Source organism: Rana temporaria, chromosome 7 (assembly GCF_905171775.1).
Source record: "Rana temporaria chromosome 7, aRanTem1.1, whole genome shotgun sequence".
NCBI classification, from domain to species: Eukaryota; Metazoa; Chordata; class Amphibia; order Anura; family Ranidae; genus Rana; species Rana temporaria.
Genome location: NC_053495.1, coordinates 83006705 through 83078793, shown reverse-complemented (window position 1 = coordinate 83078793; position 72089 = coordinate 83006705). Strand labels below are relative to the sequence as shown.

Here is a 72089-nt window from a genome sequence, read left to right as displayed (position 1 = left end):
TGTCGTAGCTGACCCAGCGCGTAGCTACGGCCTGCTCACGCTCGATGGCCAAACTGGGGAGACTACAAGGATCTATATTATCCAGCCTGTAACCCAGTCGGCAGTTGATAGAAGATCTCAGGATCAAAAAGAAAAGTAAGAAAAAATAAAAGTTCTCCAGGACCATGGGCCCAAAGGGAGCCAGGTCCTTCTCTACGAGGAAAAAAAACTGAGCTGGGCGGGGCTGTTTCAGCTTTGCTAAAGATTACATGTTTTAACCATTAACATGTCTGTCTAATCCTCTCCTGATAGACGGAACATAACCCTACAGTCAAGAATATAAGGAAGCTGTGTCTGTCCATGGACGAAAGAGAAATATTGTTTTTGGTTCGTGACTCCATGCTGATAAGTCTGGTACTACTTCTTGGTGAAGTGGAATAGCGCAGTCTGGTACTGCCATCTGTGGAGTGAAAGTGGTGATGCTGGATGCCGTTTACACATAGTGCTTATTGCTGTTTAAAGGGGTTGTAAAGGTAAACAAAAAAATAAATCCTAAATAGCTTCCTTTACCTTAGTGCAGTTCTCCTTCACTTACCTCATCCTTCCATTTTGCTTTTAAATGTCCTTATTTCTTCTGAGAAATGCTCACTTCCTGTTCTTCTGTCTGTAACTCCACACAGTAATTCAAGGCTTTCTCCCTGGAGGGGGGAGGGGGCGAGCAGGAGAGTCAGGAAGCTCTCTATGTTGCAGATAGAGAAAGGAGCTGTGTGTTAGTGGGCGTCCTAAATCTCCTGCTCGCCCCCTCCAGGGAGGGGGCGAGCATGACACTCCACACCGGGGAGAAAGCCTCCCATTACTGTGTGGAGTTACAGACAGAAGAACAGGAAGTGAGTATTTTTCAGAAGAAATAAGGACATTTAAAAGCAAAATCAAAGGATGAGGTAAGTGAAGGAGGACTGCACTAAGGTAAAGGAAGCTATTTAGGAAAACATTTTTTTACCTTTACAACCCCTTTAAGTAATAGACAGCATATGCCTCTGGCGAGTGTGTATTTTTCCAATGGTGAAGGATTGGCACTATGGGTGTTTCCAAGCATTGGGTGAAAGCTGAAGTAGCGCACTTTTACATGTTTTACACCCATAAAAATATGAACTATACATTTTTGTCATTTTGACAAACTTCACTTCATTTTTGTTCTAATTGTTTTCCAGGGTTGCCTGCCTATGACTAATTCAGGTAACCATCGGGACTCCACCATACCTCCTCTGCGGTCAGATCACCAGGCATACTTCCCTTCAAGAACTGCAGTGGAGCCTGCACCTACACCTGTCATGAAGATCCTGCCAGAAACAGGTGACTCAGACTTTGCGGTTCCCGATGGCGGCTGCAACCGCGGATGCATGTGCGTGCACGTGTTGGAGCCGGGGGGGGGGGGCATTTAAGCCAGCCTCTCACACACCATCCCTGCTGTCTGCTCTACAGCGTTGTGTATCTGAAACCTGATCTGAGACTTAACCTGTGAAAGACCCCGGCTTACCTGTGACTATTCCAGCCATCCGCCTGCACCTGATCCTTGGCCTGTTCCGATTACCCTTTTGTCTATACCTCTGTACCTCGCTGTCCGCCCGACAACCGACCCGGCCTGTCTGATCATCCAGTCTGCTCCAGTCTGCTGAACGATTCCAGTCTGTTCCTAGTTCCAGTCCAGCTGAACAATTCCAGTCTGTTCCTAGTTCCAGTCCAGCTGAATGATTCCAGTCTGTTCCAAGTTCAAGTCCAGTTTGCTGAGCTGATCCAGTCTGCTAAGCTTATCCAGTCTGCTGAGCTGATCCAGTTCTAGCAAGGAAGCTTCTGCTGGACTGATTCACTTCCCCTTCTTGTTGATCCTGCCAGGCACCCGTGCCAGTCCTTACTCCTGTGCCTACTGTTACCCTATCAGGGGGCCATGAGTGGGAGCCGTAAGGTCACAACCATCAGGTACGTGACAACACCCTTCAAAGTTGCGCCAGACAAATATACTCCAAAGTCTGTCAGTCGCAAAGACCCTCTATTGCAACCTGCTCATTCTGTAACTCTGCTTTTAACTCCTAGTTGGCCGGCTCCCTCCTCCCTGGGTTACTCAGACCTCACACAGCAAACACCACATGGCTCTCTTCTGAGGGATCATAAACTCCAGTCCTTGCTCCACTCCATGCCTACTATAAAAAATCTGGGCACCTGGGCTTCAGAAATCAAGGATGCTTTACGATCGGAGGTAGAGGCCCTGAAACACACATCCATACCACTGACTCTAAGGTAGCGTAACTTTCTGTCTCCACAACACAATTGCTCGCCTGCATGGATGCCCTAGAGCAGGGGGCTCCAAACCATGGTCCTCCAGTTGTTCAGGAACTACAATTACCATCATGCCTGCCTAGTTGTGTCTGTGAATGTCAGAGTTTTACAATGCCTCTTGGGACGTGTTGTTCTAAAACAGATGGAGGGCCATAGTTTGGAGATCCCTGCCCCAGATCAAACCCACCACTCTACCTGAGGCATCCAGATCTCTTTGCAACTACAAGTAGCAGCCAGAACTTGCTGGTTCTTGCTGCAGGAATCCAGTGGCAGCAGCTACCCAGCCATACAACATTGGCCTAGCAATGCTACCATTTGGTCCTCTAAATATACAATAAAAATGTTTGGTTGTATCAGCAAAAAATTCCAATTGGAGATGATAAATTTCTGTGCTGCCTGCCTGACATAAGGAAGGTTTATGGAGATGAGGAGTGGGGCAAGAGATTAGGGGATGTCTGTGTTTTTCATAATCCATCACAAAGTAAGCAGAGATCGAGCATCCCCCACGAGCAGGCTAGATCCTTCCTAATGGAGGAGGAACGTACCTCATGGCCTTGTAATGAATAAATTCTGCAGCTTTTATCTTATTCTTTCCCGTAATTACTTTATTTTTGAAGACCAACATTTTTTACAATGCCAGGGGGTGGCAATGGGCACCTCGTGTGTGCCCTCAGATGCCAATTTATTTCTTGGCGCTTGGGAGAGAAATGTCTTCGCTAATGATGCCTATGCCCTGTACCTTCAATTTGTCTTACGTTGGTACCGTTTCATAGATGATCTATTCATTGTATGGACGGGTTCCAACACCCTGCTTAATGAATTAATTCAGGCCCTGAATCACAATACTGACAACCTTTACTTTTACATTTAATGATAGACAAATCTCCTATTTGGATTTGATGATCATTAAAAGCCCTGACGAGACTCTAAGTACGGACCTTTATTGCAAGTCCACAGCGGGCAACACACTACTGCACGCATCTAGCGCTCACCTGAAATCCCTTGTGCGCAGCATCCTGCTTGCGCAGAAACTGCACACAGGATGAAGACTTCCACCTACAGGCAGCTGCCCTACGTGAGCGGCTACTCCTCAGGGGAAATTCACGCTCGACCCTAAGGAGGGCGTTTAATAGGGCCAAAGAACGCAATAGGACCTCTCTTTTGTTCACTCCCCCGCACATCTCTGAAGTGTAACACTGCCAAAGTCATCACCAAATTCTCTGCACACCATGGCCAACTACGCAATATCTTAGAAAGGATCAATTCATGTAGGGCGGCATGTGGTTGCCATCATCCCTTAATTGCTGAATAATTGAAAAAAACTCAAAAAGGATTGGGATTATAGAGGCAACAATAGAAACTTCAAAAATTTACAAAAATTATACAAATTTATTACAAAATACATAAATACAAAAATTATATATATATATATATATAATGAATTGAACAATATGTGATGTAGATACTGTCCGTCATAGAATACCATCACCAGATGTTTGATGGCAAGTTGGAGCGGAAAACCAACACGTTTCGAATGAAAACATTCTTCATCAAGGTATATAACAGTATCACATCTAGAACAGATCAAAATGTGAATAAATATTAAACATATATACAACAGGATAATTCACCACCACATTAATTAAACAATGTGTGTAGTGAAACTTACTCATTGCTTTAAAAGTCTGTGCCAAGAGATAAGGGCATGTATCTCCCAATATCACAGGATGCAGGTGCTTCCCCTTATATAGAGCGCTCAAGGAACTCCTCATCCCTACAACCCATAGGGTGGATGGAATCAATAAATTCAATGAATGGCGTTGAAAATCCTCACCATATCACTATATCAAGAGAGATAAAGAGGAAATGATAAAGTAACCAAAGGATAGTCTGCATATGAGGATTGGAAAGGTCCCAAGCAAAATCCAAACTCACCACAAAGGCGACAAGAGAAAAGCCTCCCACGTATCCAAGATTTAAAAAGTGGTTGTTTGAAAACCCCCTCATTTGGTCACAGGTACACTCCCTGTGGCATCAAGAGATACCTCTTCAGTCTCCAAGGAATGGAGAGGAAATGACGCCAAACATCCCCCTTGGTGTTCCCTATATACTCACCTGTCCTCATTCCAGATGATGGGCCCCTCCCATGCCTCGCTGTAATGGAGTGCAGCGAGGTACAGGTGTGTGCGCGAAGCATTGCGCAACACACTGCAGACGGAAATACGTTGCAGTGGCCATCTTGCTGAAGGGCTTCAGCAAAGACTTGCCGCCAACGTCATCCCCGAAACCGGAAGTTCCGCTGCGGCCATCTTGCTGAAGGGCTTAAACAACACTGAAAACCTGGTGAAACTCCCCCGATAGTAGGCCCAGGGAGGCCGCCAGGATAACAATGGGTTAAGCCAAGATTACGTCTGAGGGGGGGTCATGAAGCACAATGATGGGAAAGATGGAAAAGACCCCACTGGGCTAGGGAATGAAGGAACCATCCGGAGAAGGGCAAAAATTAAAAGACCCATCTCTCCAGAACTGCAAAAATTCTCTCACATCTCCCCTGATGGAAAAAAAGGGACAATTGAAAATACAAAAAAGGGAAACAAAAAACGCTGCCAGGGTGTTACCCTGATGATGTATATTACATCCCAATGGGTTAGAGACAGCTGGGCATAAAGCTTCAGGAGTCTCCCCTGGCAGCGGATGAGAGGAGGGATAAAGGAGATAGCGCATAATGGTGAAGCAACTAGCAAAACTGATTCAATTGTATAAGTGGCACAAAACACAGAAGCTCATCAGCACAGACCACAAAACAACACAAAGAGCAAATCCTATTTAGGAATTGCTCGATAATAATAATAATATACATTCTCCTAGTAGTCACTTACGAGAGTGCATATTTAAACAGAAAAATTATGTTGCATTACAACAATTATACAGTATATAAACATAATATACAGAAAAACAAAAAACCTTATCTATGTGTCTCCCGTGCTAAACTTCAATTCCAAAAATGATTCCCCATGTTTGATTCTCTTCATGGGGTACAGAACAGGGAAGGGGATGTTTTATTAAAAGGTGCAACATCAAAGTGGCAAACACCACCAAGGGTCAGCCAAAAAGATGTCCATCTAATAGAAAGAGAGGATAAATGGACAAACCAGAGGTTACATTAAGGGGAACAACAATCCCTGAGTCCACCTGAGAGGGATCAAAGGAAAGGGATATTACCAGTTAGTCTGTTTTTCCAGAGCTAAAACCCTCCAAAAGGGTCTATAGCTCTCACTCTCGTTTAAGCCAGGAGGTGTCGTGGCCCTCAGGTACCTGAGCCAGCGCATTTCGCACTGAAGCAGGACTTTGTTCCAGTCACCCCCTCTCAGTGGGATGTGGACACGATCCAATACAGTGAAATTAACCACCGGCATGTGGTAACCATGGCATCTGGCTATATGTCTACCAAGAGGGAGATATAGATTGCAAATACGCATAGAATTCATATGTTTGTCAACCCGCTTATGAAATTCCTGCTTGGTTTTCCCTACATAAAATGAACCACACTGACACTGCATGAGATATACCACTCCCCGAGTCTTGCAGTTAGCAAAATGTTTCAGGGAGAAAGTATCCCCATTAGGCAGTGTCAGTGTGGTTCTCCTACCTATCACAGAACATTGAGCACATGACCCACGTGGATAAGTGCCATGTATTTTACAGGGGTCCTTTCTACAATTGCCCTTGTATTCACTTTAAACTAACACGGTACCGATGGAACTCGCTCTTTTAAAGGTGATCTGGTTTTTTTTTTGCAATCAGATTTTTAAGGATGGGGTCATCCATTAGAATGGACCAAAATTTTTAAATTACCTTTCTTATTTTGACATGTTCATTTGAGTAGCCTATAATGATCCTAGTATTTTGTTCCTTCACTTTTCTTCTTATTTGTTTTTGGCTTGATGATCAAAGTTCGCCTATTCGTGATCTTTACCCTGTTAAAGGCTTTTTTAAGGTCTTTGTATATCCTCTTGCAAGGAGGCGGATTGTTAAGGAGTCACTTTCTTTTTGGAAATCCACATCAGTCGAACAATTTCTTCTTAAACAAAGAAATTGGCTATATGGGAGAGAAGTACTAATTTTACCATTAAGATCTTTAATGATGCGGATATCCAAAAAGCTGACCTCTCTATCATTAAATGACATAGTGAAAAATAAATTAAAAGCTATTGATGTTCATTAGCCTCAACATCTCAATTAGATCATTTTCTAGGCCATCCCATACGATGAAAATGTCATCTATATAACGCTGCCATACAAGAATGTTGGCAGCACACATAGACGCATTCTCCCCTAACAAAAAATCCCACTCCCCCAGGTACAGGTTAGCGTATGAGGGTGCACAGCACGTCCCCATAGCCACACACTGTACCTGGAGGAAGTGGGAGCCCTGGAAGAGAAAAGTATTATGCTGGAGGATGAAATCCAGCATAGTCAAAATAAATCCATTAAACTTCCAGTCGGTGGTAGGTCTCTGTTTAAAAACATGATCAATAGCCTCCAATCCCAGAATATGTGGAATATGCACCTTAGGCAATGCATACATCGTCGGTTGCCGTGGATGTTAGGTTCGAATGAAATCCCAAACATCTTTGATGATAATGCTGTTACCATAAAATTCATCCACAAGCTGGTAGAATTCACTATTAAATCTGTCCACAATTGCCGGAGTAATCTTTCGATAACATTGTTTGTTATTCAAAATTTTAAGGCACATTCTCGCGTAGTCACTGTTGTTCATCAGAACAACATTGCCACCTTTGTCAGATGCCTTTATTGTTACTTCGGAATTGTTTTTTAGGGTTTTCAAAGCGTATTGCTATTCCGCATTCAAATTGCAATAATTATTAGTAGAAAGTGCGAGTATTGCCTCTTTTAGATTTAGATAACAATATCAGTAAAATGTGCCAGCATCCCTATTGATTATGATTGGTATGACCTGATCAATAACTCAAACAAAGGCTGCTTGCGGCCTAGTTGATTGACTGTAGATCAAGGGAGGAGGGGGAGGGGGAGTTGTTTGGGATTTTCGAGGCACTGATATGCAACAATGTAAAAAATAGTATAAATATTTATTTAACAAATTATGATGATACAAAAAATACAGGACATTTGGGACAAACCCCACAAATCAGATCGATCACAAGACCGTTGGTCTAATCGGTGGAGTCGTGGTCTCGACCGGTTTCGCAGTATAAAACTGCTTCTTCAGGAGAATGTCTACAAAGTATACAAATAAAATATAATAAAGCAACAAGCAATTATATACAATAATTTGATAAGAAAGAAAAATATACATAGAGTCGACATTGTGCTTTGTAGGAGAGTCACAAGACTACTCACCTTGGTTTACCTGAGTGATCATAGACACGCTCAGGCAAGGAAACCCCCTAGGGCGCACGTGGGGGATAATAAGGACGGGCTCTGGTGGAAGAGGTTAATAGGTTAATCCTGGTGGTATAATATATTTAAGGACGGTTGTGCAAGGATGAGCCGGGATGAGGTGAGGAACCATGGAGGGGAAGGTGAGTTGGGGTGGGGAAGGGGAAGAAAAGGGGGTTTATTGTGGGGGGAAAATGGAGAAAAGGAAGGGGAGAAGAGGGAAAAAAGAAAGAAAAGATTATTAAAAAGGAAAGGGAAAAAGAAAAAGGGGGAAGAATGGGAAAAAGAGGAAGAAATAGAAGTGAAACCAAATAAGGGGAAGAAAGGAGACAGGAATTGACAAAAAATATTTAAACAGGGGAAGGTGGAAGAAAAGAAGGGAATAGAAAGGGAAAAGGAAAGAAAAATAAATAAAAGAGGGAGAAGAAAAAGTATGAAAGGGGGAGGGGGAGAAGAAAAAAAGGTGAAGAAAAAGGGGAAAAGAAGGGGGGGAGAGAAGGAAGGGAAAGAAGAGGAAGAAAAAGAGAGAATATATATTTTTTGTCAGACGTGAAGAGGGAAGGGGGTGAAAGTGATGAAGGATGAGGGATAAGGGCAAGTGACAGAAGGGGATAGTGAAGGGATGGGGAAGGGAAGAGTGGGTGATGAAAGTTCCAAAGTAGCCAAACAGAGATTAATTGGGACAACCAGAAGTGCTGCTGAGTGAATGAATGGGACACCAGGAAGTGACAATTTGTGCTGGAGTGGGATGGGTTAATTTAGATTAGCTTACCGTCCAGGATAAAATAATCAATATAGATGATGCTGGGGCGGGTGACACAATGTTATAAGCAAAGAACCAGCAAGCTGACAGGGGAGCCAGTGTGTTTAAACACAGGCAATAACCAATCTGGAGAGAAACATGATATCAAACAATTAGTTTGGAATAAATGTCAATAGTAGTAGAGAGGCATAGGAGTATACGGTGCAAGTTCAGTATGGACAGTGTGTACTTACAGGGTTCTATGAAGTGTCAGCGCGTCCCCAGGGAGAGCTCCGTGCGTCTCATTCAGCTAGCTCATGGAGCAGCTTAAATGGGATATCCCAAGCCACGTCATAGGTCACGTGGGTGCGACGTAGACGTGACTCACCAATCAGACGGCCGCGCATTCGTCGATGCGCGGCCTTGCAGTCCTGAGGCCCAATGACCATAAGTCGGGTCCAGGGCTGCAAACAACGGGCTCCGATTGGAGCCCGTGGTCTGAAAGGTCCAACGTGCGCCAGTCAAAGAGAAGGGGGAAGTGCCAGAGCGGGATTACAGATATAATCACAGGTATATGGATATTACAAACATTTTAATTATAAATGTAGACAGGAGGATATGCCTGAAATACATTACATTGTGGAGTCATTTAGACAAGAATAATTCAAGACTTAGAAAAATGACAATCAGAGCGAGATGATTTAAAGGAAATGTAGCAACATCTAAGACATGTATTTATAACATTATACCAGGACTTTTAAATAGTCATTTGACAGTGGTGATGTTAATGGATAGGGGTGAATGGAAGAAAAGCAGGAGATGTTTTTTATTTAGTGTATTCTGGTTGTAAAAATATAAAAGGTATATATATAAGGAATATTGTATCTCAATTCCTTATTAAAACTGCAACGATCATAGTTGAATGACTAGTCAATCCACCTACATCCTAACTAGATGAAGGATCTATATGAATTGACTTCATTCAAACCTGGATACGTCATAGCATTCAAATGTTCTATCCATAAACATTCCTTTTGGAGAATGGATTTATCCCAGTCACCACCACGGGGATGTGGTGGGATGACCTCCAATATAAGGAATCGTACCACTGTCAAATCATACCTGTGATAAAGTCCTATATGACGACCAATAGTAGTCAATTTTCCCGCACCTGTATCGTACAGGTGATCGCCAATACGTTGGCGAAATTCTCTAATTGTTTTTCCAACATAGAAGGCATTACAATTACATACCATTAAATAGACTACACCCTTAGTGCCGCAATCAGCATGAAAAGAAGGGAGGAAAATTTCTCTATTTGGTAAGATAAACCGTTTACCCTCCAGTACCCATGGGCAACGGGGGCAATTGCCACACCGGTAAGTTCCCCTAAGTACTGGGGGAGGTGGACGTTCTTGTGTGTAGTGGCTCTGAGTGAGTTGGTCTCGCAGTGAAGATGCACGGCGGTAGACCATTTCTGGATGTACTTTCACATGTTTAGACAGAGTGCTATCATCAGTAAGAATATGCCAATGTCTATTGAGGATGTCACGCAAGACATTGTGATGAGCGGAATAAGTAGTAATGAAACGTACGGGATTGTTGGTTGAGGTGATTGTATTCCTCTGTTTGGGTGTATCATATAACAGGGAATTCCTAGAACGTAGGCAAGCCCTGTTGTAAGCTTTTTTTAGGTTTGTTCTGGCATAGCCACGATCAAGTAAGCGTAACCTTAAGGCATCTGCCTGTTTTTGGAAATCGCTGGATAATGTGCAATTTCTACGTAACCTTAAATATTGGGCGAAAGGAATACTTCTAATTAGGGGTTTGGGATGGGCACTAGTAGCAAATAGTAAAGTGTTTCCAGCTGTAGGTTTACGGTAAAGGTCCGTATGTAAAATACCGTTGCTTTGTTTGATGACAGTCAGGTCCAGGAAGGGGACCTGAGTGTCATCAAATTGGACGGTAAATTTAAGGTTAAATTCATTTATATTGAGCAAACGCACAAATTCCAACAAGGATTCAGAGGTACCGGTCCAAATAATAAATAAATCATCTATAAATCTATACCAAAGTAAAACCTGATCCAAAAATCTACGAAAGATGTCATTAGCGTGTAATGAACGTTCCCAGTCGCCAAGATATAAATTGGCATAGGCTGGGGCGCAGGATGTGCCCATCGCTACGCCCTGATTTTGCAAAAATAATTCATCATTGAACGTAAAATAATTTTTACTAAGAATGAATGATAGTAACTGTAAAATAAAATTAACCAGTGACCAGGAAGTGTTTTCCTGTTCATATAAGAAGGACCCAGCCATTCTGACGCCCTGCACGTGCGGGATGCTCGAGTACAAGGCCTCGACATCCAAGGCTACGAGCAGGGCGTCAGGAGGGACTTGGGTCCCCTCAACGTGTTTGAGGAGATCAGAGGTGTCTCGGATATAAGATGGAAGGCTCGTAACATGAGGCATAAGGAAAGCATCTACGAATTTACTCGCATTGTCTGTGAGGGATCCCATGCCGGACACAATAGGTCGACCGGGGGGGGGTTTTTTACATTTTTGTGCGTTTTGGGCAACGAATAAAAGGTTGGTAACCGGGGAAATTTAGGAATCAAGTAATCTAGAGTATCTTTGTCAATAAGTCTGTAACGGATTATGGACTATTCTGCCTGGACATTGATAATAATTGCAGGATCTTGAGAGACTACAAGATGTTGGTTAATTGTGACCCCAACCAGTCAATATTCTATGACTCAGTCTAGTGACATGCTAATTGCGTCAGGGCCTGGGAGACAGTCCATTGTCCTTGTATAAAGGTGTTGTAATGGACAGGTGTTAATCCCAGGTCTGCTCTCAGAACTATAATTATGCATGCTAAAAACTGTTTATGTGTGATAACACTGTCTCTGTATGCGGAGACGAAACGTCTGCCTAGGAGACGGAGTGGGTGAAGGTTTTGTTGTTATTAATTAAAGAATGTTTAGTAATTAGCCTTAGTGTGTGATGAGGGGGGGGAGTGTCATTTGTTTCTGTACAGTTGTAACCAGATATAAGGAGGAAAAATGTGGAAAATAAAGTCTGTCTGCTTGACCCTTCAAACGTAGCCCGTCTCGTTTCTTGGAAGGGCGTTCAATGGGATATACCGGCGGTACCTGCATATCGCAGCTTGCCAGGGAAAAGGACGTCTCCAACGGCTGAGACCCTCACACCAGTGGGTAGCCGTTACAAAGTCCTAAAAAATAAGCATCTGTACAAAGGGACTTGAGTTCTAAGGTGAAACTTGATACAAAGGTGGACGAAATCCGACTGTACCAATCGGTATTATTTAGTATTGAATAGCACATGTTTTGGTACATTTCATGTGTCATAAGTACAATATTTCCGCCCTTGTCCGACTGTTTGATAACAATATTGGTGCATTTTTGCAGGGATTTAAGGGCTATTAAGGGCTATTGTTGTAAATTAGGAGATATAGCGTGCCAATCCTGTTTTTTGAGGTCTCTGATTGTGGCTTGTATAAAGGCCCAGATGGCTGGGCAGGTCATTAGGCATGCTTAGGCATTTAAACATGCTTAGACATGCTTAGGCATTTAAAGCTAAAAATACATTGATTTACTAAAATTGGTGCACACAAAATATGGCGCAGCTGTGCATAGTAACCAATCAGCTTCTAACTTCAGCTTGTTCAATTACGCCTTGACAATAAAGCCTAGAAGCTGACTGGTTACTAAGCACAGCTGCAACAGATTCTGTGTGCAACAGTTTTAGTAAATCTCCCCAGTGTATTGCTATATCAATGAGGAAGGTAAAAGCACAATTGTGTTCTGACATAATCGACAGTTATTTTTCTGCACATGCAGCGATAAAACAGGGGAAGAGATGCATGTATTGCAGAGATGCACTAAATAAGTTTTTTTTTTATTTGACACATTTTAATATGGAATGTTTACATACATGTTATTACATTACACTGTTCCAACACTTCCACTTTTCATTTCCTCCTGGGAACAGCGGAAAGCATTGTGCAAGCCTAATGAAATTAAACAACCATCAAAAAAAAAAGTTTTGAAGAAGATACTTTTCAAATGTTTACAAGGAAAGATAGTACATGAAAAGCCTGCTCAAGCGGTACACTATTTTCATCAAGTGAAAAATGACTTTTTAGTGCAAGCAAATATGATTCACTATAATCTGCCAAAAGTGAATGGCAAGTATCTGCAACTATGGCTCCATGTGTTACATTTGATGATCCAGAAACAAGTTTGTGTAATAAATTTGGGGAAATATTTAAGAAGATTTTCTCAAGAACATCTGATGGTACATGGACAAAAATCTCATCTCCCTCATTCCTGACAGTCATTAAGACTGGCCTGTAGAAAAGTCTAATCTGGGTAAAAGGTAAACAAAAGAAACACTGCTCATACACATGATTACAGTCTATTCTTAGTTCTTTTCTGCAATTTCCACAGCCTGAGTATATAATCGAAGGCAGGGAACTCAGAATCTTGGTTATGGAAGTTTGCTTGTTCACACAAATGTTTTGATTGCCTGGAATGTGAAACTTGAATTCAGAAATACTGACTTTAATCTGAAAGTTACTTGAATATCTACCTTCAATAACCATCCTTAGACTCAATAGCTTTGTAAAATATACATTTTCATATCTGTTTTGAAAATCTATAGCTCTTTTGTCATCATCAAATAAGCATTCACAGGATGACCATGGTGTTGTATGTAACTCTACATCTCCTGAAATTAAACTCTTTTTGCAAAATAAATATTTAAATACCCAGATGCAATCTCTTTTCATGCGGATCTGCTCACACCAGGAGACATTTTTTCCCCACAAAATGAATGTACCGATTTGCCCTTTGGCTTGTTCTACAGTCAAAATTACTTTATTTTGCTGCAACCCCTTGAAATTATATGTGCACTCCTTTAGAATGGATATGCCAACAACTTTTAATATTGAATGTACTAATACTTCTGGCTGCAGCTTAGAAAGTCTTGCGAGCTGTGTGCAATCAAGTTGCTGAGGAGGATGAGAAGGGAGATCTTGTAAGTAGCAATGTTCGGTTGATATATAGTACAGTAACTCCTGCAGAGCCAAATATTCCACAACGTTTTTATTTTCATCTGTGGTAAAAACCGAGCAGTTTCCTAAATAAAAGAAACAACTATTAAATGTAGATTGAAGGAAGGTTTCCTTGCTCCACTTATCTTTGCAAACTGTCAAATTTGTTAGGATTATGATATCACCAGGCAATAAGGCCAAACTCCAAAAAGCAGCAGTCCTCCACATAAGAATTTTACATTTGACTCCTGATTGGTCCAGAACAACAATTGTTGCCAAGGGAAATGAACCAGAGTTCGGTCTTTTTTTTGCCTGTACTTCTTTAACATGACAGGGCTGAAGTACAACAGCCAATATATTGTATTCCTTGTTTTTGTCAGAGCAATGCTTTAGAAGAGTAGGAGCAGTTTGTGGTCTCTGGTCATCACTTTCTTTACTCACACGTTGTACCAAAGAACCAATGCGTTTTGTTTTTTTAGATATTTGATCAGCTGAAGTTGACAAATACAAAGTGTCCATGGATGTTGTTTTCCTTTTACAGCTGGCATTCTCACTAGGATTAATATTTAGTCCAGTAAAGCTGAGAAAGAGGATTTTTTCTAGCGCTCTCATTTGACATGTTTTGGAGTTCTGGAAAATAAAAGAATGCTTATTAAGTTCAGAAGCAGAGGTTTGACTAAAAAGTTTAAGACAGTTTAACCAGTTCCCAACCAGCTCACGTACTTATACTGTGGCACAATGGCTATCCTTGCCGCAACCCCTGTATGGGTACATCCTTCCCTTTAAGAGCCACCAGAGGGATCGCGGGGGACCCGATGCGCGTGGCTGGCAGGCACGATCGTGGGCACAAGAGCCAGCACCGTGATTTGTGTGTGTAAACACACAAATCCCTGTTCTATCAGGGGAGAGGAAACATACAGTATCATTTGTACTCCTGCCTCCTGCCCCAGTCAGTCCCATCCCCATACAGTTAGAACACATCTAGGAAACACACATTTAACCCCTTGATCGCCCCCTAGTGTTAACCCCTTCCCTACCAGTGACATTTACATTATAGCACTGATCGCTGTATACATGTTAATGGTCCCAAAAATGTGTCCAAAATTTCAAAAATAATTTAAATAAAAATCACAGATCACCGCCATTACTAGTAAAAAAAAATAATAAAAAAAATCCATAAATATTTCCCATAGTTTGTAGACGCCATAACTTTTGTGCAAACCAATCAATATTCTTATTGAGATTTTTTCTAACCAAAAATATGTAGAATATATATTGGCCTAAACTGATGAAGATTTTTTTTTTTAATTTGGTGGGTATTTATTTTAGCAAAAAGTAAAAAATATTGTTTATTTTTCAAAATTTACACTTTTTGTTTATAGCACAAAAAATAAAAACCGCAGAGGATGCAAATTTAGTTTGGGTACAGCATTGCATGATCGCACAATTGTAAGTTAAAGTGACGCAGTGCCAAATTGTAAAAAGTGATCTGATCAGAAAGGGTGTAAAATCTTCCGGGGCTGAAGAGATCAAAATAATGCAGGTAGAAAGATAGGCATTTTAAATGTATAGGCTCCTCTCACACAACCGTTCTGATCAAGTCTACCTTCAGTTTTTTATGCTAACCTGATCGGATAGTCCATTCACCCCTATGGACCGGAAGGTGTAAACAGACTCGTGTCCGTTTATACCCGCCTACCTCCGATACGGTCCACTCCATCAAAAATATAAAGGGATCAATCCCTTATCTAGGCAAATTGGATCAGAGGTAGCGGAGTGTAAAAGGAGAGTAGAGTTTGTTTACACCCAGTCGCCTATACAGCAGAGTGTGCTCTGTCCAGGCCCGCTCTTAAAAACGGAATGGACCCAGAGCTGTCATTTGCCTGCAAGAGATCCCCACAGATACCATGCTGATCAGTCCATGTCATATGAAAAGGGTCTTACTTGCAGTGTTTTTCAGCATAGCCCTTTCCTCCTCTAGAAGTATCTAATCACTTTCTATGCTGGCGCAGCATTTTTGCCCCTTCACTCCCTATACTTTCTTTTTTTTTTGTTTAATCAGATAAAAAAAAATTTATTGAGATTCCGACATACAAAAACATATACTCTACATACTATACATTACAAGAGAAAAATAGAAGACACATACTTTTAAATACATTATAAAAATATTACAAACTACATTTCGCATCAGGAGGTTTCACATATCTTCAGGAACACATATATGTCCATACAGCACCCCTATATTCTTCTGCATTATATTGGATGCATTATATCAAAAGATCTTGAGTATACTCTTCATATATGTTTTCTTTCCTTTTCCCCTTCCGTCTCTTTCCCTCTCCCTTTCCTTCCACTATCCTACTCAAGGCAGAAAAAAGCTCACTCCCTTCTCACCTGCTCATTCTACACCGTCCTAATAGTCGCTACCGCTCTGTCTCCAAGAATTCCAGTTTGCATCAGCCGCAATGGTGCTAGACCTGGGGTATCCAGCCAGGGACCCCATATATTCTCGAACTTCCCCAAATTACCCCGGTGTTTATATGCAAGTTGTTCCCTGATAAGAGAATCATTTACCGATATTATCCATTCTGTGTGTGTGGGGGTCGCTACAGACAGCCATTTCCTGGCCAAAAATAGGACCCTTAGAATAGCAATATAGGTATATGGCATGTACATTTCTTCATCCAACCACCCCAACACACATAGTTTAGGATCCATATGCAGTTGAAGGTTCCATATTATATTAACCGTGGCCAACACCGCCCCCCAATAGCGCTGCAACTTCGGACACCTCCAGAGCATATGCACAAGGATCCCGTTGTCCACTAGACAGCGGGGGCAAAATGGATCCTCCCTTCTACGCCATTTATACAGTTTTTCAGGTGTACGGTGAATAATAAACAGCTGGGTAAGCTGCTGAGTTGACGACAATGTTACCTTGAGAACATTACCTAATATTGTATTCCACTCATCATCCATAATATGTCCTATGTCGTCCCCCCAGCCAGCCCTACACTTCAATGACGTCGCCATAGAAACGTGGCCAAGAAGGGCGCTATACAAGGACAAAATTTGTCCTTTCCTGGAGGGCGCCATAGTTAACTTCATGAGCATTACCGGTCTGGTGGGCTCTCATATAGATGTTTTAGCCTGCGCCAAAATAGCATGTCGTAGTTGTAAATACTGAAAAAAAAAACGTATTGGGCAGATCAAATTCCGCACGTAGGGACTGGAAATCCCTAAATACCCCTCCATCATATAGTTGTATAATATACTTTACTCCCCATCTGTCCCAATTAATAAAATGTTGTAGTTTATTAAGTTCTGGGTAGTTACTATTCCTCCATATACGTGACCAACTAGTGTATCCCATATATTGCAGGTGTTGTTTAGTTTTATTGGTGGGAATGCTTTAATAAGCATTCCCAGTATTGATATTCGTTTTTTATTATTAGTGGGAATGCTTTAATAAGCATTCCCAGTATTGATATTCGTTTTTTATTATTCTTCTTCTTAATTAGTGGGAATGCTTTAATAAGCATTCCCAGTATTGATATTCGTTTTTTATTATTAGTGGGAATGCTTTAATAAGCATTCCCAGTATTGATATTCGTTTTTTATTATTCTTCTTCTTAATTTTATTCCGTACGTTTTTTGGCTCTGCGTAACTTCTGCATACTTTCAGCTATTGAGACCATTTAACTTTTAAAATGTTCGTCTCATTCAGCTAACGATGGGACTTCTTCAAGTTTTTTTGTACTATTTATACTTTTTAAAATATTAAGCTTTTAGACACTTTTTTTTAACATTGAAGTCAATGAGAACATCCTTTTTCCTGCTTCAAAACACACGTTCTGCCAAAAGTTTCAGCTCCTTCATACTTTCACTTACAGACACCAAACAAACTTTAAAGCGGTCACAAAATATTCAGCTATCCAAACATGACTTTTTAGATTGATATCTTATACGGTTTTTGTGAAAACGCAATTTACGTTTAGTGATTTTTTTATCGGTTATAATGTAATCCTATGGAGCAGGTTTAGAGTGTGTCATGTGACCTTTAGAGTGGAGATCTTTGAAAACAAAAATTATCTTTAAAAAAAGGGCGAACAAATTGCTCTCACGCCCACAAGATCTACTTGTCATACACAATTTATATATCAAAACGTAGGTATGCTTGTCTGGTTTCAGGCAATGTGATCAGTTTTGTGATACGTATTTTAGTTTTAGTTCCAGGAGCTTCTAAAGGACAAGAGTGACAAAACCACTCTCATTGACCGTCCATGTTAAAAATTTTAAAAATTTTCCTGCAAAACACACAAAGACGCTCTTTTCTAAATCGCTGGCATGGCCACAATTTTAAGTTTATCAACATAAATTTCATATCGATGCGTTCACAAGGGCCGTGTCTTTCAAACGGTGAAGTCGCTGTATCGATCGCATGTACGGTTGTGGATTTATTACGTTTTGTTTGGAGGCGTAATTAATGTATTGGTCTGTGAATTAAAAGGCGTTTGTAATGGAATTTCTTTCCATAAATAGCTTTCCTTACCTCAGGGCAATATTCCTCCTCACTGACCTGGGGGGAGGGGAAACCTCTTGAGGGGGGAGGGGCGACCAGGAAGTCAGGATACTCTCTACTTTGCAGATAGAGAAAGGAGCTGTGTGTCCTAAAGATAGTGTAGTGGTTATGGTGAATGGCTTTGGTGCGGGCTCAGCAATTCAGCATTCCCACTCGCATTTTCCTCAGGGAATGCATTTTCTAGTTCTTCTTAATTAGTGGGAATGCTTTAATAAGCATTCCCAGTATTGATATTCGTTTTTTATTATTCTTAATTTTAATTTTATTCCGTACGTTTTTTGGCTCTGCGTAACTTCTGCATACTTTCAGCTATTGAGACCATTCAACTTTTAAAATGTGCATCTCATTCAGCTAACGATGGGACTTCTTCAAGTTTTTTTGTACTATTTATACTTTTTAAAATATTAAGCTTTTAGACACTTTTTTTTAACATTGAAGTCAATGAGAACATCCTTTTTCCTGCTTCAAAACACACGTTCTGCCAAAAGTTTCAGCTACTTCATACTTTCACTTACAGACACCAAACAAACTTTAAAGCGGTCACAAAATATTCAGCTATCCAAACATGACTTTTTAGATTGATATCTTTTACGGTTTTTGTGAAAACGCAATTTACGTTTAGTGATTTTTTTATCGGTTATAATGTAATCCTATGGAGCAGGTTTAGAGTGTGTCATGTGACCTTTAGAGTGCAGATCATCCACAAAAAATATTATCTTTAAAAAAAGGGGGAACAAATTGCTCTCACGCCCACAAGATCTACTTGTCATACACAATTTATATATCAAAACGTAGGTATGCTTGTCTGGTTTCAGGCAATGTGATCAGTTTTGTGATACGTATTTTAGTTTTAGTTCCAGGAGCTTCTAAAGGACAAGAGACATGTTAAAAAGTCTAAAAAATGTTTCTGCAAAACACACAAAGACGCTCTTTTCTTAATCGCTGACATGGCCACATTTTTAAGTTTATCAACATAAATTTCATATCGATGCGTTCACAAGGGCCGTGTCTTTCAAACGGTGAAGTCGCTGTATCGATCGCATGTACGGTTGTGGATTTATTAAGCTTTGTTTGAAGGCTTCGATAACTGATTTTGTGTGTGGATGAAAGCGTTTCTAATGGTATTTTGATTCCCTAAATAGCTTTCCTTACCTCAGTGCAGTCCTCCTCCCCCACCTCATGTGGAGAAAGCCTCTTGAGGGGGGAGGGGCGACCAGGCAAGTCAGGACACTCTCTATATTGCAGATAGAGAAAGGAGCTGTGTGATATTAGGCTTTATAAGTATTGAAGGAACACTGCTTGTATGTCCTAAAGATACTGTAGTGGTTATGGTGAATGGCTTTGGTGCGGGCTCAGCAATTCAGCATTCCCACTCGCATTTTCCTCAGGAAATGCATTTTCTAGTTTTAATTTTAATTTTATTCCGTACGTTTTTTGGCTCTGCGTAACTTCTGCATACTTTCAGCTATTGAGACCATTTAACTTTTAAAATGTTCGTCTCATTCAGCTAACGATGGGACTTCTTCACGTTTTTTTGTACTATTTATACTTTTTAAAATATTAAGCTTTTAGACACTTTTTTTTAACATTGAAGTCAATGAGAACATCCTTTTTCCTGCTTCAAAACACACGTTCTGCCAAAAGTTTCAGCTCCTTCATACTTTCACTTACAGACACCAAACAAACTTTAAAGCGGTCACAAAATATTCAGCTATCCAAACATGACTTTTTAGATTGATATCTTATACGGTTTTTGTGAAAACGCAATTTACGTTTAGTGATTTTTTTATCGGTTATAATGTAATCCTATGGAGCAGGTTTAGAGTGTGTCATGTGACCTTTAGAGTGGAGATCTTTGAAAACAAAAATTATCTTTAAAAAAAAGGGCGAACAAATTGCTCTCACGCCCACAAGATCTACTTGTCATACACAATTTATATATCAAAACGTAGGTATGCTTGTCTGGTTTCAGGCAATGTGATCAGTTTTGCGATAGGCATTTGACTTTTAGTTCCAGGAGCTTCTAAAGGACAAGTGCCTCAAACGCCCTCCCATTGACCGTCATGTTAAAAAGTCTAAAAAAAATTCCTGCAAACACACAAAGACGCTCTTTTCTAAATCGCTGGCATGGCCACAATTTTAAGTTTATCAACATAAATTTCATATCGATGCGTTCACAAGGGCCGTGTCTTTCAAACGGTGAAGTCGCTGTATCGATCGCATGTACGGTTGTGGATTTATTACGTTTTGTTTGGAGGCGTAATTAATGTATTGGTCTGTGAATTAAAAGGCGTTTGTAATGGAATTTCTTTCCATAAATAGCTTTCTACCTCAGTGCAATATTCCTCCTCACTGACCTGGGGGGAGGGGAAACCTCTTGAGGGGGAGGGGCGACCAGGAAGTCAGGATACTCTCTACTTTGCAGATAGAGAAAGGAGCTGTGTGTCCTAAAGATAGTGTAGTGGTTATGGTGAATGGCTTTGGTGCGGGCTCAGCAATTCAGCATTCCCACTCGCATTTTCCTCAGGGAATGCATTTTCTAGTTTTAATTTTAATTTTAATTTTATTCTGTACGTTTTTTGGCTCTGCGTAACTTCTGCATACTTTCAGCTATTGAGACCATTTAACTTTTAAAATGTTCGTCTCATTCAGCTAACGATGGGACTTCTTCAAGTTTTTTTGTACTATTTATACTTTAATATTAAGCTTTTAGACACTTTTTTTTAACATTGAAGTCAATGAGAACATCCTTTTTCCTGCTTCAAAACACACGTTCTGCCAAAAGTTTCAGCTCCTTCATACTTTCACTTACAGACACCAAACAAACTTTAAAGCGGTCACAAAATATTCAGCTATCCAAACTTGACTTTTTAGATTGATATCTTATACGGTTTTTGTGAAAACGCAATTTACGTTTAGTGATTTTTTTATCGGTTATAATGTAATCCTATGGAGCAGGTTTAGAGTGTGTCATGTGACCTTTAGAGTGGAGATCTTTGAAAACAAAAATTATCTTTAAAAAAAGGGCGAACAAATTGCTCTCACGCCCACAAGATCTACTTGTCATACACAATTTATATATCAAAACGTAGGTATGCTTGTCTGGTTTCAGGCAATGTGATCAGTTTTGCGATAGGCATTTGACTTTTAGTTCCAGGAGCTTCTAAAGGACAAGTGCCTCAAACGCCCTCCCATTGACCGTCATGTTAAAAAGTCTAAAAAAAAATCCTGCAAACACACAAAGACGCTCTTTTCTAAATCGCTGGCATGGCCACAATTTTAAGTTTATCAACATAAATTTCATATCGATGCGTTCACAAGGGCCGTGTCTTTCAAACGGTGAAGTCGCTGTATCGATCGCATGTACGGTTGTGGATTTATTACGTTTTGTTTGGAGGCGTAATTAATGTATTGGTCTGTGAATTAAAAGGCGTTTGTAATGGAATTTCTTTCCATAAATAGCTTTCTACCTCAGTGCAATATTCCTCCTCACTGACCTGGGGGGAGGAGAAACCTCTTGAGGGGGGAGGGGCGACCAGGAAGTCAGGATACTCTCTACTTTGCAGATAGAGAAAGGAGCTGTGTGTCCTAAAGATAGTGTAGTGGTTATGGTGAATGGCTTTGGTGCGGGCTCAGCAATTCAGCATTCCCACTCGCATTTTCCTCAGGGAATGCATTTTCTAGTTCTTAATTTTAATTTTATTATTCCGTACGTTTTTTGGCTCTGCGTAACTTCTGCATACTTTCAGCTATTGAGACCATTCAACTTTTAAAATGTTCGTCTCATTCAGCTAACGATGGGACTTCTTCAAGTTTTTTTGTACTATTTATACTTTTTAAAATATTAAGCTTTTAGACACTTTTTTTTTTAACATTGAAGTCAATGAGAACATCCTTTTTCCTGCTTCAAAACACACGTTCTGCCAAAAGTTTCAGCTCCTTCATACTTTCACTTACAGACACCAAACAAACTTTAAAGCGGTCACAAAATATTCAGCTATCCAAACATGACTTTTTAGATTGATATCTTATACGGTTTTTGTGAAAACGCAATTTACGTTTAGTGATTTTTTTATCGGTTATAATGTAATCCTATGGAGCAGGTTTAGAGTGTGTCATGTGACCTTTAGAGTGGAGATCTTTGAAAACAAAAATTATCTTTAAAAAAAGGGCGAACAAATTGCTCTCACGCCCACAAGATCTACTTGTCATACACAATTTATATATCAAAACGTAGGTATGCTTGTCTGGTTTCAGGCAATGTGATCAGTTTTGCGATAGGCATTTGACTTTTAGTTCCAGGAGCTTCTAAAGGACAAGTGCCTCAAACGCCCTCCCATTGACCGTCATGTTAAAAAGTCTAAAAAAATTTCCTGCAAAACACACAAAGACGCTCTTTTCTAAATCGCTGACATGGCCACATTTTTAAGTTTATCAACATAAATTTCATATCGATGCGTTCACAAAAGCCTTGTGTTTCAAATGGTGTAGTCGCTGTATCGATCGCAAGTACGGTTGTGGATTTATTACGTTTTGTTTGAAGGCTACGATAACTGATTTTGCGTGTGGATGAAAGCGTTTCTAATGGTATTTTGATTCCCTAAATAGCTTTCCTTACCTCAGTGCAGTCCTCCTCCCCCACCTCATGTGTAGAAAGCCTCTTGAGGGGGGAGGGGGGACCAGGCAAGTCAGGACACTCTCTATATTGCAGATAGAGAAAGGAGCTGTGTGATATTAGGCTTTATAAGTACTGAAGGAACACTGCTTGTATGTCCTAAATATACTGTAGTGGTTATGGTGAATGGCTTTGGTGCGGGCTCAGCAATTCAGCATTCCCACTCGCATTTTCCTCAGGAAATGCATTGTCTAGTTAGTGGGAATGCTTTAATAAGCATTCCCAGTATTGATATCCGTAAATGTATTATTAGTGGGAATGCTTTAATAAGCATTCCCAGTATTGATATTCGTTTTTTATTATTAGTGGGAATGCTTAACCACTTGCTTACTGGGCACATAAACCCCCTTCGTTCCCAGGCGAAATCTCTGCGTCCGGCACTGCGTCGCTTTAACTGACAATTGCGCGGTCGTGCGACGTGGCTCCCAAACAAAATTGGCGTCCTTTTTTCCCCACAAATAGAGCTTTCTTTTGGTGGTATTTGATCACCTCTGCGGTTTTTATTTTTTGCGCTATAAACAAAAAAAGAGCAACAATTTAAAAAAAATATATTTTTTTTTACTTGTTGCTATAATAAATATCCCAATTTTTTTTTTAAAAAACTATTTTTTTTCTCAGTTAAGGCCGATACGTATTTTTCGACGTATTTTTGTAAAAAAAAAAAAAAAAAATCGCAATAAGCGACTGGTTTGCGCAAAAGTTATAGCGCCTACAAAATGGGGAACAGAATTATGATTTTTTTTATTATTTTTTTTTTTACTAGTAATGGCGGCGATCTGCGATTTTTATTGGGACTGGGATATTGCGGCGGACGTATCGGACACTTTTGACACAAATTTGGCGCCATTCACATTTATACAGCGATCAGTGCTATAAAAATGCACGAATTACTGTATAAATTTGACTGGCAGTGAAGGGGTTAACACTAGGGGGTGAGGAAGGGGTTAACTGTGTAGCCTGGGTGTGTTATAACTGTGTGGGGGGAGGGGGGTGGCTGGGGGAGGTGACCGATGCTGTGTCCCTATGTACAAGAGACACAGATCGGTCTCCTCTCTCCCTGACAGGACGTGGAGCTCTGTGTTTACACACAGAGCTCCACGTTCCTGCTGTCACCTACCGTGTCACCGACGATCGCGTGTACCCGGCGGACATCGCGGCCGCCAGGTACACGCATCGGGTCTTCGGCGATGCGCCGGGACAGTTTTTACCCGCCGCGCGCCACTGGGTAATGCACATAAAAGGCCGTTTTTAAACGGCCACTTGGCACTTGAGAGCCGCGCTGCGGACGTATTTCGTCTATAGCGCGGATCTCAAGTGGTTAATAAGCATTCCCAGTATTGATATTCGTAAATTTATTATTAGTGGGAATGCTTTAATAAGCATTCCCAGTATTGATATTCGTTTTTTATTATTAGTGGGAATGCTTAATAAGCATTCCCAGTATTGATATTCGTAAATTTATTATTAGTGGGAATGCTTTAATAAGCATTCCCAGTATTGATATTCGTTTTTTATTATTAGTGGGAATGCTTTAATAAGCATTCCCAGTATTGATATTTGTTTTTTATTAGTGGGAATGCTTTAATAAGCATTCCCAGTATTGATATTCGTTTTTTATTAGTGGGAATGCTTAATAAGCATTCCCAGTATTGATATTCGTTTTTTATTATTATTTTTATTCCGTACGTTTTTTGGCTCTGCGTAACTTCTGCATACTTTCAGCTATTGAGACCATTCAACTATTAAAATGTTCGTCTCGTTCAGCTAACGATGGGACTTCTTCAAGTTTTTTTGTACTATTTATACTTTTTAAAATATTTAGCTTTTAGACACTTTTTTTAACATTGAAGTCAATGAGAACATCCTTTTTCCCTTTGAAATCACATGCCCTGCCAAAAGTTTCAGCTCCTTCATACTTTCACTTACAGACACCAAACAAACTTTAAAGTGGTCACAAAATATTCAGGTATCCGGCTATGACTTTTCAGATTGATATCTTTTACGGTTTTTGTGAAAACGCAATTTACGTTTAGCGATTTTTTCAGAAAATGTAATCGGTTATAATGTAATCCTATGGAAGGGATTTAGAGTGTGTCATGCGACCTTTAGAGTGGAGATGATTGAAAAAAAAAGTTATCTTTAAAAAAAGGGGAAACAAATTGCTCTCACGCCCACAAGATCTACTTGTCATACACAATTTATATATCAAAACGTAGGGATTTTTGTCTGGTTTCAGGCAATGTGATAGGCATTTGACTTTTAGTTCCAGGAGCTTCTAAAGGACAAGTGCCTCAAAATCCCTCCCATTGACCGTCATGTTAAAAAGTCTAAAAAATGTTTCTGCAAAACACACAAAGACGCTCTTTTCTAAATCACTGACATGGCCACATTTTTAATTTTATCAACATAAATTTCATATCGATGCGTTCACAAAAGCCTTGTGTTTCAAACGGTGTAGTCGCTGTATCGATCGCATGTACAGTTGTGGATTTATTAAGTTTTGTTTGAAGGCGTATTTCACGTATTTGGTCTGTGAATTAAAAGGCGTTTGTAATGGTATTTCTTTCCATAAATAGCTTTCCTTACCTCAGTGCAATATTCCTCCTCACTGACCTGGGGGGAGGGGGAAACCTCTTGAGGGGGGAGGGGCGACCAGGAAGTCAGGATACTCTCTACTTTGCAGATAGAGAAAGGAGCTGTGTGTCCTAAAGATAGTGTAGTGGTTATGGTGAATGGCTTTGGCGCGGGCTCAGCAATTCAGCATTCCCACTCGCATTTTCCTCAGGAAATGCATTGTCTAGTTAGTGCTAATGCTTTAATAAGCATTCCCAGTATTGATATTCGTTTTTTATTAGTGGGAATGCTTTAATAAGCATTCCCAGTATTGATATTCGTTTTTTATTATTCTTATCCTTTATTATTCCGTACGTTTTTTGGCTCTGCGTAACTTCGGCATACTTTCAGCTATTGAGACCATTCAACTATTAAAATGTTCATCTCATTCAGCTAACGATGGGACTTCTTCAAGTTTTTTTGTACTATTTATACTTTTTAAAATATTAAGCTTTTAGACACTTTTTTAACATTGAAGTCAATGAGAACATCCTTTTTCCCGCTTGAAATCACACGCGGTGCCAAAAGTTTCAGCTCCTTCATACTTTCACTTACAGACACCAAACAAACTTTAAAGCGGTCACAAAATATTCAGCTATCCGGCTATGACTTTTCAGACTGATATCTTTTACGGTTTTTGTGAAAACGCAATTTACGTTTAGTGATTTTTTCCGAAAATTTTATCGGTTATAATGTAATCCTATGGAACAGTTTTAGAGTGTGCCATGTGACCTTTAGAGTGGAGATCATTGAAAAAAAAAATTATCTTTAAAAAAAGGGGAAACAAATTGCTCTCACGCCCACAAGATCTACTTGTCATACACAATTTATATATCAAAACGTAGGTATTTTTGTCTGGTTTCAGGCAATGTGATCAGTTTTGTGATACGCATTTTATTTTTAGTTCGTGGAGCTTCTAAAGGACAAGAGTACCACATTTTCTGTCATTAACTCATGTTAAAACGTCTAAAAAAATTCCCAGCAAAACACACAAAGACACTCTTTTTTAAATCGCTGACATGCCCACATTTTTAAGTTTATCAACATAAATTTTATACCGATTAGTTCACAAAAGCCTTGTGTTTCAAACTGTGAAGTCGCTGTATCGATCGCATGTACGGTTGTGGATTTATTAAGTTTTGTTTGAAGGCTTCAATAACTGATTTTGTGTGTGGATTCAAGCGTTTCTAATGGTATTTTGATTCCCTAAATAGCTTTCTTTTACTTCAGTGCAGTCCTCCTCCCCCACCTCATGTGGAGAAAGCCTCTTGGAGGGGGGAGGGGCGACCAGGCAAGTCAAGACACTCTCTATATTGCAGATAGAGAAAGGAGCTGTGTGATATTAGGCTTTATAAGTACTGAAGGAACACTGCTTGTATGTCCTAAAGATAGTGTAGTGGTTATGGTGAATGGCTTTTGTGCGGGCTCAGCAATTCAGCATTCCCATGCACATTTTCCCTCAGGAAATGCATTTTCTAGTTTAAATTTTAATTTTATTCCGTACGTTTTTTAGCTCTGCGTAACTTCTGCATACTTTCAGCTATTGAGACCATTCAACTTTTAAAATTTGCATCTCATTCAGCTAACGATGGGACTTCAAGTTTTTTTGTACTATTTATACTTTTTAAAATATTCAGCTTTTAGACACTTTTTTTTAACATTGAAGTCAATGGGAACATCCTTTTTAACGCTTAAAGGGTCACTAAAGGAATTTTTTTTTTAATCTAAATAGCTTCCTTTACCTTACTGCAGTCCCGGTTTCATGTCCTTATTGTTCGTTTTTGCTTTGAAGTTGCTGTAATTCTGCTGTGATCTCCACACTTCCTGGTTGCCTGTTTCCTTATAACCACAGTACAGGGAGCTTTCTCACGGTGGTCTAAGCTGTCATTACTGTGTGTCTAAAACTTCCCAGAACCAATCAGATGCATTTTTAAAAACAAAACACTGCCCTGGATTTGTTTGTTTTTGTTCTGTGTGTCTCTTTACTTCACAGAAACATGAAGCCAGTTTAAAAGTGAAAGTGAAGCTGCAGGCACATTATATGATTGATTTTTATCTACGTTTAATCATTTTTAAAAGGAATCAGTTAACTTTTATGTCTCTATACCCTGTAAACAGTCATTTCAGCAAAAAATGTTTTTTCCTTTAGTGACCCTTTAAAATCACACGTGCTGCTAAAAGTTTCAGCTCCTTCATACTTTCACTTACAGACACCAAACAAACTTTAAAACGGTCACAAAATATTCAGCTATCCAAACATGACTTTTCAGATTGATATCTTTTACGTTTTTTGTGAAAACGCAATTTACGTTTAGTGATTTTTTCAGAAAATGTTATCGGTTATAATGTAAGCCTATGGAAGGTGTTTTAGAGTGTGTCATGTGACCTTTAGAGTGCAGATCATTGAAAAAAAAAATTATCTTTAAAAAAAGGGGAAACAAATTGCTCTCACGCCCACAAGATCTACTTGTCATACACAATTTATATATTAAAACGTAGGTATTTTTGTCTGGTTTCAGGCAATGTGATCAGTTTTGTGATACGTATTTTAGTTTTAGTTCCTGGAGCTTCTAAAGGACAAGACCCTGAAATTTTCTCTCATTGACTCTCATGTTAAAAAAAATCTAAAAAATGTTCCTGCAAAACACACAAAGACGCTCTTTTCTAAATCACTGACATGGCCACATTTTTAAGTTTATCAACATAAATTTCATATCGATGCGTTCACAAGGGCCGTGTCTTTCAAACGGTGAAGTCGCTGTATCGATCGCATGTACGGTTGTGGATTTATTAAGTTTTGTTTGAAGGCTTAATTCATGTATTTGGTCTGTGAATTTAAAGCGTTTGTAATGGTATTTCTTTCCATAAATAGCTTCCTTTACCTCAGTGCAATATTTCTCCTCACTGACCTGGGGGGGGGAGAAAACCTCTTGAGGGGGGAGGGGCGACCAGGAAGTCAGGATACTCGATACTTTGCAGATAGAGAAAGGAGCTGTGTGTCCTAAAGATAGTGTAGTGGTTATGGTGAATGGCTTTGGCGCGGGCTCAGTAATTCAGCTATTCAGCATTCCCACTCGCATTTTCCTCAGGAAATGCATTTTCTAGTTATTAGTGGGAATGCTTTAATAAGCATTCCCAGTATTGATATCCGTAAATTTATTATTAGTGGGAATGCTTAATAAGCACTCCCAGTATTGATATTCGTTTTTTATTAGTGGGAATGCTTAATAAGCATTCCCAGTATTGATATTCGTTTTTTATTATTATTTTTATTATTCCGTACGTTTTTTTGGCTCTGCGTAACTTCTGCATACTTTCAGCTATTGAGACCATTCAACTATTGAAATGTGCGTCTCGTTAAGCTAACGATGGGACTTCAAGTTTTTTTGTACTATTTATACTTTTTAAAATATTAAGCTTTTAGACACTTTTTTTTAACATTGAAGTCAATGAGAACATCCTTTTTCCCTTTGAAATCACATGCCCTGCCAAAAGTTTCAGCTCCTTCATACTTTCACTTACAGACACCAAACAAACTTTAAAGCGGTCACAAAATATTCAGGTATCCGGCTATGACTTTTCAGATTGATATCTTTTACGGTTGTTGTGAAAACGCAATTTACGTTTAGCGATTTTTACAGAAAATTTAATCGGTTATAATGTAATCCTATGGAAGGGATTTAGAGTGTGTCATGTGACCTTTAGAGTGGAGATGATTGAAAATGCAAGTTAGGCTTACCGGTAACTTGTTTTCCAATAGGCTTTCAGGACAGCACCTGAGAGATATCATGGCTCCTCCTCCACAGGAAACACCTCCACCAATCAAGTCTTTAAAGGGAGGCCTCCCCTTCCACTCTCCAGTTGTTTGTAGAGACCTCCAGCCCCGGCTGCAACACATAAGTGACAGTTATTACATAGTATTACAGCAGAATCTTTACATAAGAAAAAACCAAGGGCGGGTTGTTGCTGTCCTGAAAGCCTATTGGAAAACAAGTTACCGGTAAGCCTAACTTGCATTTTCCCAAAACGGCTTTCAGGACAGCACCTGAGAGGACAGTCGAGACTTACCCCCTTAGGGTGGGACCACAGCCTGTAAGACTTTTCTCCCGAACGCCTGATCATCTGCCGTCATTAGATCAAGTCTGTAATGACGGGCAAAAGTAGACAAGCTTGACCAGGTAGCTGCTCTGCAGATCTGTTCGGGGGTGGCACCAGCTCTTTCTGCCCAACTTACCGCAGCTGCTCTAGTAGAGTGAGCTCTTAGATTCTCCGGACATTCTTGACCTGAGATTGAATAAGCATTTAAGATGGCCATCCTGAGCCATCTGGCAATGGTTCCTTTTGACACCTGCTTTCCTTTTTTATCACCGGAAAATAAAATAAACAAGGCATCTGAACGTCTATACGCTTTTGTGGTTTCCAAGTAACATAAAACAGCTCTCTTGACATCCAAGGTATGGAATTCTTCTTCCTTTCTTCCTTTTGGATTAGAGCAAAATGAAGGCAGTATAATTTCTTGAGACCGATTTTTGAACGAAGCAACTTTCGGTAAAAAACTTGGGTCTGGTTTTAACACAATTCTGTCCGAAAAAATTAAACAAAAAGGTTCTCTGACGGACAAGGCTTGTAGCTCGCTGATCCTGCGAGCTGTAGTAACAGCCACTAAAAAAACAGTTTTTAACGTTAATAACTTAAGAGACGCTATATTCAAAGGTTCAAAAGGTTCCTTGGTCATGGCCTGTAAGACTACTGGCAAATCCCATGAGGGACAATCCTTTACCACTATCGGTCTGGACCTAACAAGGGCTTTAAAGAACCTTATTACTAATGGATCTGCTGAAACAGATCTTTCTAGGAATACCCCCAGCGCGGCTACTTGAACCTTCAGGGTGCTCACCGCTAACCCTTTGTCGGCTCCTTCCTGAAGAAATTCCAAGATAGAGGAAGTTTCTTCTACAAATCTGCCTGATACAGAGCACCATGTATTGAAAGTCTTCCAGACTTTGAAATAGATAGCCCTCGTGACCTGTTTCCTACTCGACAGGAGAGTTTCTATTAATCTGGCCGAAAACCCTTTTCTCCTGAGGAGTTGCTCCTCAGAAGCCAAGCCGTAAGACTTAGTTTTTTTATGTCTCGGTGAAACAGAGGACCTTGTAAAAGCAGGTCGTGTCTCAGAGGTAGATGCCAGAACGGTCTGATTTGCATCAGTAGAAGGGCAGAAAACCAAGGCCTTTTGGGCCAAAATGGGGTGATCAGAATTACTGTAGTATTTTCCCTCTTCATTTTTGCTATGACCTGCGGAATGAGCTGGAAAGGGGGAAAAGCATAACAAAGATGGAAATTCCAGCTGTGTGCTAGGGCGTCCGTCCCCGCAGCTGACTTGCTCCTGTCTAAGGAGAAGAACTGAGAGATCTGTGCATTCTCTTGATTCGCAAACAAATCTATCGCTGGCTGTCCGAATTTAGTGGGATTTCTTGAGAATCGTCCTGGATTAAAGGGTTAAAGAGGTTATGCCTTTCACCCAGCGAAGGGTCTTGTGAAACTCCAGCCTGCTCCACAGGTCTGGCCTCCAGGCTTGACCTAAAGGCCTGAAATGTGGTACAGAGTTCTTTCTTAAGGGTGGATATTAAGTCCCCACCCACGGAAGGAGCTTCTTTCAGCACCTCTTTAGTACAGTCTGCACAAAGTTTTACTCCAAGAATCACTGAGCTTCTCTTTGCAAACAGGGCATCGCTTCTTCACAATCTGAGCAGAGCCTTTTCCCTGTATAAACAGACAAGACAAAGCACGCACGCTCAAAAACAAAAATGACAGTAATAAACTGACACCCAGGTGCACTAAGGAAACTTAGCAGTAATCCCCTGTGCCCTACAAGCCAAGACCATCACCACCATGGCACCCCTATGTAGGAAGATACATCCATATAGACACCGACCAGACAGGGAGGTGGGAGGTGGGGAAAGGGGGAGATGGGTGAAGTAACCCCCCTAAGAGAGAGATAGCTAAAGGTAATGCAGGACACTTCCCTTACCTTAGCCTTGCTGGTGCCTTGGCTTGCCCCCTTAGCTGCAGTATCCTCCTCCATTGCAGAGTATTGCAGCAGCGTGCAGTTGAATGAGGACACGGTTCCAGGATTCAAAAACTCCCCCGCGCTGACCCGGAACCGGAAGTCCCCTTTAAGGCACCAGGAGACCCTGCCTCCTCCCTCTGCGCCGGAAATGACGCTGCGCCGACCCGGAAGCGCTGCCACTTCCTGCATACAGGACGCGTCTGAGGCCCTCCTCTGACGCCGGAGCCTCTCGCCTTGCGATGGGGTTTCACGGACCCCGCTGCTCCGCCGGAAAAACGGGCCGCAACTTCCGGGCGTACGGGCTCTCCCCGAGCACAGAAGAGGGGGAAGGAGCCCACGGACCGCCCTCACCAGGCAAGTGGGAGAGTCATTTCCCTCAAGAAAAAAGTAAGGGTGAGAACCACACGTCTCCCAGGCAGCCCTGAGAGATATCATGGCCCCCACCGGAGGTGTTCCTCCAGCTGGAGGAAACACAAAAAAACTGGAGAGTGGAAGGGGAGGCCTCCCTTTAAAGACTTGATTGGTGGAGGTGTTTCCTGTGGAGGAGGAGCCATGATATCTCTCAGGTGCTGTCCTGAAAGCCGTTTTGGGAAAAAAAAGTTATCTTTAAAAAAAAGGGGAAACAAATTGCTCTCACGCCCACAAGATCTACTTGTCATACACAATTTATATATCAAAACGTAGGTATGGTTGTCTGGTTTCAGGCAATGTGATCAGTTTTGTGATACGTATTTTATTTTTAGTTCCAGGAGCTTCTAAAGGACAAGAGGGACAAATAAACTCTCATTGACACTCATGTTAAAAAGACTTTAAAATGTTTCTGCAAAACACACAAAGACGCTCTTTTCTAAATCGCTGACATGCACAGATTTTTAAGTTTATCAACATAAATTTTATACCGATTTGTTCACAAAAGCCTTGTGTTTCAAACGGTGAAGTCGCTGTATCGATCGCATGTACGGTTGTGGATTTATTACGTTTTGTTTGAAGGCTTCGATAACTGATTTTGTGTGTGGATGAAAGCGTTTCTAATGGTATTTTGATTCCCTAAATAGCTTTCCTTACCTCAGTGCAGTCCTCCTCCCCCACCTCATGTGGAGAAAGCCTCTTGAGGGGGGAGGGGCAACCAGGCAAGTCAGGACACTCTCTATATTGCAGATAGAGAAAGGAGCTGTGTGATATTAGGCTTTATAAGTACTGAAGGAACACTGCTTGTATGTCCTAAAGATACTGTAGTGGTTATGGTGAATGGCTTTTGTGCGGGCTCAGCAATTCAGCATTCCCACTCGCATTTTCCTCAGGAAATGCATTGTCTAGTTAGTGGGAATGCTTCAATAAGCATTCCCAGTATTGATATTCGTTTTTTATTATTCTTAATTTTAATTTTAATTTTATTATTCCGTACGTTTTTTGGCTCTGCGTAACTTCTGCATACTTTCAGCTATTGAGACCATTCAACTTTTAAAATGTTCATCTCGTTCAGCTAACGATGGGACTTCTTCAAGTTTTTTTGTACTATTTATACTTTTTAAAATATTAAGCTTTTAGACACTTTTTTTTAACATTGAAGTCAATGAGAACATCCTTTTTCCTGCTTCAAAACACACGTTCTGCCAAAAGTTTCAGCTCCTTCATACTTTCACTTACAGACACCAAACAAACTTTAAAGCGGTCACAAAATATTCAGCTATCCAAACATGACTTTTTAGATTGATATCTTATACGGTTTTTGTGAAAACGCAATTTACGCTTAGTGATTTTTTTATCGGTTATAATGTAATCCTATGGAGCAGGTTTAGAGTGTGTCATGTGACCTTTAGAGTGGAGATCTTTGAAAACAAAAATTATCTTTAAAAAAAGGGCGAACAAATTGCTCTCACGCCCACAAGATCTACTTGTCATACACAATTTATATATCAAAACGTAGGTATGCTTGTCTGGTTTCAGGCAATGTGATCAGTTTTGCGAGAGGCATTTGACTTTTAGTTCCAGGAGCTTCTAAAGGACAAGTGCCTCAAACGCCCTCCCATTGACCGTCATGTTAAAAAGTCTAAAAAAAATTCCTGCAAAACACACAAAGACGCTCTTTTCTAAATCGCTGACATGGCCACATTTTTAAGTTTATCAACATAAATTTCATATCGATGCGTTCACAAAAGCCTTGTGTTTCAAATGGTGTAGTCGCTGTATCGATCGCATGTACGGTTGTGGATTTATTACGTTTTGTTTGAAGGCTACGATAACTGATTTTGCGTGTGGATGAAAGCGTTTCTAATGGTATTTTGATTCCCTAAATAGCTTTCCTTACCTCAGTGCAGTCCTCCTCCCCCACCTCATGTGGAAAAAGCCTCTTGAGGGGGAGGGGGCGACCAGGCAAGTCAGGACACTCTCTATATTGCAGATAGAGAAAGGAGCTGTGTGATATTAGGCTTTATAAGTACTGAAGGAACACTGCTTGTATGTCCTAAATATACTGTAGTGGTTATGGTGAATGGCTTTGGTGCGGGCTCAGCAATTCAGCATTCCCACTCGCATTTTCCTCAGGAAATGCATTGTCTAGTTCTTCTTCTTAATTTTAATTTTATTCCGTACGTTTTTTGGCTCTGCGTAACTTCTGCATACTTTCAGCTATTGAGACAATTCAACTTTTAAAATGTTCATCTCGTTCAGCTAACGATGGGACTTCTTCAAGTTTTTTTGTACTATTTATACTTTTTAAAATATTAAGCTTTTAGACACTTTTTTTTAACATTGAAGTCAATGAGAACATCCTTTTTCCTGCTTCAAAACACACGTTCTGCCAAAAGTTTCAGCTCCTTCATACTTTCACTTACAGACACCAAACAAACTTTAAAGCGGTCACAAAATATTCAGCTATCCAAACATGACTTTTTAGATTGATATCTTTTACGGTTTTTGTGAAAACGCAATTTACGTTTAGTGATTTTTTTATCGGTTATAATGTAATCCTATGGAGCAGGTTTAGAGTGTGTCATGTGACCTTTAGAGTGGAGATCATCCACAAAAAATATTATCTTTAAAAAAAGGGGGAACAAATTGCTCTCACGCCCACAAGATCTACTTGTCATACACAATTTGTATATCAAAATGTAGGTATTGTCTGGTTTCAGGCAATGTGATCAGTTTTGTGATACGTATTTTAGTTTTAGTTCCTGGAGCTTCTAAAGGACAAGTGCCTGAAATCTTCTCTCATAGACTCTCATGTTAAATTATCTAAAAAATGTTTCTGCAAAACACACAAACACGCTCTTTTCTAAATCGCTGACATGGCCACATTTTTAAGTTTATCAACATAAATTTCATATCGCTGCGTTCACAAGGGCCGTGTCTTTCAAACGGTGTAGTCGCTGTATCGATCGCATGTACGGTTGTGGATTTATTACGTTTTGTTTGAAGGCTTCGATAACTGATTTTGTGTGTAGATGGAAGCGTTTCTAATGGTATTTTGATTCCCTAAATAGCTTTCCTTACCTCAGTGCAGTCCTCCTCCCCCACATCATGTGGAAAAAGCCTCTTGAGGGGGGAGGGGCGACCAGGCAAGTCAGGACACTCTCTATATTGCAGATAGAGAAAGGAGCTGTGTGATATTAGGCTTTATAAGTACTGAAGGAACACTGCTTGTATGTCCTAAAGATACTGTAGTGGTTATGGTGAATGGCTTTTGTGCGGGCTCAGCAATTCAGCTATTCAGCATTCCCACTCGCATTTTCCTCAGGAAATGCATTGTCTAGTTATTATTTTTATTCCGTACGTTTTTTGGCTCTGCGTAACTTCTGCATACTTTCAGCTATTGAGACCATTCAACTATTAAAATGTTCATCTCATTCAGCTAACGGTGGGACTTCAAGTTTTTTTGTACTATTTATACTTTTTAAAATATTAAGCTATTAGACACTTTTTTTTAACATTGAAGTCAATGAGAACATCCTTTTTACCGCTTCAAATCACATGCGGTGCCAAAAGTTTCAGCTCCTTCATACTTTCACTTACAGACACCAAACAAACTTTAAAGCGGTGACAAAATATTCAGCTATCCGGCTATGACTTTTCAGATTGATATCTTTTACGGTTTTTGTGAAAACGCAATTTACGTTTAGCGATTTTTTTCAGAAAATGTAATCGGTTATAATGTAATCCTATGGAAGGGATTTAGAGTGTGTCATGTGACCTTTACAGCACAGAAAAATAAATAAAAGAATAAAAAATAAAATTAAAAACGCCCCTGTCCCCGGTAGCTCACGCGCAGTAGCGAACGCACACGTAAGTCCCGCCGACATATGTGAATGCCGTTTTAAACCACATATGTGAGGTATCGCCGCGTGCATTAGAGTGCCAGCAACAAATCTAGAACTAGATCTCCTCTGTAAATCTAAACTGGTAACCTGTAAAAAAAAATTAAAGCGTTGCCTATGGAGATTTTTAAGTACCGAAGTTTGGCGCCATTCCATGAGTATGCGCAATTTTAAAGCGTGACATGTTAGGTATCTATTTACTCGGTGTAACGTAATCTTTCACATTATACAAAAAAAATTGGGCTTACTTTACTGTTTTGTTATTTTTTGAATTCATGAAACAATTTTTTTCCAAAAAAAGGGCGTTTGAAAAATTATTGCGCGAATACCGTGCAAGATAAAACGTTGCAATGACCGTCATTTTATTCCCTAGGGTGTCTGCTAAAAAAACATATATAATATTTGGGGGTTCTGCGTAATTTTCTAGCAAAAGAATAATGATTTTTACATGTAGGAGAGAAGTGCCAGAATAGGCCCGGTAATGAGGTGTGTATAAAAGCCCGGTATTAAAGTGGTTAAGAACGAAGTGCCTTTTATCTCTGGGTTCCACAGGCAGTACCGGCAGGTGGAGGCAGTGTTTAAAAGACACTGGCACATTCTTATGAAGCACAAGGATTTGGCGAAATCCATCTCCAATGTGCCCAAATTTATTTACAAGAGAGCACCAGGCCTCAGAAATAAAATTGCTCCCAATGTCCCAGATCCGCCAAAGAAATTGGTTACCTTTCTGGACGGATCAGGGTTTCACTATTGTACGAGGTGCAAAGCATGCAAAACTACACGCAAGTCTGGTGCTAGTAAAAAGTTGACCCAGTTTAAATCTAATGCTACGGGTGAATCTTTCAAGATTAAGCCTTATATTACGTGTGGGTCAGATCATGTTACGTATGTTCTTGAGTGTCCGTGCTCTCTACAGTACGTGGGGAGAACTACACGTAAACTAAAGACACGAGTAAACGAACATCTGGCGAACATAAAAAAAGAGTTTTCCCAATCATAGCGTCTCAAGGCATTTTGCCAGTCATCATGACAGTGACCCTGGTCTTTGCACTTTCTATGCTATTGACAAAATCACTAGGAATTGGCGTGGGACCCATATGACACGTAGTGTCTCTCAAAATGAAATGAAATGGGTCCATAGATTGCGCACAATGCAACCATCAGGTCTCAACATTGAGCTAGATCTGAATTGTTTTTTGGCCAATGATTGATTCCTCAATGTTTTTCTAAGGTCTTTGAAATTAATACCAGGTTTATTAATCTTCTTTTGCTCTATCGCGAGCTGGATATTATGATGTCTATCCAGTTCAAGTCTATCTCCCCCATGTTGGGTTCGAGGTAGTAATTGGGATGTACGGTGGGGGCTTTATGCCCTTTTCTTATATCATTTGACCTTTTATATAATATGTTTTTTGATTATATATTTTTATTTGGTCAGTCATCGTATCTGCCATATAATCTGTAATGTCTCTCCATTATTATTGTTATACACCTTGAGACAATTGGGTAGAAAGGTTTATTATATTTATCATCTGGCGAGTCTGGTGATTCGCCTTGATTATCAGTATGCTGGTAAATTTCTGCCAACTTTGTTCTATTTATGACTGATTTTTAGCTGCCCCTTAGATATATCGGTATTCCCAATTTTCTTGTGGGATGTTGGGTCCATCTGATAACTAGTTCTGGGGTAAAGACAGTAGGGGTTCTTCATCTGGAGGTAGAGCATGGATGTTGTTATGGTATTCCAGATTAGACTCATTTAGCTGTCCTTTTGCTTAAACGCTGGTTTGCTCATGCACGTGCAGAGGGGAGCTGGGGAGGCCGTTTTTCCAACATCCCTTCTGTTCAGGCTGCATACTATGTTAACATCACAACATCACTAATTTCATTTATTTAGATCCACCTGATCCAACCAGCCCTTTACTCAATCGGAGTGAACATTTTTTTCAATTTGTTTACCTTTGAGTATCATGCTCTCTGGATGGCTGCATTGCACATCCGGAGGGACCCGAGAGATGCCGTTTTTTATTTTTTCGTCTAGCTCCGTGCAGGAGCTATTTAAGAAAGAAATTTTGCAATACTATTGTAGGGATGTTTTATTCAATGTATGCATTTGCTTGATTATGGTATTGTTAATGATTAATGAATGAATGCTTAAACGGCACTGGGGCTGTGTAGTTTGGAACTTTCCCTAATTGGACAATTGAGTAGCCATATTGACTACAAATACAGAGATGCATTGTGATCAGGCACGCCCCCCTGAAGACGAGTAATCGAAACGGACGTTGGAGGCAGTCCTGGTCACGAGACGCCCCCCCCGCTCTGGTGAAGCTGACAGGAAGGAGTTTATGGTGGAACTACGGCGGTGGTATCCGATCCTGATAACCCAAGTTTTGAACCGCAGATTGGCGGTGACAGGCCTGCAGTCCCAGTGCCGGGTAGGCACTTTTAAAGTAAGAGGCCATTTGGCTTTCCATTGTTTTTATTATTAAAACGTTATTACGCTATCGGTTCTCTTTTTTTGCATATCATCCTTATCTGGAACGCCTGGAAACGAGATTCAATAGTCCATATCCATGTGTGTGTAGGCACAATCCTGCACTAGCCCGTATGACCATCTTTTTAAGTAAAGTGGTCAACAGGCTCTGGTAAGAGCACTTTATATACAAAGCACCTTGGGTGGAAACAAGTGAAATTTGAAAAGTATGGTGGTGGCATTTTCTACTTTTCTCCACTAGGAAGATCACAGTAATTGTCAAGATTCGTTTGGCTTTCTTTGCATGTTATTGGGACTCTATTTTTATATTTTTTTGGTGTTTAACACAGTGAACCTCAGTGTTTTTTTGCTTACACTGCAGAGGAATCTGCGTATTCATGCACATCTGTGTGGGACATTTCTGCTGTATATTGATTTATATTGTTTCAGCAATCACTGTTCACATATGCTTTTGGAAACGTATTTTATTATTAATTGTTGCACGTTGTTGTGTGGTATTCCACATTTCACAATCACTATTGTGTGGTTGAGCGCCCTCTACCTTCCATTTTCATTAAAAAAAACAAACCAAAAAAAAACGTTTTTAGGCCGATATGTATTCTTCTACATATTTTTGGTAAAAAATAAAATAAAAATAAAAAATAAGCGTATATTGATTGGTTTGCGCAAAAGTTATAGGGTCTACAAAATAGGTTATTGATTTATTGCATTTTTTTTTTTTTTTTTACTAGTAATGGCGGTGAGCTGCAATTTTTATTGTGACTGTGATATTGCGGCGGACAGGTCAGACAATTTTTTAAAACCATTGACATCGATACAGTGATCAGAGCTATAAATAGCCACCAATTACTGTATAAATGTCACTGGCAGGGAAGGGGTTAACACTAGGGGGCGATCAAGGGGTTAATTGTGTTCCCTCACTGTGTGTTCTAACTGTGGGGGGGATGGGACTGACTGGGGATGGAGACCGGTCGGTGTTCTTATATACTAGGAACACACAATGTCTCCTCTCCCCTGACAGGATGTGGATCTATGCGTTTCACACACAGATCCATGTTCCTATTCTGTCACGAGCCATCGCGGGGGCCCGGTGGACATCGTGGCAGCCAGGCAGCGAATCGTCTCATTGTGCAAGCCTAATGAAATTAAACAACCATCAAAAAGTTTTGAAGAAGATACCTTTCAAATGTTTTCAAGGAAAGATAGTACATGAAAAGCCTGCTCAAGCGGTACACTATTTTCATCAAGTGAAAAATGACTTTTTAGTGCAAGCAAATATGATTCACTATTATCTGCCAAAAGTGAATGGCAAGTATCTGCAACTATGGCTCCATGTGTTACATTTGATGATCCAGAAACAAGTTTGTGTAATAAATTTGGGGAAATATTTAAGAAGATTTTCTCAAGAACATCTGATGGTACATGGACAAAAATCTCATCTCCCTCATTCAGTCCTTAAAGTAGAGGTTCACCCAAAAAATACATTTTTAACATTAGATTGAGGCTATTTAAGGGGAGCAGAAACAGGTATTTTTTTTTAAATCAATGCCCTACTTACCGTTTTCAAGATAGATGTTCTCCCGCCGCTTCCGGGTATGGGCTGCGGGACTGGGCGTTCCTATTTGATTGACAGCCTTCCGACCATCGCATACAGCGCGTCACGAGTTTCCGAAAGTAGCCGAACGTCGGTGCGCAGGCGCCATATAGAGCCGCACCGACGTTCGGCTTCTTTCGGCAACTGGTGACGCGCTGTATGCGACCGTCAGAAGGCTGTCAATCAAATAGGAACGCCCAGTCCCGTGAATCATACCCGGAAGCGGCGGGAGAACATCTATCTCGAAAACGGTAAGTACGGCATTGATTTTTAAAAAAATACCCGTTTCTGCTCCCCTTAAATAGCCTCAATCTAATGTAAAAAAAATTTTTTCGGGTGAACTCCCGCTTTAAGACCGGCCTGTAGAAAAGTCTAATCTGGGTAAAAGGTAAACAAAAGAAACACTGCTCATACACATGATTACAGTCTATTCTTAGTTCTTTTCTGCAATTTCCACAGCCTGAGTATATAATCGAAGGCAGGAAACTCAGAATCTTGGTTATGGAAGTTTGCTTGTTCACACAAATGTTTTGTTAGCCTGGAATTTGAAACTCGAATTCAGAAATACTGACTTTAATCAATCTGAAAGTTACTTGAATATCTACCTTCAATGACCGTCCTTAGACTTAATAGCTTTGGAAAAGATACATTTTCATATCTGTTTTGAAAATCTATAGCTCTTTTGTCATCATCAAATAAGCATTCACAGGATGACCATGGTGTTGTATGTAACTCTACATCTCCTGAAATTAATTTTTTTTTTGCAAAATAAATATTTAAATACCCAGATGCAATCTCTTTTCATGCGGATCTGCTCACACCAGGAGACACTTTTTCCCCACAAAATGAATGTACTGATTTGCCCTTTGGCTTGTTCTACAGTCAAAATTACTTTATTTTGCTGCAACCCCTTGAAATTATATGTGCACTCCTTTAGAATGGATATGCCAACAACTTTTAACCACTTGACAACTGGGCACTTAAACACCCTTAATAACCAGACCAATTTTCAGCTTTTGGTGCTCTCACGTTTTGAATGACAATAACTCAGTCATACAACACTGTAACCAAATGAAATTTTTGTCCTTTTTTTCCCACAAATAGAGCTTTCTTTTGGTGGTATTTGATCACCTCTGCGTTTTTTTTTTCCCGCTATTAATGAAAAAAGAACGAAAATTTTGTAAAAAAATGAATTTTTCTTCATTTCTATCATATCATTTTGTAAAAAAGTAATTTTCCTCATACATTTGGCCTAAAATGCATACTGCTACATATTTTTGGTAAAAAAAAAAAAAAAAAAATTTGGATATTATTTAGTCTGGGTGAAAGTTATAGGGTCTACAAGCTTTGGTACCAATTTCTGAAAATTGAACAATTTGATCACACCTGAAGTACTGACAGCTTCTCTCATTTCTTGAGACCCTAACAAGCCAATAAAGTACAAATACCCCCCAAATGACCCCTTTTTGGAAAGTAGACATTCCAAGGTAGTTAGTAAGAGTCATAGTTAGTTTTTTGAAGTTGCCATTTTTTCCCACAATTCTTTGCAAAATTAAGATTTTTTTTTTTTTTTTTTTTTCATACCAATATTGTCATTATAACAGGTTATTTCTCTCACATGGCATGTATATTCCACAAATGACACCCCAAAATATATTCTGCTGCTCCTCCTGAGTATGGCGATACCACATGTGTGAGACTTTTACACAGCGTGGCCACATACAGAGGCCCAACACCGAAGTAGCAACTTCAAGCATTCTAGGAGCATAAATTACACATCTAATCTCTCAACCACCTATTACAATTTGGAAGGCCCTGGAGCACCAGGACAATGGAAACGCCCACAAAGTGACCCCATTTTGGAAAGCTAACACCCCAACGTATAATCTATGAGGCATAATGAGTCTTTTGAACAGTTCATTTTTTTGCAGAGGTTTTTGGAAAATGTGGAAAAAAATGAAAACGCATTTTTTTTACACAAAGTTGTCCATTTATAGGATATTTCCAACACATAGCATGTACATAGCAAAAATTACACCCCAAAATATATTCTGCTGCTCCTCCTGAGTATGGCGATACCACATGTGTGAGACTTTTACACAGCCTGGCCACATAGAGACCCAACATCCAAGAAGCACCATCAGGTGTTGTAGGGACACAAATTACACATCCAATTTCCTTACAATCTATCACATTTTTGAAGGCCCTTCATATTTCTAACACAGCATGTACATACCAAGAATTGCACCCTAAAATACATTCTGCTGAGTAATGGGTACAAAAAAAAAGGATTACCTGTGTTTTTAGTAGTGCAATTGTCCACAGGAGGAGAGCCCTGATCCAGGCAGCAGGCAGGGACGTGGTCAGCGACAATGAATGGAATTGTCCAGGCAGCAATATTGTTCATAGTCGGTACATAGCCAGCAGTGCCAAAATATTGGTCCTGGTAGTAAGGCCAGGAAAGAATGGGGACAGGGGTAGAGGCTTCTCCCACCCAAATCTCTTTGAAGCCTCCGGGCAACCAGACCCTAATCTGGGAATGAGAAAACTAAAAAATTAGTTTTTTCATCCAGAAAAACAATTCTGGAGCCCCTCACATGTGTGAGACCCCTGTGTTCCCACTAGCATAGCAGGGTAAAAGATCAATCCAAGGGGCAGGCAAAAAACGTGGTCAAACAGTCCAGGGTCAATTCCAGAGCAGGCAGATGTAGGTACAGTTTAGGGTTAGGCAAAAGAGTGGTCGTATAACAAGCCAGGGTCAGTTCCAGAGAAAGCAGAGGTATTTTTAGCATTAGGCAAAATCGTGGTCGTATAACAGTCCAGGGTCGGTTCCGGAGAAGGCAGAGGTATGTAGAGTGCAGTGGCATAAGGGGTGTGGAGGAAAATGACAGGGAATTTGAATTTTGTTTACCTAATAATTTTCAATAGTGTGGTAACGGCGGAAACATGCACCTAAACAGAGGCCTGGTTGGGAGGGACAATCGGGACAATAAACTGTTGTGTCTCTTCTGACTCCTCCTCTGGCGCACACCCGGCATTTCTTCTGACGGGCTGCACCTGTTCGACGGGGGGGGATTTTGTCAGGAAAGTGCCGTTCGTGAAGTCTGCTCACGCAATCAGTGCGAAGAATGTCTGGTGGCATTTCAGGGAACAAAAGGGCGGTGATAACGTCTTCTTGGTAGAGTAGATATGGAACGGGATTCTGTGTTGCTTTTTTGTAGATAACATAAGAGTTATAGAAGGCCAAACTGAAAAAGTAAATGGACACTTTTTTATACCAGTGACGGGATTTTCGGGAGGGAAGATAGGGTTCAATCATCTGGTCATTGAAGTCTACGCCACCCATAAATAAATTGTAGTCGTAGACACAAGATGGTTTCTGCACTGGGCCGCTTCTTTTGGGGACTTCCACGTAGGTGTCATTGTGGATGGTGGTGAGCATGTGGACATCTCGTCTGTCCCTCCACTTGACAGCCAATAGCTCCTGGTTCCGTAAAGACGTCGTCTCTCCTCGTCTCAGCTTCTGATTCAACAATTTTTGGGGGAAGCCCTTTCTGTTTATTCTCACTGTGCCACATGCTGGGGTGTCTCTCCGGTAAAGATTTCTAAACAGGGGCAAGCTGGTATAAAAATTGTCCACGTAAAGGTGGTATCCTTTTCCAAGTAGTGGATAGATGAGCTCCCAGACGACTTTTCCACTTGTTCCGATGTATTCGGGGCATTCGGGGGGATGTAGTTGGGAGTCCTTCCCTTCGTAAACAATGAAGGAGTAGATGTACCCCGTGTCTCGGTCACACAGTTTGTACATCTTCACCCCATATCGGGCCCTTTTGCTTGGGATGAATTGTTTGATGCCCAGCCTGCCGTGGAATTTTACAAGGGACTCATCTATTGATATATTTTGTTGAGGGGTATATAACTGGGGGAATTTTTCAGAATTTTTTTTTGGAAGTGGCCGAATTTTAAATAATTTGTCAAAAGCAGGGTCATTTCGGGGAGGGCACTGGGTGTTGTCATTATAGTGGAGGAACCGTAGAATCATGAAGTATCGGGATCTGGGCATACGGGATGAGAAGACGGGCATGTGGTGGATGGCTTTGGTAGACCAATAGGCGTACCCTTTGTTTTTTTTTGAGAGACCCATATTGAAGGTCAGGCCTAAGAATATTTTAAACTCCTCTACGGTCAGGTCTCTCCAATGAAAGGGGCGGGCATAGCTGGAATCGGGGTTGCTTAGAATAAATTGCTGAGCGTAGAGATTGCACTGGGCCACAATAGATGACAATAATTCGTCTGTAAAAACTAAATGAAAAAAATCAATCGTGTCAAAATTATCGGTGTTCACCTGTACACCTGGTTGGGCGGTGAAAGGGGGGATACTTGATGCTCCAGAATTCGAAGGCAGCCACAGGGGGTTTTGAAGGCCATAGGGAAGGCTGGCATGGCCCCTATCCCTTTGGGGCAGAGAGGACACCCTACTGGTGCCTGACCTTTGTTGCACTGCTTGCGGGGTGGACGGCACTGCTTGCGGGGTGGACGGCACTGCTTGCGGGGTGGACGGCACTGCTTGCGAGGTGGACGGCACTGCTCGCGAGGTGGACGGCACTGCTTGCGAGGTGGACGGCACTGCACTAGTAGTAGGCTGCTCCACGCCAGAACGCCTTCTTTTAACGGGCACAGGTTCCTCCTCTGAATCAGTATCAGACCCGCTTCCTGTTACGGGCTCATAGGCCGAATCGGAATCGGACAGAGACTCCTCACAGCTGTCATCAGACGCCCATAGTTTCTGGAAGGCCTGCTCGGTGGTAAAAAAATGTTTTGCCATACTGGTGGCTAGTGAGGCTGGACTGCAGAACACTGGTGGGCACTAGTGGCACTGCAGTGGCGCAGGTGTAACTGATGGGCAAATGTGGCACTGGTGTGGCTCTGGTTGCACTGCTGTGGCTCTGGGGTCACTGATTAGCAGGCGGCACTGGTGGGCACAGGCGTCACTGCAGTGGTGCAGGTGGAACTGGTGTGGCACAGATGGCACTGGTGGGGCACAGATGGCACTGGTGGGGCGCAGATGAGCACTGGTGGGGTGCAGATGAGCACTGGTGGGGTGCAGATGAGCACTGGTGGGGTGCAGATGAGCACTGATGGGCACAGGTGGCACTGATGGGCACAGGTGGCACTGATGGGCACAGGCGGCACTGATGTGGCTCAGATGACACTGGTGTGGCACTGGTGTGGCTCAGATGACACTGGTGCGGCACTGGTTTGGTACAGGCGGCACTGGTTTGGTACAGGCGGCACTGGTGTGGCACAGGTGGCACTGATGGGCACAGGCGGCACTGATGGGCACAGGTGGCACTGATGTGGCAAAGATGACACTGGTGTGGCACAGATGACACTGGTGCGGCACTGGTTTGGTACAGGCGGCACTGGTTTGCTACAGGCGGCACTGGTGTGGCACAGGTGGCACTGATGGGCACAGGCGGCACTGATGGGCACAGGTGGCACTGATGGGCACAGGCGGCACTGATGTGGTTCAGATGACACTGGTGTGGCTCAGATGACACTGGTGCAGCACTGGTTTGGTACAGGCAGCACTGGTGTGGCACAGGCGGCACTGGTGTGGCACAGGCGGCACTGGTGTGGCACAGGCGGCACTGGTGTGGCACAGGCGGCACTGGTGTGGCACAGGCGGCACTCGTGGGCACAGGCGGCACTCGTGGGCACTTATGGGCACAGGTGGCACTTATGGGCACAGGTGGCAGTGTTGTGGCACTGATGTGGCAGTGTTGTGGTACTTTTGTGGCACTGGTGTTCACTGGTGTAGGACAGGTGGCACTGTTGGGGCACTTGTGGGGCACAGGTGGCACAGATGGCACTAGTGGGGCACAGATGGCACTAGTGGGGCACAGATGGCACTGCCTGGGGCACAGATGGCACTTCCTGGGGGACAGATGGCACTTCCTGGGGGACAGATGGCACTTCCTGGGGGACAGATGGGGCACTGCTGGGGATTGCTGGGCACTGCTGGCACTTACTATGATTTGAAAAAATCTCTCTCCTCTCCTCTCACGCTGCAACGGTGTGAGGAGAGGAGAGAGATGACCTGCATGTGACCCAGCCGCAGGGTTTGTTTACAAATGTGATCGCGCCGTCATTGGACGGCGCGATCACGTGGTAAGGAGCCGCGTCCATTGGCTCCTTACCGCGAGTGCTGTTGCTGCGGGTCCCGTAGACCCGGCGAGCACCGGCGATCGCGTGTGCGCGCCCGCTCGGGCGCGCACAACGCAGTCTCTGGGAGGACGTACATTGACGCCCTCCTAGAGTACAGTAACCGCTCTGTAGCCGTATTTTGGCTATAGGGCGGTTACCAACTGGTTAATATTGAATGTACTAATACTTCTGGCTGCAGCTTAGAAAGTCTTGCGTGCTGTGTGCAATCAAGTTGCTGAGGAGGACGAGAAGGGAGATCTTGTAAGTAGCAATGTTCGGTTGATATATAGTACAGTAACTCCTGCAGAGCCAAATATTCCACAACGTTTTTATATTCATCTGTGGTAAGAACCGAGCAGTTTCCTAAATGAAAGAAACAACTATTAAATGTAGATTGAAGGAAGGTTTCCTTGCTCCACTTATATTTGCAAACTGTCAAATTTGTTAGCATTATGATATCACCAGGCAATATGGCCAAACTCCAAAAAGCAGCAGTCCTCCACATAAGAATTTTACATTTGACTCCTGATTAGACATAGGAGGTAAGGAAAACCGTTTTCTGGGGATGACGGAGTGAGCGTGCGACGTGTGTGGGCGGGCTCTGCTGCTGCGATGCTCCATGTGTGAACCATCCCCCCCCCCCCCCCGCCGACAGCTCTCTATCTCCCGTCCTAGATACGGCTACGAGCGGAGGTGAATGCCCGGTCATTGTGGGTAGCAGAGCAGAGAACAGTAGCTGGGCTTTGGTGTTTTTCAGCCCCCCCCCCCCCTTCGGCTGCATACTTCATACTCGCAGATCGGCATACCTGCATACCTGTGGATGTAATCTGACCCCCCCGGTTTCTCGGAGCATAGCACGTCATTGAATCCTGCTTTCAGAATTGAGCTTTGGCATCCCCAGCATCCCCACAACTGTGGCTTCTCCTCCTCCTGCTGGCTCCCCTCAGCTCTCCTGGACATTCTACCAGCAAATGATAGCACAAGTAGGTTTGATTTTTATTACTTACTTGTGTATACACTGAATGCTGCTCCCTTACTGAGTGAAAATTAGGAGAATGGGAGAGATGCTGAGGGAAAAAAAATAGAATAAGGACATTTATGTGAATGAGCTGCACTAAGGCATAAATTGCCTAAGAAAGAGGAGATTCTGTGAAAAGGAGGCGGGGGAAAAAATAAATAAAAATACAGGGTCAGATCCACAGATAATTAGATGGGGGCAGCCTTTTAGAGATACGCTACGCCGCCGTACCTTACCTGGCGGATCTTCGAATCCTCAAAGAATTTGCGCCTTACGTTACGGCGGTGTAGTGTATTTCTGGCGGCGGAGTACAAATCGGCGGTGTGAAGAAAATAGACTTTATTCTGGATTTTCTCATAGGTTCTGTTTGTTTTTTAAGAACCCCTGGACCGATCTGGGTGAAATTTGGATATGTTGGTCCCCCAGATCGGAGCTATCAGGGCATATGTAATTGTAGGGATACCTTGTGTGGAAAGGGGTGTTCCAACTTTTGGGAAACTTGGGGTGCTCTCTGCCTGGAGATAATTGGTGTATTCCTTAACTGATTTCAATATCTCCCAGGCAGAGCTTGCTGTGATAATATCATCTGCAGTGTCATGTAAATGAACTTTGGTCTGTCTCTCAAGAAGCGTTCATTGTGTGAATTTCTATAGTTTAGCAGGTGAGAAGATCTCACCTCGTCTGGGTAAATGACCAGTAATTAACACATGTGGATTACATCGGAGACAGGACGTCTGTCTCCTAAGAGGTCTATTGTAGGGGGGGGCTCGTTAGTAAAACCATTGTATGATGATGTGTGAGGAGATTATCATTGTTCATCGGATTACGTCAAGTATTCCTTTTGCTGTATATAAGTAACCTCCAGTCTCAATAAAGCTATTCTATATCTGGACACCCTTCATGAAGTCTTGGCTCATGTTTGGGGGGGGGGAGATTATAACAATTCGGAAGAATCATATTGGAAACTGCATTCATCTCCACTATTCCTCTACCTCCTATGGTAGCGATAATCCCCTATGCTCGGCGATTGAGGGACGGAAAGAAGGCCGCAGTACCATAACCACTGCAGGTCTTAACAGGCGGGTAGGGGGGCGTGATTCATTTAAATGAATCGCGTCCCCGCGCCGAATGAACTGCGCATGCGTCGTTCCGAAATTTCCCACTGTGCATTGCGCTTAATGACGTTGCTAGGACGTCATTTTTTTAACTTAGACGTGAGTTACGTCCATCCCTATTCACGGACGACTTACGAAAAAAAAAAAAAAAATAATAATTTTGACGCGGGAACGACGGCCATACTTAACATGGCAAGTCTATCTGTAAGCTGCAAAATACCAGCTTTAACTATACACCGGAAAAAGCCGACTACAGACGACGTTAGAAAATGCGACGGCCGCGCGTACGTTCGTGGATCGTCGTAAATCGATAATTTGCATACCGGACGCGGAAAACGACGCAAACTCCACCCAGCGGGCGCCAAAGTATTGCACCTACGACCCGAAGGCGTACAAAGCCGTACGCCTGTCGGATCGAACCCAGAAGCCGTCGTATCTTGGTTTGAGGATTCAAACTAAAGATACGACACGGGTAATTTGAAAGTAAGCCGGCGTATCAGTAGATACGCCGGCGTACTCCCTATGTGGATCTGGCCCTAAGTCTCTATTCCCTGATAAAATCCAGAAACTGAGTAGAACTTGAATGGCTCCCAGTAAAACTAGGAGTAAAACACAGACGGTTACCCCTTGTTCCTCCCCCGTATCAAGGGCAGTGAAAGGTGCAGCGAAAGCAGAAGTAAAATCTCCTATAATAATAAAATCTCCTCAAGTTACTGGAAAACCGGTGGAAACTCAAACAATGGAAAAAGAAACAGAGCAACCCTCCTTTGTCAAAGATATTATGGAAGCAATTAAAAAAAGCAGTGAGGCTCTTACATTTAAAATAGATGCCTTTGCAGTGGACTTTAATATAATGAGACACGAGTTTGATAAGGTGCAGCAATAGAAACTCGGGTCTCAAAAATGGAAGAAAAACAAAAAATGGACAAAGGAGAATGGCATATAATGAAAAAACAAATTAAGACACTTCAAGAAAGGGCCATTGAAACAGAGAGCCGATTAAAAAGGAACAACATACGGATTTTAGGACTGCCGGAGCGAGCAGAGGGGGACAATCCGGTAGAGTTTTCAGAGAAATTACTGACGAACATATTGGATAAAAAGATCCCCGACATTTATAATAGAGAGAGCACATAGGATCTCTTTCCGTGTCCTCAAGCCAGGGGAGTATCCTAGACCCTTTCTGCTGCGTCTATTACATTTTAGAGACAGAGATCAAATTCTATCAGCAGCCAGGATAAAGGGGGGCATACAATTTGAGAAGCTGCTGTTTTTTCCAGATTATCCTCCGGAAATACAGGAACAAAGAAGAGCCTATATGGAAGTTCGAAAAAGACTGAGAGAAGGGGTTAAAATATAGTCTTTTATACCCCAGTAAACTGTAATCATGAGACACCAACACGTTTTTTTGGAACGCCAGCTGCGGTGGCAGAGTGGCTAGATAGTAGATAAAAAAAAAAAGGGTATATGTTAGGGAGGGTTAATGCTGTTTTGATACTCTTCTCTCTCTCTCTCTTTTCTTTTTCCACGGAATAATGTTATAAAATGATTGCTATGAAGGGACTGCTAAGAGAACTTGACCACCAGGCACGAAAACCCCCTTAATCACCAGACCAATTTTCAGCTTTCGGTGCTCACATTTTGAATGGCAATAACTCAGTCATACAACACTGTAACCAAATGAAATTTTTGTCCTTTTTTCCCCACAAATAGAGCTTTCTTTTGGTGGTATTTGATCACCTCTGCGTTTTTTTTTTCCGCTATAAATGAAAAAAGAAAGAAAATTTTGTAAAAAAATGAATTTTTCTTCATTTCTATTATAAAATTTTGCAAAAAAGTAATTTTTTTTTCATAAATTTGGCCTAAAATGTATACTGCTACATATCTTTGATAAAAAAAAAAAAAATGGTTATTATTTAGGCCCCTTTCACATTGAGGAGTTTTTCAGGCGGTACAGCGCTAAAAATAGCGCTGCTATCGCGCCTGAAAAACTCCTTCACTGCAGACTCAATGTGAAAGCCTGAGTGCTTTCACACTGAGGCGATGCGCTGGCGGGAGACAAAAAAATCTCCTGTCAGCAGCATCTTTGGAGCGGTGAGAGGAGCGGCATGTATACCGCTCCTTCACCGCTCCTTCCCATTGAAAACAATGGGAAACCGCGGCAATACCGCCCGCAATGCGCCTCTATAGAGGCGCATTGCGGGCGGTATTAACTCTTTATCGGCCGCTAGCGGGGGTTAATACCGCACCGCTAGCGGCTGATACCCGCGGCAAATCCGGCGGTATAGCGCCGCTATTTTTAGCGGCGTTATACCGCCACCGCAGCTCCCGCCCCAGTCTGAAAGGGGCCTTAGTCTGGGTGAAAGTTATAGGGTCTACAAGCTATGGTACCAATTACTGAAAATTGATCAATTTGATCACACCTGAAGTACTGAGGACATCTCTCGTTTCTTGAGACCCTAACATGCCAGAAAAGTACAAATACCCCCCAAATGACCCCTTTTTGGAAAGAAGACATTCCAAGGTATTTAGAAAGAGGCATGGTGAGTTTTTTGAAGTTGTAATTTTTTCCCACAATTCTTTGCAAAATCAAGATTTTTTTTTCACAAAATGTTCATATTCGCAGGTTATTTCTCACACACAGCATATGCATACCAGTAATTACACCCCAAAACACATTCTGCTATTCCTCCCGAGTATGCCGATACCAAATGTGTGAGACTTTTACATAGCGTGGCCACATACAGAGGCCCAACATGCAGGGAGCACCATCAGGCGTTCTGGAACACCCAGACCAATTCTGACATTCCTCTCCTACATGGAAAAATCATCATTTATTTGCTAGAAAATTACATAGAACCCCAAAACATTATATATGCTTTTTTAGCAAAAACCCTAGAGAATACAATGGCGGTCGTTGCAACTTTTTATCACGCATGTTATTTTCGCTGCAATTGTTCAAATGCGTTTTTTTGGAAATAAAACGGTTTTGTGCTTTAAAAAAAAAAACATTAAAGTTAGCCCAATGTTTTTGCATAATATGAAAGATGAAGTTACGCCGAGTCAATAGATACCCAACATGTCACCCTTCAAAATTGCACACACTCGTGAAATGGCGCCAAACTTTGCTACTTAAAAATTCCCATAGGCGACGCTGTAAATATTTTTACTGGTTACATCTTTTTAGTTGGAGAAGAGCTCTAGGGCCAAAAGTATTGCTCTCGCTCTAACGTTCGCAGCGATACCTCACATGTGTGGTTTGAACACCGTTTCCATATGTGGGCGGGACTTACGTGTGCGGTCGCTTCTGTATACGAGCACGCAGGAACAGGGAGCGCTTGAAAATTTTTTTTTTATTGTTCATTTCACTTTATTTATTTTAGTTTGACACGTTTGAAAATGGAAAAACTCTTTATTTTATTGTGTATCAGATCAGGCAACGATTGTGATTGTTGGACAGAGGTAATTAGGCAGTGTATCATCTCATCAATGCTGAGGGGCATGATATCTACACAGGAATGATGCCCTTTATGAATGCTCTCATTACTTTTGCTTGTTTTTATGCCACTTATTTAGTGAAATGTAAACACAGGGTCTGCAGGTAAAATCCTCCTTTTAAAAAACAATGGGGCAGAGCTGGGCACCATTTTAGCAGCAGGAGACACTGTGTTTTAGCACCTGAACGCAGTCGCTCTTACTGCGTGTGTGCAGTTTACTAACACCTGAACGCAGTTGGTGTGACTGCGTCTGTTTTGTTACATAGCACCTGAACGCAGTCGCTCTTACTGCGTGTGTGGAGTTTACTAACACCTGAACGCAGTTGGTGTGACTGCGTCTGTTTTGTTACATAGCACCTGAACGCAGTCGCTCTTACTGCGTGTGTGCAGTTTACTAACACCTGAACGCAGTTGGTGTGACTGCGTCTGTTTTGTTACATAGCACCTGAACGCATAAATATGGCTGGAAGGACAAAGAGAGGCAGAGAGTCACGAGGGCAAGCAGGCTCTGCATCTAGAGGTAACGCTGGTGGTGGATGTGGTGCATCCTCTTCAGCACGTGGCCGTTCGTCCTTTTCGGGAGCTGGCCGTGTTGAGCCTCAACATGCAGAGGAATTAGTGGAGTGGATGACCAAGCCGTCCTCATCCTCTCTCACACAGACTGATCATAGTTTGTCTGGCAAAGCAGCTGCCAAGGCGTCCTCTTCCCTCTGCACAATGGCATCACACAACAATCCTTCCCTAGTCCCACCGTGTCCTCCTGAGGAGTCCCCCGAACTGTTTCAACACAGTGTTGGGTACATGCTGCATGAAGATGCGCAGCGTTTTGAAGACTCCGAACACAGATAGAGGAAGGCATTGATGTGAGCCCAGGGAGAGGGGGTGGCCGCGAGGGACAACAATCTGGGAGTGATGTTCCCCCAGCTGGAGCATACTGCCAGGTTGTCGACAGTGATGATGAGGAGGGAGGGGATGATGAGGTCACTGACTCTACCTGGGTGCCTGATAGGAGAGAGGAGGAGGAAGAGGAGGAGGACAAGGCACAGGCACATCTCCAAAGAGGCAGGATGCCCTCCAGGGGTCAGCTTAAGGGCAGCACACCAACTGCATTATGTGGCACTGCTGTGTCTCAACGGTACAGCAAAAGTTCTTTGGTGTGGGCCTTTTTTTGAAACATATCCATCAGATCGTACCTTTGCCGTTTGCAACATATGTCTCAAGCGTATCTCGCGTGGCCAAAACATCACCCGCTTGGGCACCACATGCTTGTCCAGACATATGTCGAGCTGCCATGCAGCTCGTTGGCAAGCATACCAGAAAGACCCACACCAAAGACCAAAGCGTACCTCCCCTTGCCCTTCTGTGACCTCCAACCCCACTAGACCCCCAGTCCTCTCTGAAGCCTGCACTGAAGTTGTAGAAATAGGTGTGTCACAACCTAGTAGTGGTAGTACATGCGGGCAATCTACTGATAGTACCAGACAAATTTCCCTGCCCCAGCTGCTGCAGCGCCGAAAGAAGTACACTCCCAGCCATCCTCATGCCCAGCGGTTGAATGCTAGCTTAGCAAAATTGCTAGCACTTCAACTGTTACCTTTTCAGTTGGTAGATTCTGCCCCCTTCCGTGAGTTTGTGGAATGTGCAGTACCTCAGTGGCAAGTACCCAAACGCCACTTTTTCTCACGGAAGGCGATTCCGGCTCTCTACCAGGCATGTGGAAGGCAATGTCCATGCCTCGCTGGACAGGGCGGTCAGTGGTAAGGTGCATCTTACCGCTGACTCATGGTCCAGCAGGCATGGACAGGGACGTTACCTGTCTTTTACGGCCCATTGGGTGACTCTGCTGGCAGCTGGGAAGGACGCAGGGCAAGGTACAGTAGTTTTGGAGGTTGTTCCGCCACCACGCCTCCAAAACACTACTACTGCTTGTGACACACCTCTCTCCTCCACCCCCTCCTCTTCTTCCTCCGTGGCCTCTTCCTGTGGTGATGTTTCCTCTGAACCAGCCGTGCTCTGTAGGCGTACGAGGGGCTACGCAGGAATGCAGGCCAAGAGATGACATGCGGTGCTAGAGCTGGTGTGCTTGGGGGACAGGAGCCACACTGGGGAAGAGGTTCTTTCAGCTCTGCAGGGGCAGGCTCAGAGGTGGTTGACGCCACGCCAGCTGAAGCCTGGAATGGTGGTCAGCGATAATGGCACCAACCTCCTCTCTGCCCTGCGACAGGGAAAACTCACCCATGTGCCCTGTTTTGCGCATGTTCTCAATTTGGTGGTGCAGCGGTTCTTGGGCAGGTACCCGGGCTTACAGGATGTCCTGAAGCAGGCCGGGAAAGTGTGTGCATTTCCGGAGGTCATATAATGCCAGTGCTCGGCTGACAGACCTCCAGAGGGAATACAACCTGCCCAAGAACCGCCTAATCTGTGACATGCCCACCAGATGGAACTCTACGTTGGCCATGCTGCAGCGGCTGCACACGCAGCAGAGGGCCATCAATGAGTACCTGTGCCAATATGGCAGCAGAACTGGCTCAGGGGAGCTTGGGTTTTTTTCACCACGCCAGTGGGCCTTGATCAGGGATGCATGCACTGTCCTGTCACCATTTGAGGAGGCCACAAAGGATGGTGAGCAGTGACAGTGCATGCATCAGTGAGACTGTCCCGCTTATTCACATGTTGCACACCCTACGTGGAATAATGGACAGGGCCCTTGAGGCAGAACAGAGGGAGGAAGAGGAGGACTTCCTTACCTCTCAAGGCCCCCTTTATCCAGACACTGTTCCTGCTTGCCCACCTAGAACACAGGAAGAGGAGGATGAGGATGAGGAGGAGGATGATTGTATCAGCAGCATGGAGGTGGAGCCTAGCACTCAGCATCAACAGCAGCAGTCTTCAAGGGATCATTTACAGTCCCAAGGAACACGTGGACTTTTACGTGGCTGGGATGAGGTGGCTGTGGATCCTGTCGTCCTCAGTGACCCAGAGGACTCTGCCCCGAATGCCTCTGCAAACCTAGGCTGCATGGCCTCCCTGATCCTGCAAAGCCTGCGTAAGGATCCTCGTGTACGTGCTATCAAGGAGAGGGATCATTACTGGCTGGCAACTCTCCTTGATCCACGTTACAAGAGTAAGGTAGCGGACCTTATGTTGCCATCGCAGAGGGAGTAGAAGATGAAACTTCTGCGGGAGGCCTTGCAGAAGGGTCTGTGCAATGCGTTCCCAGAACCGGGGGGGATTACCAAAACCTGGCCCTGGACAACGTCTTGCTGAGGCTTCGGTTAATCAGAGAAGGAGCGGTGGAGAAGGTGGCCGTCTGCCCGATGCGTTCAGACAATTTTTTAGTCCGCAGCTCTAAGGTCTGACCGGTTCCAGCAACCATCGCCAGCGTCTGGTTCACATGGTCCGGGAATACCTAGCGGCAAGATCCGACTTGGACACCTTCCCCACGGAAAATCCTCTGGCTTACTGGGTCTTGAGGATGGATCACTGGCCAGAGCTTGCACAGTACGCAATTGAGCTACTGGCTTGCCCTGCATCCAGTGTTCTTTCAGAACGCACATTCAGTGCTGCTGGAGGCTTTTTGACCGATCACAGGGTGCGCCTCTCCACCGACTGTTGATCGACTGACCTTCATCAAAATGAATCAGGCTTGGATCAACACCAGCTACCAAGCACCTGATGCTGTTACTGAATAATATTTTTTTTGTTGAAATGTCAGATCCCTTTGAGACTGCTGATGCTGAGTGACTGTCCTGTCATGCTGCTGATGGAATATCCTTCTCCTCCTCACTTTTCTTGCTGATAGCTAGTAAGAAATGTTGTTTTTCTGTGCTCCGCCACCAGTGCCTAAGGCCTAATTTTTCTGCCCCTGTTTAACAGGGGCTCCTAATAACAATTTTTGATGCAATCCTTTGCACGTGGCTCCTTGTTGCGCTCCAATTACAGATATTGGGAGGGGTTGCAGTGTTGTGTTGTGCCTACGGACACATTTTTGTGCCCCTGTGTAACAGGGGCGTCTAATAACAATTTTTGATGCAATACTTTGCACATGGCTCCTTGTTGCGCTCCAATTACAGATATTGGGAGGGGTTGCAGTGTTGTGTTGTGCCTACGGACAAATTTTTGTGCCCCTGTGTAACAGGGGCTCCTAATAACAATTTTTGATGCAATACTTTGCACGTGGCTCCTTGTTGTGCTCCAATTATAGATATTGGGAGGGGTTGCAGTGTTGTGTTCTGCCTACGGACAAATTTTTGTGCCCCTGTGTAACAGGGGCGCCTAATAATTTTTGATGCAATACTTTGCACGTGGCTCTTTGTTGCGCTCCAATTACAGTATGTTTGAGGGGTGCCCTTTTTTCAAAAATTTGGCATTGTTATGATATTGTTGCCACACAGCACGTGCGCAAGCAGTATTAAATTACTTTGTTCTTATAATAATTTCATGTTGTGAAGGGACATTTCTAAACACGTGCCACTACTATAGACACACAGCAGGTGTGATATTTGAAGGAATTTTTCATATTTTTTTTTCACTTTAAGCATCATTAAAATCGCTGCTCCGGAAAAACGGTCGTTTTAAAAAAAAAAAATTCCATTGATACATGTTCCCTGGGGCAAGATCCGGGTTCTGAAAGACGTTTTCCAACATTAAATTGAATATTGGTCTTTAAAATTAGCGTTTTTGAATTCGAACGTTCGAGTCCCATAGACTTCAATGGGGTTCTAAATGTTTGTGCGAACCCGCGGTCTGTTCGAACGTTCTGGTGCGAACCGAACCCGGGTATGTTCGGCTCATCCCTACTCGTGACATCAAGCTGATTGTCCGATAGGTCCCCACATCTACAAATGTATACTGTCCTCCCTGGCCTGTGTGGAGATTTTTTGTATTACGTAGTTTAATGTGAGAAATCCTGGGCGTAGGAATAGATCTTGCACGCACCCATGAATATAATTGTGCAGTATTATACATGACTATTAGTGGGGGTTCTGCTATTTTATACGGTCACTCATTTGTGTTCTTTTGTTTGTCTTTACTTACAGTTTTACTTTATTTTATGTCCTGGTCATGCTTGCTATTCCATATGGGATTTATTTTTTAGCGATTCCTTTTCAATTTTGCTTTCAGGTTGACATCCTGAGCAATCCATTACAATAAATAAACTGGTCCTATAATTTTGGCAAGCTTCACTTCACTTCTCATCTTTTCCGTCACTCTTCCCTAATTTCCTTCCCCTTCTTATCTCTTCCTGTTTTCCTTCCCCCCTCCCCCTCTACCCGTTATTCTCCTTTTCGTTCATTTCCCTTCCCAAGACAAGAATAATGAGGCGAGACATACTACTCACACATGTGTAATATATACACACACGTGTTTTTACACAATACTCTCTCTCTCTCTATATATATATATACATACATACACACACACACACACACATACATATATATTACACACATGCACGTGCTCTTTACTACAAATATTATGATTTGTTCCGTTTTGTTTTTCGGTTGCCTTTTTTCTAGTTCACTTTAACATTTTATGGGTACTTTTTAAGAGTGCCTCCTTCTCAATCACATGCTTTGGTCTGAATTTCTTTGTGGTCACAGGGGATAACAATCATTAATTTGTTGATTGGAATCTTCATCACCACCTCTTTGGCCACATGATCAGTGGTAAAAGAGTATATATTCAATATCCATTTCTGTGTTTGTTAGCTATGATTAAGCACTAAGTTATAGTGAGAAACGCGTCAGATTTCTGTGGCTTGTGACACGGTCTTTACAATAAAAGCAACATCTTTTTGGAGTGCGGCTGTCCAGACTTTTCCCTTCATTTGCATCAGCTGTGATTTTTTTTTTTAAGCAGATGATTAGAGCCTGAGGCTCCAAAAAAAGGGTGGGCTCGGGGCACAGAGCACTGCGCCCGAGCCCACCCAGTTGTGTAACAATACCAAATATTTGCTATGGTCTTCCTGCTTCTCCTCCCGGGCCAATCGGGTCATAGGACTCCTAAGGTTAGGTCACTGATGTCCGCTGTCCATCTCCTGCACAGGGAGGGGTCATTTTGTTTGCCGCCCCCCAAAACATTGAGCACCAGCCGCTGCTGCAATGGGGACACTAGTTCTGGTGACATTTCAGGATTACCTCACTTCGTAGGATTCCCACTTTCGGCTATGGAACTGGAAGTGAAGCGAAATCTCCTCAAAAATGCCACAGGTGGCAAAAAAAAAAAAAAAAAACCCTGGCAAGTATTATACACCTCCCTTACTTTATCAAAAATAAAACGTTTTGCCTTTAGTTTTACTTTGTAGAAGCCGATTAGTTACTATGTACATCTGCTCCAGTTTTAGCGACTTCCCCCAATAGAATGGCATGTTTCCTTGCAGAGCACTGCATAGACACAGGCTGGGTTTTATTTTCAGAAGCTAATATACTTCAATAATACTCACATGGCCCTGTACAGCATTCTGGGTCGATGCTAATACTGCAAGAAACTCAGCGTCAGTAGAAGTTGTATAGTTTCCGTGTGAAACGTCAACATTCGAGCCTTGGTGGTTTTCACTGACTGACAACTCTGAGAAGTCACGATGTAAGCTTGCTTCTGGTCTCTGATTTGTACTGGTGACATGTTCACAAACGTTCCGTGGAAAACTAGCACCCACTTTCTGAGGAGGCCACGTGTCCCCACTAGCAATTAGAGGTGGTGGCTGTCCAGCTGCTACACCACTACCCACATAACAGGGGTCTGACAAAGACTGACCACTTCTACACAACGTATGCTCCCAGGGGCTGCTACACTGTAAATGTACACGTTGCCCTTCATAAAAGTGACCCCCCTCGAAACACACAGTATTTCCGCCTATTCCTTGAGGCGGAATTGAGGTTATGGTAGGTGCCCCAATAAAGACGTGTATTCTACTCCCGTCAGTCATATTTGTTGTCTGTATGGCGTTTGTTCCTAAACCGCCCCGCTTTGACCCCCCATAGTCGTTCCGTAAGTTAGCAATTTTCCACGCCCCCATTTAACGGACAGGCGACAGAAACCGGAAACTGTACACCCGCCATATTTAAATCTGGAAACGCCGAACAAAACGTAAAAATAACACGAATGCGCTAAACGTATACATTACCTGATAGGGGGCGCTCTTCTATTTCCCCGCACACGTAAAGTGGAGCGACCACGGAGTCTGCGCAGGATAGTTGTGGCTGTTGCCAAGAGAACGGAGTCAGCGGTGTTAGCTGCTAGGCGAAAGAGTCGGGAACGTACCCGCCTGTTGTCGAGGAAATATGGTAAGGTTATCAATGTGTGATTAAGAAAAATGCCTCTACACACTACCAGTTAGGGGTTGTCCAGAATAACACGATGCTATAGTTTACCAGTTGTAGCTATTTCCCCTGGCAGTCTGTTACATATAGATAGATCTTTGTGATAGTAAGAAACAAATGCTATTTTAGTCTCATGGTGTGTTAGCAGAATGAAGTGTTTCCATGTGTGGCAGTGACGGCAGCTCCTCTGAAAAGCAATCCAAGCACAGATCAGTTTTCAAAGGTGTTTTGACAGGTGGTGAGGAGTTATGCCCGGTACACACGATCCGATTATCGGACGAATGATCGTCCGTTTTTTTTTTTTTGTATGCTAATCTCACGTCGAATCTGATGAGTTTACTAAAGTCATGAAAATTCTTGTACGGCAGAATAAAAAATCGGAAGTGATGTCATGTGTTGTAATGCATTTGTATTGCATTTTCGAACGACAGCTGTACTGATTATACGAAAATCGGACGATCTGGCATCGTACGAAAAAAAAATTCATGCACGTCCGATAAATAAAATAGGATGAACTGTCCCGATCGGCTCTCGGAAGCGCTGTACTAATGATCCGATTATCGTACGATCGTTTCGAAAGCGGCATTTTTCGTACGATTTTCGGATCGTGTGTAGGGGGCATAAGGGTGGGCTCACCCCGCAGATCAGAAAATGTCTCACCGCCTGTGATTAGCGATGAGCAGTGTAAGCTTCCTGGCGGGCTTGGGCACGTGGAGCTGCAAACAAGCCTGAGCCAACCCTTAGTGAGGAGGCAATATGTTGCCTCCTCATTGCCTGATTTAACCTGTTAATTGCTGTACCACCGCACCACAATCGTGTGCATTGCACGCAATTGGGGGGTGGTTGCAGAATATACCCATTAAACTACATTAGTCACGACATGCTGTTTGTTTTGCCAAGGCCGCGTATATTGCCATTGCACCCACGGCATGTCTACAGCTGTGAGAAGCTGTATGTTTAGTGTTCAGGTAGGCGGTCGAGAGGCAGTAAAACTGCAGCTCTACCACCTGATTTTACTGCCCTTGGCCACATGTGTGAAGGAGCCCTAAAGGGTCACCATACACCTTACAATCTAACCGTGGATTTTAGATTCAGCAAGCCATGAAATATTGGGACTGACCTACCTACCTTATCTATATTTAACCCAGCCACCTGCACTACATGTTTGGTGATAGATGTTAAAGGAGATTGTAATGTGTGTGGTAAGCTTTAGGCTAACCATACATAGTGCCATATAACCGCTGCACAATCGACTTTAGATCTACCAAAACTATATAATATGAAGGCCTGCTTAAAGCGGTGGTAAACTCATGCACATTTAAAAAAAAAAAAAAAAAAGCTACCTGCAAGTTAATAGAATAATGTGCCAGTATGCACCACATACTAACACATTGTGACATATTTACCTATAAGCGGAGGTCCCACTAAAAAAAAAAAAAAATTAAAAGCCAGCAGCTACAAATACAGCAGCTGCTGACTTTTAATATATGAACACTTACCGCCATTCTCGGTGAGGGAATCGGGAAATGAAGCGTTGCGGCTTCACTTCCCAGTTCCCTACTGTGCATTCGTAAATTGCGCTGCGCGTCTTCACTGGTTCCCGCTGTGTTCTGGGAGCTGTGTGTCTCCCAGAAGACAGCGGGGGGTACAGAGTAGGCGCCAGAAGTGGCGTAGATCACCAAGGTCATCTATGCCAGGAAGTGGGAGCAAATGCCTGTATTAGAAAGGTATCTGCTCTCCCCTGAAAAGTGCCAAATGTGACACCGGAGGTGGGGAGGATTCCAAAAAGCAGAAGTTAAATTTTTAGGGTGGAACTCCACTTTAAAATGAAGCCCTCCAGCAGAACGCTGTCACCTCTATTGAGGCTTCCATCTTCACCTGGTCTGCCTTTCATCTTCACCCTGGTTTGCAGGCTTGAATGGCCAAGCCGCTATGACATCACTCCCACGCATGCTCACAGGAGTCACGGCCACAGCACAGAGCTCTGAAGGAAAGGCACATGGCATGAATAACACCGTATATCTTCTAAATGGTACACGTTTAGTAGATATTCCTTGTACCTACAGGTAGGCTTTATTATAAGCTTATCTGTAGGTACAAGTATCCCAGCAGTGTTTACTATCACTTTACCCACTTCAGTACAGGGCACATTCATCCTCTTCCTGCCCAGGCCAATTTTCAGCTTTCAGTGCTCTCACACTTTGAATGACAATTGCGCACTGTACCAATATGAAATTTTTTATCATTTTTTTTGGAGACGGAGCTTTCTTTTGGTGGTATTTATTCACCACTGGGTTTTTTATTGTTTGCTAAACAAACAAAATAAGACAGAAAATTGAAAAAAAAAATGTTTGTCTTAGTTTCTGTTATAAAAAAAGTAATTTTTCTTCTTCACTGATGTGCGCTTATAAGGCTGCGCTGATGGGCACTGATAACCTGCACTGATTGTCACTAGCAGAACTTGACCGACTTGCCTGTTATCAGCTTTCCTTTGCTCACACAGAGACCGCGTGTGAGCAAAGAAAGCAATGCCGATAGCCGGTAAGTCTGTTTATGTATGAACAGCTGTGATTGGCCTTTTCCCCCGATCTGTAAACAGATGTGTCCTAAGGACACAGCAGTCAAGGAGCACGCCCCAGGGGGCACGTGGGAGGATGTTCATGGACATCCTCCCAGAACTGGAAGTTAATGCTGTAGCCGTCTTTTGGCTATAGCGTGGGTGAGAACCAGTTAAAATGGTATTAACCCCAAAAGTATATTTATTACAATGCAGCTTAACAATCCTTAGATGTGATGGCTGCATTAGTTTTCTTTTTTTAGGCTTCCTTTCCTTTATTTTCATCTGGTGTTCGTTCAGGTAAGTTTATTGTTTTCCCCTAATCGTCTTTCAGGACAGCCACCTGAGAGACCTTGGCTCCTTCCCTCTGTAGGAAACACAGCGCCAGCCTTCTATAAATTTCCTCCTCCCCTGCTGGCTCCTCAGTTATTTGTGTTTCCTCCAGAGGGGAGACACCAGCAGGAACCTGCCAGGGAGGCTCAGGCAAGACTGTCCAGAAAGGGAGCAGAGGCGTCCTGGGACAAACAGGTTACTAACCTGTCAGACGTTGGCCACCCTCGCATCCCTGAGCGCAGGTGTAGGTCGAGGGGGCTCCATTTCATCACCGAGTGCGGTGAGAGGAGGTGCGCAAGCCAGCCGTCCCATACCGCAGCATGTGTATGGCAGCTCGGGATGGGGATTCCAAGGCGCAGCCACGCCGGGTATCGGGACCGCGCGTTGCAGAGGGCAGGTGACGTCATTCCGGCAACGGGGGCGTGCACTTCCGGGGTCACGGCTTCCGGTTCCGGCCGCGTACTATGAAATGGAGCCAGGCAGAGGCTGGAGGAGCTGCACATGCTGTAGAGACAGCATAACGCACCCTGGTGACACGGAGAATGTCTTAAGCGAAGGGAAGAGAGCCTGCTCCAGCAGAGACCAGCTCCAGCCATGCAAAGGTAAGGGGAACCTAGGGTGGATCTCCCCAAGCCTGAACCCACCACCCCTCCTCCCGCCCCAAGGGAAAAGAAAGGGTGGGGGGTAGCCAAGTCCCTCAGTGTCAGAGGGTAATGCATGGGGCCCCTAGTGAGGTAGAGAGAGAGAGAGAGAGAGACTTGTAAAAGCGCAACACATGCGAACTGAATCGCCTCTGGGCGCTGTATCCATTTCATGGGTAAGGAACCCCTTGACCTCAGAAGAGATGGGTTTTAATCTTTCTCCTGAAGGCCAAGTGGTCCGACTCCAGTAGGATGGTGGTTGGTAGTGCATTCCACAGGCGGGGTCCTTGGACTGCAAATTTTCGATCTCCTTTGGACTTGTATCTGGCTTTGGGTATCTGGAGGAAGTTTTGATTGGTGGATCCCAGAATGCGATTGGGGTTGTGGGCTTTTATTTTTTCGCATAGATATTGGGGGGGCGTTGCCTTGAATACACTTATGTATTAGGCAGAGTGCCTTGAAAGTGATTCTGTCTTTTACTGGCAACCAATGAAGGGATCTCAGTGAAGGTGAGATTGATTCCCATGTTTTTTTCCCAGTCACTAGTCGAGCGGCCGTATTTTGAACGACTTGCAGACGAGTGATTTGGTATTTGGGGAGTCCTAGATAGAGGGCATTTGCGTAGTCGAGTCTGGAATTGATGATTGTTCCCACTACGACTGCAATGTCCTCCTTCGGGATAAAGGGCGTGAGTCTGCGTAGTAGGCGCAGCAGATGGTGGGATCCGCTGACTACTGACCCTATTTGTGCATCCATTGTCATGTAGGTATCGAAAATGACTCTGAGACTTTTGACTTTGGTGCTGGGGGTGATAGTTTTACCCAGAATGGGTGGGGGAGTCCATGTTGATGCAGGGTGATTTTTCTGGTTAGCGTGAAACAGGAGAAGTTCTGTTTTCGAACCATTGAGTTTAAGATAACTGTTTGTCATCCAGTTATCTATTATGCCGCATACACACCATCACTTTATGTGATGAAAAAAAAACGACATTTTCTGTGAAGTAAAAAATTACCTTTTTGAAACTTAAATTTTCAAAGCCGAAGTTGCCTACACACCATCGTTTTTCTCACAATGTTCCAGCAAAGCGAGGTTACGTTCTCACCACTTTTTCCATTGAAGCTCGCTTCTGGGCATGCGCGGGTGTAAAAACGTCTTTTTAAACAACGTTTTTTGCTACACACGGTCAATTTCTGTGAAGTAAAAACCGACGTTTTGAAAAACGACACATAAAATTGAAGCATGTTTCAATTTTTTTTGGTCGTTTTATACAAGACATAAAACAACGTTTTCCCCCACACACCGTCAATTAAAGTGACGTGTGTACGGGGCATTAGAGTGAGGCATTTCTCTACTAGTCCAAGAGAATGATCCTTTTTGTTGCAGATGCGGAAATACAGTTGTGTGTCGTCTGCATAAGAGTGATAAAGTAACTTCTGGTTACTGATGATTTCAAAGAGAGGGCGAAGATAGATATTAAACAATACGGGTGATAAGGGAGATCCCTGAGGGACTCCGCATGACACCGTACGTTTTTCAGAAGTGAAAGACCCCAGTTTCACTATTTGTGATCGGTTTTCCAAGAAGGAGGAGAACCAGGGTAAAACACCTTCAGCGACTCCGGCTACTTCAGCTAGCCTAGCAAGTAGTAGTCCATGGTCTACAGTGTCAAAAGCCGCGCTTAGGTCCAGCAGTATCAGGAGACAAGATTCTCCTTCGTCTGCGGCCTCTAGAGCGTCATCCCATATTTTGAGCAGCGCCGTTTCTGTTCCGTGACCCGGACGGAAGCCTGATTGAAACGGATCGAGTAATTTATGGGTGTCTAAATGCAGTTGCAGCTGTTGTACAACTACTTTCTCCATTACCTTGGAGAAGACATTTAGGCCAGGTTCACACCTATGCGAATTGAGTGCGGTTTAAACCGCATCTAATTCGCAGGACATTTCAAAATACATTGTTTTCAATGAGGCTGGTTCACATATGTGCGATGCATCCGCACTGCGTATTGCCTCCAAACCGCATGCGGTTTTTATGTCTTGCGGTACGGCTCAGGTGCGAATTCAGTCCCATTATCTTCTATGGGTACGCATCTAATTCGCACATGTGTTCAGTTCTCTGCAGGAATTTCTCTCATTCAGCTCAATACAATTCTCCCCCACTCTCCTCTCACCCGGAACTTCTCCCAGGTCTCCAAATTCGCACCTGATCTGCAGCTAAACCGCAGTTGATCTGCAGAACACCCTCTAGAGAAATTCGCAACGAGAACGCAGCTCCAAAACGCAACGCACTAGTGTGATTCCGGCCTCAGAGCTGTTATGGGCCTCCGGTTGTTTGGGTCTTCGGGGTCGAGGGTAGTTTTTTTTAGAATTGGTTTTATTGTACCTTGTTTTAGCAAGGTGGGCACCATGCCCTCCTTGAATGATTGGTTTATGAGCTGCGTGATAGCTGGTGCCAGTATATCGGCACTTTCTTTCAGCAGTTTAGTGGGGATGATATCATTGGGCGCAGAGTCTTGATGATGTTTTTAGTGGCATCGATGGAAATGGGTTTTAGAGTGAATTTTGGTGATTGCTGCGGATTTATGTGGGTATTAGGTTTGTGATTTGGGGGGGAGTTGGTGACGGTTCCATTTTGCTGAATACTTTCACGAATTTTTTCAATTTTATTAATGAAATAATCCGATAATTTGTTGCAAAATTCTTGTGAATCAGAATTGGGGGCCTCTAAACAAGCTGGATTCATAGTCTGAGTGACCAGCTTGAAGAGTTCTCGGGGGCCGTTAAGGGCATTTGCGATGATGTTGGAGAAATTATTTTTTTTGGCCATGAAGATTTCTTTGTGATATTTCTTTGTTATTATCTTGTAAATGGTGTGGTTTTTATCTGAAGAGCACCTTTTCCACGCAGCTTCTGCTCTTCTACGCTCTTGTTTTAGCAACGTCAGCTGGTCATTAAACCAGCTGGAGTTATTTTTCCGGATGCAAGTTTTGCGTTTTGGTGCTACTAAGTCAGCTGACTGTAGTAGCGCCTTGAATATATGTTCCCAGTTATGGGATGGGGCATGGGACTGTACGAATGCAATTAGGATATGTAATGAAGATAAAGAGGGTTTGCTAAGGAACCGCAGAGATCATACATAGTAGACAAAACTTGTATATGTAAAAAAGTATAATTGAATTAACATTAATCATATAAACATACACATAGATAAAAACCATGATCAGATGAGATAATATATTTCACCATATGTGAGGTTACAGAATGGTGTATGCAGAGGGTCCAACATGTTTCGCCCTTCGGGCTTCTTCAGGGACAAAAATGCATACTATATAATCTATCTTTCTTTGTACCCTCACCCTACCTGTTAATTCCCTGTTCCCCTATCGACATCAGATTATATTCTTTTTAGATACTATTTTAACACAATCTGCCTCCATGTGCTCCCTAGTGTGACTAACGGACTGTCCATGACCTGTGCCGTATTTTGCTAATCCACCTAGCAATCCTTGACGGACACGCCTGGGAATCCCATGTGCGATCACCATTGAGGTACATATTTTGTTCAGGGCGTTTACCTGTTCACACAATGGCGGCAGACTTAGACAAACTGTAGCTTCATTTTCTGTTTACCTTTTTATTCAGTTTTTTTGTATACATCTTCAGTTTACCTGTTCCCATGTTAAATATGCTGACTCTTACAGTCTAAAAATTGCGGTTATGCCCGCAGAATGTCATTGATCTGTATAATATGCAAAACTGTTAAATGTACCATACGTGTTCTGTGGACTGATGAAACAAAATTAGAACTGTTTGGGCCCATGGATCAACGCTATGTTTGGAGGAGGAAGAACAAGGCCTATGATGAAAAGAACACCTTGCCTACTGTGAAGCATGGCGGGGGGTCAATCATGCTTTGGGGCCGTTTTCCTTTCTGCAGGTACAGGGAAGCTTCAGCATGTGCAAGGTACCATGAATTCTCTTCAGTACCAGGAGATATTGGATGACAATGTGATGCAGTCCGTCACAAACCTGAGGCTTGGGAGACGTTGGACCTTTCAACAAGACAATGATCCCAAGCATACCTCCAAGTCCACTACAGCATGGTTGCAGATTAAAGGCTGGAACATTTTGGAGTGGCCATCGCAGTCACCAGACTTAAATCCGATTGAGAACCTCTGGTGGGACTTAAAGAAAGCAGGTGCGCAAGCCTAAGAATGTGACTAAACTGGAGGCTTTTGCCCATGACGAATAGGCGAAGATACCCGTAGATCGCTGCAAGACACTTGTGTCAAGCTATGCTTCATGTTTAAAAGCTGTTATAACTGTAAAAGGATGTTGTACTAAGACTGAATGTCACTTGGGGGTTGAATAAAACTGATAATGATGTGAGCACAGAAAAGACATTTGTGGTTATTTCATTATAAATGTTATGTTATATTTGTCTGACCTACACGTGTCTCTTTGATTTAAAGCGGATGTGCGCTCAAAAAAAAATATTAAAAGCCAGCAGCTACAAATACTGCAGCTGCTGACTTTTAATATTAGGACACTTACCTGTCCTGGAGTCCAGCGGCGTCCGCAGCAGAGGACGAGCGATCAATCGTCACCTTGCTGCTCCCCCCTCCATCCACAGTGAGGGAACCAGGAAGTGAAGCGCTCCGGCTTCACTGCCCGGTTCCCTGCGCCCGCCGATTGGCTCACACGCTGTGTGCTGGGAGCCGAGTGTTCCCAGCACACAACGGGGGACGGACGGGATGTCAGGAAAAACCCGTCTTTTGCCCGTGACGTGTGGCCGGAAGTGGGTGCAAATACAGACAGGTATCTGCACCCCCCTCCCCCCTGAAAGGTGTCAAATGTGACAACGGAGGGGGGGGGGGTGCCGATCAACGCGACTTCACTTTAGGGTGGAGATCCGCTTTAATTGTAAGCAGGATGACTGATCAAAATCAATGTCAAACTGGCCAAAACAATCAATTTCAGTGGGGGTTGAATAATTTTGAATACAACTGTATTATCTCATGTGATCATGGTTTTCATCTATGTGTATGTTTATATGATTAATGTTAATTCAATTATACTTTTTTACATATACAAGTGGGGGTTGAATAATTTTGAATACAACTGTATTATCTCATGTGATCATGGTTTTCATCTATGTGTATGTTTATATGATTAATGTTAATTAAATTATACTTTTTTTACATATACAAGTTTTGTCTACTATGTATGATCTCTGCGGTTCCTTAGCAAACCCTCTATCTTCATTACATATCCTAATTGCATTCGTACAGTCCCATGCCCCATCCCATAACTGGGAACATATATTAATTTTTCTACCCGGGACGGTAATGCTTTTACCTTTTATCCCCATAGTATACTGTGCAAGCTCTATATGTACTATATATTTCTCTCTATGTAGTAGCGCCTTGTTGATGGCGTCAAGTGTTTCTGTGGCTGTTTGTTTTTAATTTGTTCCCTAGTGTTTTGAAGAGTTCCGAGTGGAGCTTCTTCTGAGATCTAGTCCAGCGAGTTGTCACCGGTTTTGTCGTTTTTTTTTTTTGGGCTGGCGTTTTTGGTTATTGTGAATTTGATGGCATGGTGATTGGTCCATGGTTGCGGCTCATTTCCCAGGACGTCAATTTCCAAATCTTGTTTGAAAATGAGATCGAGCGTATGGCCTGGGTATGAGTGGGGCCTTGTATTAGTTGCTGCAGACCTAATCCTTCCAGATGGTCGATGGAGGCGTCGGCTACGGGGTCCAGCGAGGAGTTGGCCCAGAGGTTGAAATCCCCAAGCACCAAAAGGTGTTTGATGTTTAGTAGGGTTGTCCCGATACCGATACCAAGTATTTGCGGGAGTACTTGTACTCCCGCAAATGCCCCCGATGCCTGAATAGAATACTTGCGCCCCCCCCCCCCACTACCGCGTTAATCAGCGTGCGGGGAACATTACAGGCAGCTTTCGTTTGAATAGCTGTATTCCCCGCCGTGCCGTGTATAGACACTCCCCCTTGCTCGGGATTGGACAGACCCGTCCAATCCCGAGCAAGGGGGAGTGTCTATACACGGCGCGGCAAGGAATGGGCAGCTATTTGCCTGTTGCCTGTAATGTTCCCCGCACGCTGATTAATGCGGCGGCGGCATCATCATCTACTAGGTATGGGGTACATGGCTGCAATATATGGGGGGACATGGCTGCAATATATGGGGGGACATGGCTGGATATATATGGGGGGACATGGCTGGATATATGTGGGGGGACATGGCTGCAATATGTGGGGGGACATGGCTGCAATATGTGGGGGGACATGGCTGGATATATGTGGGGGGACATGGCTGGATATATGTGGGGGGACATGGCTGGATATATGTGGGGGGACATGGCTGCGATATATGTGGGGGGACATGGCTGCGATATATGTGGGGGGACATGGCTGCAATATGTGGGGGGACATGGCTGGATATATGTGGGGGGACATGGCTGCAATATATGGGGGGACATGGCTGGATATATGTGGGGGGACACGGCTGGATATATGTGGGGGGACATGGCTGCATTTGGGGACATATTTTAAAAAAAAGTATCGGTATTTGGTATCGGCGAGTACATGAAAAAAAGTATCGGTACCTGTACTCGGTCCTAAAAAAGTGGTATCGGGACAACCCTAATGTTTAGGGTATATGAGGAGATGAATTCCGTCAACGACGTGAGAAGGTGCGTTTTTGGGCCTGGTGGTCTATAACAAAGTAGCATATGGACCGTATCTTGGGGATTTGTTTGCAGCTGCAGAGTGAGGCTTTCCATGAATGGAAGAGAGTTTTGAAGGACTGGTTTGGCGATCGAGAGGTGAGTCTTGTGGATCACCGCCAGGCCCCCCCCCTCTTTGCCCCACTCTGTTTTGCATTTGAATGCGATAATTTGCTGGCACCAATTCTGTTAGAATGGTGTTGCAGTCGGCTGTCAGCCAGCTTTCTGTGATGAAGAGGCAGTCTAGATCGTGTTGAAGGATGAAATCATAGATTTCTTGTCAGTGTTTTACTGCCGATCTTGTGTTGACCAAAGCGCATATTATGCGCTTGGGCTGGGGTACCTGCGCGTAGTTTTTGTTTGTTGATCGTCGATTGATTCTCAACAGTCGCTCATTCCTTAGAGCTTTTTTGGTGACAACTATGAGTATAGAGGCAAATGGTTTTAGTTCCTGGATGGTTTCTGCAGAGTATTTTAGGTAACCCATGGTCGCAGAAAAAAACGCAGGGAAGTAATGTTGATTGGGGGGGTCTTATATGGTGATGGGCGGAAGACTGTCCAAGTGAGCCGTCACTCGTTGAGTCTTTTCTCCCCGATTGGTCCAGAGGAAGGCGAAAAACCCCAGGCGTGCTGTGCCAATCTGCAGCGACCGGGGAAAAAAATTCCTTCCTGACCCCTCAACGGGCGATCGGTGCAACCCTGGATCAATTGCCTAGGGGGGGGGATATGTACTCCTGTGTTAAACTATGGGAGTCCTGTTTTTTTGTGCTGTGACTGCAGCAGCCGAGAGCTGGGAGGACCCTGCCTGGCTGCACTATCCCTGGGGAGAGCCGACTCGTTTGAGAGCGTCCTGCTCTCACTATCCCTGGGGTGAGCAGACTAAGGTGAGAGCGTCTGCTGCACGGCTGAATCTATATATCCAGAGTTCCAACTTTACCAGCTGCAAGCTTGTTCTGGGTCAGTGATTGAAAAAAAATAATGAAGACTCCTGTCTTACCTCCTGTTTTAAACTCCTGGTTTTTAACTCAGACACTTTTGTTCAAAGAATGCACTTCTGGTCAGAGAGTCCACATGTGAAGCCACCATCAACTGGGAGCCAGCTCCTATGGGAGTTTGTACAGACACTTTTATACTCACCTGTGAACAAACACACACCTGTGAGACCACATGTAGGCACTGCGCACCTGCCGTGGGCAGGGGCAGGTTTCTGGTATTAACTGTGGAGTGCTTGTTCCCTATATCTTTCAGAAAACAGACAAAAATAAGCCCACTCACAGTTCAAAAAGGAAGTGCCCATCTTGCAAAGCAATTTGTAGTGACTGTATTAACCAGCTAGTACAGGAACGCAATACTGATTTTACTGAGCTAGCATCATCTGTTAAAGAATTATCTAATACCTTTGAATCCTTTAAAACCTTCTTTGAAGTATTCCAGATCCCTCAGCTTCTCCTTCAGCCCAGATGGCAGTTAAAATACCAGAAATAATACCTTCCACCTGTGCAGGCCCTTCAATTACTCCTTGAGAGGAGGCGGAAGAGGAACCTGACAACGCAGTGTCTGGTTCCCAAGAGTCAGAGAAGGGGGCTCAGGAAGGAGATTCCAGGAAGCCGTCCCATTACAAACTCTCACTAGAGGATGTTGATCATCTCTTGGGAGCTATTTATACCACTATGTATACAAACAGAGAAGACTCTATCCCTACATGACCAGATGTATGAGGGATTAGGGGAGCAGGAAAAGAAGAATTTTCCGGTTCACAACGTGTTAGTCGAAGCAATTAAAGTGGAAGTAAACCCACCTATCATTTTCAGCCAAGGAAGCTGCCATCTTGGCCTATATTCAATTAATCTTCAACTGCCATGGTGCTGCACATGTGATCAGTTATGACACCAGCCATTGGATGGTTTGACAGTTTGGTGGAGAGCACAACCAATGGGACAGTTAGCAATCCCGGCATGCCGGAAATGTAACTGCTTTTTGAAACTGTTAAATCGATGGGTTTACTTCCGCTTTAAGAAAGAATGGCAAGACCCAGAAAGAAAACCATTTTTTTCTAATGCCTTAAAGAAACGGTTTCCATTCTCAGATGATCCATCATCAATATGGAATAAGGTCCCAAAGCTAGATGCCGCCTTTTCACAGGTATCAAGGCATACAGATTTGGCATTCGAAGATATGGGCATCCTATCTGAGTCTATGGATAAAAGGATGGACTCATTACTTAAAAAGTCATGGGACTCCACGCTAGGAAGTTTAAAACCAGCAATGGCAGTCACAGTTGTGGCGAGAAATATCGAGTTCTGGCTAAACCAGATACAGGCTCACATTGAGGAAGGAACTGCGAAAGAGCAAATACTATCCTCTTTTCCCACACTGCTGCGAGGCATGGCCTACATCGCAGATGCCTCAGCAGAACTAGTGCGCATGGCGGCCAGATCATCCGCACTAGCTAACTCCACAAGACGGGCCCTATGGTTAAATAAATGGCAGGGGGACTGTGCATCTAAGACCAAATTATGTGGCATCCCATTCACAGGGGATTTGCTATTCGGGCCAGGGTTGGAGAAGGTGCTAGATCGAACAGCGGATAAAAAGAAAGCATTTCCGCTGAAACGCAAAGCACCCTGGAATCAGACACAACAAAGTAAAAGGAGGCAGAAAAGTGCAACCTGGGTTCCAAAAGGTCCCCGTTACACAACTCCCAAGGCAGATAACCAAAAAAGACCTTGGGTCCCGAAGGGGAAGGGTAAA

The 72089-nt window shown here is 42.9% G+C and overlaps 1 protein-coding gene across 1 annotated transcript; it reads right to left on the bottom strand.

The window, feature by feature from the left end:
* Positions 1–12372: 12372 nt before the first annotated feature.
* On the bottom strand, positions 12373–58762 carry SHLD2 (shieldin complex subunit 2). Its single transcript, XM_040359607.1, has 2 exons — positions 58188–58762; positions 12373–14188 (listed from the first exon to the last, which is right to left on the bottom strand). Exons 1-2 carry the CDS (start codon positions 58758–58760, stop codon positions 12566–12568), a joined length of 2196 nt encoding a protein of 731 aa, XP_040215541.1. The 5' UTR covers positions 58761–58762; the 3' UTR covers positions 12373–12565.
* Positions 58763–72089: the final 13327 nt, after the last annotated feature.

Coding starts and splice junctions, on each gene's coding strand:
- SHLD2 (XM_040359607.1), bottom strand. CDS start 58,760: ATGGGGGCGTGGAAAATTGCTAACTTACGGAACGACTATGGGGGGTCA. Junction 14,189..58,187: donor AGAATGCTGTACAGGGCCAT/GTGAGTATTATT, acceptor TTTATTTTCCAG/AACTCCAAAACATGTCAAAT.